This window comes from Thalassophryne amazonica, chromosome 3 (genome assembly GCF_902500255.1).
Source record: "Thalassophryne amazonica chromosome 3, fThaAma1.1, whole genome shotgun sequence".
Classification (NCBI taxonomy): Eukaryota; Metazoa; Chordata; class Actinopteri; order Batrachoidiformes; family Batrachoididae; genus Thalassophryne; species Thalassophryne amazonica.
In genome coordinates, this window is record NC_047105.1 from 131,484,343 (window position 1) to 131,556,431 (window position 72,089).

General features: G+C 41.2%; 1 protein-coding gene across 3 annotated transcripts; it reads right to left on the minus strand.

The window, feature by feature from the left end:
• Window positions 1–2,545: 2,545 nt before the first annotated feature.
• mitfa (melanocyte inducing transcription factor a) lies at window positions 2,546–55,677 on the minus strand. Of its 3 annotated transcripts, none has more exons than XM_034167453.1 (9): window positions 55,645–55,677; window positions 51,796–52,008; window positions 51,605–51,700; window positions 51,422–51,524; window positions 45,569–45,661; window positions 45,214–45,270; window positions 20,729–20,804; window positions 20,452–20,599; window positions 2,546–2,950 (listed from the first exon to the last, which is right to left on the minus strand). In XM_034167453.1, the coding sequence occupies exons 1-9, from the start codon at window positions 55,675–55,677 to the stop codon at window positions 2,546–2,548; spliced, it is 1,224 nt and encodes a 407-aa protein (XP_034023344.1). The 3 variants fall into 3 exon arrangements, with proteins under 3 accessions (XP_034023344.1, XP_034023343.1, XP_034023345.1); XM_034167452.1 differs by having other exon boundaries at window positions 51,416–51,524; XM_034167454.1 differs by lacking the exon at window positions 45,569–45,661.
• Between the last annotated feature and the right edge of the window lie 16,412 nt (window positions 55,678–72,089).

A 72,089-nucleotide genomic window follows, 5' to 3' on the forward strand; every position in this document is an offset into this window, starting at 1 on the left:
CCCTTCAGAGCCAAAGAGAAGAAAAATTTGGGACAATAAAGTCAGCCATGTGAGATGGAAGAGACTTCATCGTATAATATACTCAACACCTGGATTAATCTTTTTAGTCACTTGCACTACTATTATTTTGAATACTACTGTATATACATACAGTGATGAAAATAAGTATTTGAACACACTGCGATTTTGCAAGTTCTCCCACTTAGAAATCATGGAGGGGTCTGAAATTTTCATCTTAGGTGCATGTCCACTGTGAGAGACATAATCTTAAAAAAAAAATATCCAGAAATCACAATATATAAATCATACATTGTGTAATTTTATTTGTATGTTACTTCTGCAAATAAGTATTTGAACACCTACCAACCATCAAGAATTCTGGCTCACACAGACCTGTTAATTTTTCTTTAAGAATCCCTCTTATTCTGCACTCTTTACCTGTAATTGCACCTGTTTGAACTTGTTACCTGTATAAAAGACACCTGTTCACACACTCAATCAATCACACTCCAACCTGTCCACCATAGCAAGACCAAAGAGCTGTCTAAGGACACCAGGGACAAAACTGTAGACCTGCACAAGGCTGGGATGGACTACAGGACAACAGGCAAGCAGCTTGGTAGAAGACAACAACTGTTATGATTATTTATTAGAAAGTGGAAGAAACACAAGATGACTGTCAATCTCCCTCTGTCTGGGATTCCATTCAAGATCTCCTTTTGTGGGGTAAGGATGATTCTGAGAAAGCTCAGAACTACACAGGAGGACCTGGCCAGTGACCTGAAGAGAGCTGCATGGGACCACAGCCACAAAGATTACATTAGTAACACATGATGCTGTCATGGTTTAAAATCCTGCAGGGCAGCAGGGTCCCCCTGCTCAAGCCAGTACATGTCCAGGCCCGTTTGAAGTTCACCAGTGACCATCTGGATGATCCAGAGGAGGCATGGGAGAAGGTCATGTGGTCAGATGAGACCAAAATACAGCTTTTTGGAATCAACTCCACTTACCATGTTTAGAGGATGAGAACCCCAAGAGCACCATCCCAACCGTGAAGCATGGGGGTGGAAACATCATACTCTGGGGGTGCTCTTCTGCAAAGGGGACAGGACGACTGCACCGTACTGAAGGGAGAATGGATGGGGTCATGTATTGCGAGATTTTGGCAAACAACCTCCTTCCCTCAGTAAGAGTATTGAAGATGGGTCATGGCTGGGTCTTCCAGCATGACAATGACCCCAAACACACAGCCAGGGCAACTAAGGAGGGGCTCCGTAAGAAGCATTTCAAGGTCCTGGAGTGGCCTGGCCAGTCTCCAGACCTGAACTCAATAGAAAATCTTTGGAGGGAGCTGAAACTCCAAATCTGAAAGATCTAGAGAAGATCTGTATGGAGGAGTGGACCAAAATCCCTGCTGCAGTGTGTGAAAACCTGGTGGAAAACTACAGGAAACGTTTGACCTCTGTAATTGCAAACAAAGGCTACTGTACCAAATATTAACATTGATTTTCACAGGTGTTCAAATACTTATTTGCAGCAGTTAACATACAAATAAATTATTAAAAATTCATACATTGTGATTTCCGGAATTTTTTTTTTAGATTATGTCTCTCACAGTGGACATGCACCTAAGATGAAAATTTCAGACCCCGCCATGATTTCTAAGTGGGAGAAGTTGCAAAATCGCAGGGTGTTCAAATGCTTATTTTCCTAACTGTGTGTGTATGTATGTATATATATATATAAATGGAAATAGCAGCATATTAATTTAGACTTTCATGGAAAATAGTCATAAAATGGAAGCCTAGCCCAATTATGCTGCCTGCATAATTGGGTTCACTCTGAAACTGCAAACCGAACACCCCTGCTGGCTGGAGAAAGCCACCGTTTCACCTGGCTGCAGCAGATGGATGGTTACTTTTGAGAGTTGTGGATAAACCGGTTGTCTACCTTGGTGGTTGCCATCCAGGACCTGGGGTGATTCCATGGTGTGGTGGATGCGGCAATGCACTGCACCATCACATGCTCTCAGACTCGACTTCAGCAGTATCTTGATACTCCACACTTACCAGGTTTACATGGATTATCCTGGCAATGTGAAGTGCGTACAATAAGAAACACAGAGTTTAACAAATTTGTGATAACATTTGATGGAAATCATCCTTGTGTGCATAGAAGAAATCTTAATTATTTCACTTTTGACTTGTGAAAAATGGAAATGAAAATCAAAGTATTTATTTTGTACTTTCAGAAATATGTAAACATTTTCTACAGAAACACTTCACATGTAGTGCTGGTCGTAGATCAATTTATTGCAAGCATGAGATAGAAGTTGAACGCTGGTCTTCTATTTCAGTATGACTTAAAGGACAAATGGTAAAAAGTGAGAAACTGTAAAAAATAATAAAAATAAAAACTTTTAAGAACATCTGAGTTCGTTTCTCCACTCACTTGTGGTGTAACCTCTGAGTCAGTCTGATGTGGTCACGTCATTCCAATAATGTGACAAAGAGACGGTCAGTGTAACATGTGACTCTGCACAAAATTAACACTCTCTGTCTTTCTCCTCCATACCAGAGGTGGCACTGTGATGGTTGCTGCTGTTGTTGGAGTTATCAGGAGACATTGAGGACAGCAGAGGATCATTTGGAGAGATTGGGGACAGGGTGGTGTCCCTGACCAATTCCCTCATTTTGCAGGTCCTGGAGTTTCCGTACAGTCCATGTTCGCTGGTGTCTACAGGAATCTGGTCAAATGTAATGGTGCCGTTGTTGAGGTCCAGAGTGGTTGGTGGAGACATGTCGGGGGCTGAGTTGTGCTGATAGAGCTCTGAGGGACAGTCGCTGAGAACAGGCTCCTGCTTGATGGCTCGGGCCATCAGTTCTGATGTGCACATTGATGGGGATGATACCACTGTAAGCCCATGAGCTCGTGCCTGCATCTCCAACTCCTGTTTAGAAAGATACAGTGCTATAAGCATTAGGCCAATCATCTTTCAAAGCTGCACCCAACAGTCTCGGCACTACAACCCTGGTTGAAACTTAGTGTCCCCTCCCTGGGATGAAACTGAATTGTGGTGCAGGGAAGTTTTCATTTTGAAACAAGAGAACAATGGCTGGAGTCAGAGTGACCTTCAGGTTCAATGGGCTCATCTTTATGGGAAAAGAGACAAAAAAAAACTTCATAGAACTATCATCACTGCAGTGTCGGTGACAATATATGAACGCTACATATTTCATCAAATTGTGTCAAAATCAAAATGCGCACTTGTGGGGAGCACTGATACTACTACTAGGAGCCTCTGGAGTACATGTAAAGCAGTTGTTCCAAACCTTTATCAAAACTTAGCCTCCTTTTGAAAGAAATCTAAATGTAAATATGTACCATGTTCAGCCCCCCCCCCTTTTTTAAGAAAGTTGGTTAAGCACCCACCCGGAATTAAATTAAACTATGAGGAACACATTTAATAAATGAGGAAAGGACAAAAGCAGACACAAACAGGTGAGTTATTTATGATTTATTTTTTTATTTGTGATGAAATCAGCCCTGGGCGAATACATAATATATTCACCCGTCGGAGCCCATTGGATATCTATAGGTGGTCAACCCATTGAGACGGTTTCTTCCAACAACCCCAAATCAGAAATATTTGGGACAGTATAGAAAATGAAAGAATCAAAACCAAGCACAATGCATTGAGGATACCAAACGAAACTAAACGAAAATACAAACATGCCAGGTGTTGTTTTGTCCCATTCTTCCTGCAAACATCTCTTAATGATATAAGGCCAATGAACGTTTTTAGATTTAAGGCTCAAAAAGAATTTCAATTTGCACCACTATAGTTTTATTTATTAGCCTTTAGAGGATTCATAATATGACATTACCAATATGACCAAAATTCATGTTGTCTAGAAAAAAATTAATAAAAAGTTCCTTTGAAGGGAAAAATTGCAGTAGAAGAGATGGCCTTGAACTACTTAGGGTAGCAACACATACAGGTTATGATAGCGACCATAGTGACATCATAGATGATGTGAGGGCTTCCCCAGACTTTCAGAGGGATGTTGGGAAGCAGACGGTGACAGAGCAGAGATGCACAGTGACGTCTGCTGGCTTGTCTCTCTGGCTGCTAATCTATGCAAATCTAACATATTTCTCATATTATGTAAAAACTAGCAAGAAATAAACCCTTCTAAATCCAAAAACACTGTTTTTGCAACCAGATAACATCTCTGAAGTGATTTACGCTAGACTCTTTCTCTCCGATTGTTCTGAGTTATTTTCATTAGTTACTTCCTCCAAACCATCAACATGTCTATTAGACCCCATTCCTACCAGGCTGCTCAAGGAAGCTCTACCATTAGTTAATGCTTCGATCTTAAATATGATCAATCTATCTTTATTAGTTGGCTATGTACCATAGGCTTTTAAGGTGGCAGTAATTAAACCATTACTTAAAAAGCCATCACTTGACCCAGCTATCTTAGCTAATTATAGGCCAATCTCCAACCTTCCTTTTCTCTCAAAAATTTTTAAAAGGGTAGTTGTAAAACAGCTAACTGATCATCTGCAGAGGAATGGTCTATTTGAAGAGTTTCAGTCAGGTTTCAGAATTCATCATAGTACAGAAACAGCATTAGTGAAGGTTACAAATGATCTTCTTATGGCCTCAGACAGTGGACTCATCTCTATGCTTGTCCTGTTAGACCTCAGTGCAGCTTTTGATACTGTTGACCATAAAATTTTATTACAGAGATTAGAGCATGCCATAGGTATTAAAGGCACTGCGCTGCAGTGGTTTGAATCATATTTATCAAATAGATTACAATTTGTTCATGTAAATGGGGAGTCTTCTTCACAGACTAAGGTTAATTATGGAGTTCCACAAGGTTCTGTGCTAGGACCAATTTTATTCACTTTATACATGCTTCCCTTAGGCAGTGTTATTAGAAAGCATTGCTTCAATTTTCATTGTTACGCAGATGATACCCAGCTTTACCTATCCATGAAGCCAGAGGACACACACCAATTAGTTAAACTGCAGGAATGTCTTTCAGACATAAATACATGGATGACCTCTAATTTCCTGCTTTTATATTCAGATAAAGCTGAAGTTATTGTACTTGGCCCCACAAATCTTAGAAACATGGTGTCTAACCAGATCCTTACTCTGGATGGCATTATCCTGACCTCCAGTAATACTGTGAGAAATCTTGGAGTCATTTTTGATCAGGATATGTCCTTCAATGTGCATATTAAGCAAATATGTAGGACTGCTTTTTTGCATTTGCGCAATATCTCTAAAATTAGATTGGTCTTGTCTCAGAGTGATGCTGAAAAGGTAATTCATGCATTTATTTCTTGTAGGCTGGACTACTGTAATTCATTATCAGGTTGTCCTAAAAGTTCCCTGAAAAGCCTTCAGTCAATCAATCAATCAATTTTTTTATATAGCGCCAAATCACAACAAACAGTTGCCCCAAGGCGCTTTATACTGTAAGGCAAGGCCATACAATAATTATGTAAAACCCCAACGGTCAAAACGACCCCCTGTGAGCAAGCACTTGGCTACAGTGGGAAGGAAAAACTCCCTTTTAACAGGAAGAAACCTCCAGCAGAACCAGGCTCAGGGAGGGGCAGTCTTCTGCTGGGACTGGTTGGGGCTGAGGGAGAGAACCAGGAAAAAGACATGCTGTGGAGGGGAGCAGAGATCAATCACTAATGATTAAATGCAGAGTGGTGCATACAGAGCAAAAAGAGAAAGAAACAGTGCATCATGGGAACCCCCCAGCAGTCTAAGTCTATAGCAGCATAACTAAGGGATGGTTCAGGGTCACCTGATCCAGCCCTAACTATAAGCTTTAGCAAAAAGGAAAGTTTTAAGCCTAATCTTAAAAGTAGAGAGGGTGTCTGTCTCCCTGATCTGAATTGGGAGCTGGTTCCACAGGAGAGGAGCCTGAAAGCTGAAGGCTCTGCCTCCCATTCTACTCTTACAAACCCTAGGAACTACAAGTAAGCCTGCAGTCTGAGAGCGAAGCGCTCTATTGGGGTGATATGGTACTACGAGGTCCCTAAGATAAGATGGGACCTGATTATTCAAAACCTTATAAGTAAGAAGAAGAATTTTAAATTCTATTCTAGAATTAACAGGAAGCCAATGAAGAGAGGCCAATATGGGTGAGATATGCTCTCTCCTTCTAGTCCCCGTCAGTACTCTAGCTGCAGCATTTTGAATTAACTGAAGGCTTTTTAGGGAACTTTTAGGACAACCTGATAATAATGAATTACAATAGTCCAGCCTAGAGGAAATAAATGCATGAATTAGTTTTTCAGCATCACTCTGAGACAAGACCTTTCTGATTTTAGAGATATTACGTAAATGCAAAAAAGCAGTCCTACATATTTGTTTAATATGCGCTTTGAATGACATATCCTGATCAAAAATGACTCCAAGATTTCTCACAGTATTACTAGAGGTCAGGGTAATGCCATCCAGAGTAAGGATCTGGTTAGACACCATGTTTCTAAGATTTGTGGGGCCAAGTACAATAACTTCAGTTTTATCTGAGTTTAAAAGCAGGAAATTAGAGGTCATCCATGTCTTTATGTCTGTAAAACAATCCTGCAGTTTAGCTAATTGGTGTGTGTCCTCTGGCTTCATGGATAGATAAAGCTGGGTATCATCTGCGTAACAATGAAAATTTAAGCAATACCGTCTAATAATACTGCCTAAGGGAAGCATGTATAAAGTGAATAAAATTGGTCCTAGCACAGAACCTTGTGGAACTCCATAATTAACTTTAGTCTGTGAAGAAGATTCCCCATTTACATGAACAAATTGTAATCTATTAGACAAATATGATTCAAACCACCGCAGCGCAGTGCCTTTAATACCTATGACATGCTCTAATCTCTGTAATAAAATTTTATGGTCAACAGTATCAAAAGCAGCACTGAGGTCTAACAGAACAAGCACAGAGATGAGTCCACTGTCCGAGGCCATAAGAAGATCATTTGTAACCTTCACTAATGCTGTTTCTGTACTATGATGAATTCTAAAACCTGACTGAAACTCTTCAAATAGACCATTCCTCTGCAGATGATCAGTTAGCTGTTTTACAACTACCCTTTCAAGAATTTTTGAGAGAAAAGGAAGGTTGGAGATTGGCCTATAATTAGCTAAGATAGCTGGGTCAAGTGATGGCTTTTTAAGTAATGGTTTAATTACTGCCACCTTAAAAGCCTGTGGTACATAGCCAACTAACAAAGATAGATTGATCATATTTAAGATCGAAGCATTAAATAATGGTAGGGCTTCCTTGAGCAGCCTGGTAGGAATGGGGTCTAATAAACATGTTGATGGTTTGGATGAAGTAACTAATGAAAATAACTCAGACAGAACAATCGGAGAGAAAGAGTCTAACCAAATACCGGCATCACTGAAAGCAGCCAAAGATAACGATACGTCTTTGGGATGGTTATGAGTAAGTTTTTCTCTAATAGTTCAAATTTTGTTAGCAAAGAAAGTCATGAAGTCATTACTAGTTAAAGTTAATGGAATACTCAGCTCAATAGAGCTCTGACTCTTTGTCAGCCTGGCTACAGTGCTGAAAAGAAACCTGGGGTTGTTCTGATTTTCTGCAATTAGGGATGAGTAGAAAGATGTCCTAGCTTTACGGAGGGCTTTTTTTTATAGAGCAACAGACTCTCAGTTAATTCAAAATGCTGCAGCTAGAGTGCTGACAGGGACTAGAAGGAGAGAGCATATTTCACCCATATTGGCCTCTCTTCATTGGCTCCCTCTTAATTCCAGAATAGAATTTATAATTCTTCTTCTTACTTATAAGGTTTTGAATAATCAGGTCCCATCTTATCTTAGGGACCTCTTAGTACCATATCACCCCAATAGAGCGCTTCACTCTCAGACTGCAGGCTTACTTGTAGTTCCTAGGGTTTGTAAGAGTAGAATGGGAGGCAGAGCCTTCAGCTTTCAGGCTCCCCTCCTGTGGAACCAGCTCCCAATTCGGATTAGGGAGACAGACACCCTCTCTACTTTTAAGATTAAGCTTAAAACTTTCCTTTTTGAAAAAGCTTATAGTTAAGGCTGGATCGGGTGACCCTGAACCATCCCTTAGTTATGCTGCTATAGACTGAGACTGCTGGGGGGGGGGTTCCCATGATGCACTGAGTGTTTCTTTCTCTTTTTGCTCTGTATGCACCACTCTGCATTTAATCATTAGTGATTGATCTCTGCTCTCTTCCACAGCATGTCTTTTCCCTGATTCTCTCCCCTCAGCCCCAACCAGTCCCAGCAGAAGACTGCCCCTCCCTGAGCCTGGTTCTGCTGGAGGTTTCTTCCTGTTAAAAGGGAGTTTTTCCTTCCCACTGTCGCAAAGTGCTTGCTCATAGGGGGTCGTTTTGACCGTTGGGGTTTTTCTGTAATTACTGTATGGCTTTTGCCTTACAATATAAAGCGTCTTGGGGCAACTGTTTGTTGTGATTTGGCGCTATATAAATAAAATTGATTTGACTTGATTTTAGTCGGCAGAGACCACTGCTCCCCTCTTTTAGCTCCAGTGATAGCGTAGCATGTGGGCTTGAGGATTTGAAGTGTTTCCGAAGTACTTGACTTTCATTTTGCAGATTTTGCACACTGAATAAGTCATGTCAAGCTCCTTCTTACGCAGCAAATAATAAAATCCAAAATGCGCCCAAACATTTTCCTTCAGCAAAGACTGTGCTGGCTGAATTAGCTCTTCGTCTGCCATGCTAAGCTGCAGCCACTGAACTCTGCAGCTCACGAGTGTTTGCCCCCTCTCGCGGGGACGCTGTAGTACGGAAGCCGTTGCCTGACAAACAGTACACGCAGCGAGTAAGCAAGAAAATGTTTTAAAAAAGCTTTTTAAAAATCGATTCTTGGACATTTTGGATCGATTCAGAATCGTAATAAATAAGAATCGCGATTCAGACGTGAACTGATTTTTTTCCGACACCCCTATAAGCTACCTTTGCCAGGGCACTGACAAATTCCATACCATGACAAACCCTGGCTTTTAGACTTGGTGCTAATAACAGTTTGGGTGGTCTTTTTTTGTATTTGGTTCAGAGTACGCTACCTCCATTTCTCCCCCAAAACATCTGAAACACTGATTCATCTGAGTATACACTATTCATCTGACAATACCCACAGGTGTATGTAAAGGTTTGGGCACTTCTGATAATTTTCATGATTTTCCTTTATAAATCATTGGTTGTCTGGATCAGAAATTTCAGTTAAATATATCATATAGTAGACAAACACACTGATATTTGAGAAGTGAAATTAAGTTTCTAGTATTTACATAAAGTGTGCAATAAATCTTTAAACAAAATTGGGCAGGTGCATCAATTTGGGCACCCTTGCCATTTTATTGATTTGAATACATTTAGCACTAATTATTGGAACACAACACTGGTTTGTAAGCTCACTGACCCTTGACCTCCTTACACAGGTGAATCCAATCATGAGAAAGGATATTTAAGTTGGCCATTTACAAATGTTTGTCCTCTTTGCATCTCTTCTAATGAGTGGCAACATGGGAGCCTCTAAACAACTCTCAAATGATCAATCAATCAATCAACTTTTTTCTTGTATAGCGCCAAATCACAACAAACAGTTGCCCCAAGGCGCTCCACATTGCAAGGCAAGGCCATACAATAATTATGAAACACAGTCTACGTCTAAAGCAACATAACCAAGGGATGGTCCAGGGTCACCCGATCCAGCCCTAACTATAAGCCTTAGCGAAAAGGAAAGTTTTAAGCCTAATCTTAAAAGTAGAGAGGGTATCTGTCTCCCTGATCTGAATTGGGAGCTGGTTCCACAGGAGAGGAGCCTGAAAGCTGAAGGCTCTGCCTCCCATTCTACTCTTACAAACCCTAGGAACTACAAGTAAGCCCGCAGTCTGAGAGCGAAGCGCTCTAATGGGGTAATATGGTACTACGAGGTCCCTAAGATAAGATGGGACCTGATTATTCAAAACCTTATAAGTAAGAAGAAGAATTTTAAATTCTATTCTAGCATTAACAGGAAGCCAATGAAGGGAGGCCAACACGGGTGAGATATGCTCTCTCCTGCTAGTCCCCGTCAGTACTCTAGCTGCAGCATTCTGAACCAACTGAAGGCTTTTTAGGGAACTTTTAGGACAACCTGATAATAATGAATTACAATAGTCCAGCCTAGAGGAAATAAATGCATGAATTAGTTTTTCAGCATCACTCTGAGACAAGACCTTTCTGATTTTAGAGATATTGCGTAAATGCAAAAAGGCAGTCCTACATATTTGTTTAATATGCGCTTTGAATGACATATCCTGATCAAAAATAACTCCAAGATTTCTCACAGTATTACTAGAGATCAGGGAAATGCCATCCAGAGTAACGATCTGGTTAGACACCATGCTTCTAAGATTTGTGGGGCCAAGTACAATAACTTCAGTTTTATCTGAGTTTAAAAGCAGGAAATTAGAGGTCATCCATGTCTTTATGTCTGTAAGACAATCCTGCAGTTTAGCTAATTGGTGCGTATCCTCTGGCTTCATGGATAGATAAAGCTGGGTATCATCTGCGTAACAATGAAAATTTAAGCAATACCGTCTAATAATACTGCCCAAGGGAAGCATGTATAAAGTGAATAAAATTGGTCCTAGCACAGAACCTTGTGGAACTCCATAATTAACTTTAGTCTGTGAAGAAGATTCCCCATTTACATGAACAAACTGTAATCTATTAGACAAATATGATTCAAACCACCGCAGCGCAATGCCTTTAATACCTATGACATGCTCTAATCTCTGTAATAAAATTTTATGGTCAACAGTATCAAAAGCAGCACTGAGGTCCAACAGAACAAGCACAGAGATAAGTCCACTGTCCGAAGCCATAAGAAGATCATTTGTAACCTTCACTAATGCTGTTTCTGTACTATGATGAATTCTAAAACCTGACTGAAACTCTTCAAATAGACCATTCCTCTGCAGGTGATCAGTTAGCTGTTTTACAACTACCCTCTCAAGAATCTTTGAGAGAAAAGGAAGGTTGGAGATTGGCCTATAATTAGCTAAGATAGCTGGGTCAAGTGATGGCTTTTTAAGTAATGGTTTAATTACTGCCACCTTAAAGGCCTGTGGTACATAACCAACTAACAAAGATAGATTGATCATATTTAAGATTGAAGCATTAAATAATGGTAGGACTTCCTTGAGCAGCCTGGCAGGAATGGGGTCTAATAAGCATGTTGATGGTTTGGATGAAGTAACTAATGAAAATAACTCAGACAGAACAATCGGAGAGAAAGAGTCTAACCAAATACCGGCATCACTGAAAGCAGCCAAAGATAACGATACATCTTTGGGATGGTTATGAGTAATTTTTTCTCTAATAGTCAAAATTTTGTTAGCAAAGAAAGTCATGAAGTCATTACTAGTTAAAGTTAATGGAATACTCAGCTCAATAGAGCTCTGACTCTTTGTCAGCCTGGCTACAGTGCTGAAAAGAAACCTGGGGTTGTTCTTATTTTCTTCAATTAGTGATGAGTAGAAAGATGTCCTAGCTTCACGAAGGGCTTTCTTATAGAGCAACAAACTCTTTTTCCAGGCTAAGTGAAGATCTTCTAAATTAGTGAGACGCCATTTCCTCTCCAACTTACGGGTTATCTGCTTTAAGATACGAGTTTGTGAGTTATACCACGGAGTCAGACACTTCTGATTTAAAGCTCTCTTTTTCAGAGGAGCTACAGCATCCAAAGTTGTCTTCAATGAGGATGTAAAACTATTGACAAGATACTCTAACTCCCTTACAGAGTTTAGGTAGCTACTCTGCTCTGTGTTGGTATATGACATTAGAGAACATAAAGAAGGAATCATATCCTTAAACCTAGTTACAGCGCTTTCTGAAAGACTTCTAGTGTAATGAAACTTATTCCCCACTGCAGGGTAGTCCATCAGGGTAAATGTAAATGTTATTAAAAAATGATCAGACAAAAGGGAGTTTTCAGGGAATACTGTTAAGTCTTCTATTTCCATACCATAAGTCAGAACAAGATCTAAAATATGATTAAAGTGGTGGGTGGACTCATTTACTTTTTGAGCAAAGCCGATAGAGTCTAATAATAGATTAAATGCAGTGTTGAGGCTGTCATTCTCAGCATCTGTGTGGATGTTAAAATCGCCCACTATAATTATCTTATCTGAGCTAAGCACCAAGTCAGACAAAAGGTCTGAAAATTCACAGAGAAACTCACAGTAACGACCAGGTGGACGATAGATAATAACAAATAAAACTGGTTTTTGGGACTTCCAATTTGGATGGACAAGACTAAGAGACAAGCTTTCAAATGAATTAAAGCTCTGTCTAGGTTTTTGATTAATTAATAAGCTGGAATGGAAGATTGCTGCTAATCCTCCGCCCCGGCCCGTGCTACGAGCATTCTGACAGTTAGTGTGACTCGGGGGTGTTGACTCATTTAAACTAACATATTCATCCTGCTGTAACCAAGTTTCTGTTAGGCAGAATAAATCAATACGTTGATCAATTATTATATCATTTACCAACAGGGACTTAGAAGAAAGAGACCTAATGTTTAATAGACCACATTTAACTGTTTTAGTCTGTGGTGCAATTGAAGGTGCTATATTATTTTTTCTTTTTGAATTTTTATGCTTAAATAGATTTTTGCTAGTTATTGGTGGTCTGGGAGCAGGCACCGTCTCTACGGGGATGGGGTAATAGGGGGATGGCAGGGGGAGAGAAGCTGCAGAGAGGTGTATAAGACCACAGCTCTGCCTCCTGGTCCCAACGCTAGACAGTCACAGTTTGGAGGATCCCAAAAAATTGGCCAGATTTCTAGAAATGAGAGCTGCTCCCTCTAAAGTGGGATGGATCTGAATGATCTGAACACAAAGATTGATTTAGGGGAAGGATACAAAAAGCTATCTCAGAGATTTCAGATGTCAGTACTAGCTAAAGCCCCGTTTACACATAGACGGTAAACTCTCCCGGAAGCGTCCCGGCAGAGATTTTGCCCCCTCCGGGCCGTTTTAGGCATCAAACGCCGTAGTTAACGCCGGCGCATGGGGGTGTGGTTTGGTTCCAGCTTCAACGGGAATCGTCGAAAAAATTATTCAACATGTCGAATAATTCCGGGAGCGCTCCCGGAGAAGTGGCCTGACGACGGAGATGACAGAGACAACGCAAACAACGGCGTTTGATACTTTTTAATCGCCGTGTCATCCTGCCCCTTCCTGTAGTGCCACAGTTTACACCGCCGTAATTGGCGGCCGGCGTTGTATCCCTAACCAACAGCGTGTAAAACAGCGATAGAGCCCACATCGGCGTCCTCAAAGGCGTTTTAACCTGCGACAGAGGCAGACAAAACAGTGGCGCGAGCAGACAGTACGCTGTTCTAAACGCCACCTCCCGGTTAACGGCGTTCCAAACGGCCGATAGGCGGCGGTCAGTATAAAAATGCTAGCGCGCTGCATGCAAGTCTCTCACTCGCGGCCAGCTCCAGATATTTTAGCAGAGAAGCTCCAATATACCTCCTAAAATAAAATTGGCAGTGGCAAGGACTTACCAAGAGGTCTAGTTCAGGGGTAACCCTGTGGTGGAAACGAGCAACACGTTGAGGAGGGGAAAAAGAGAGAAAAGAAAAGGCTGAGAGGTGAGCTCCCTGTCACTCCCTCCCCCTGCACTGACAGCTGCTTCAGCCTATTATACTCTGGGGGCGGTGCCTATAAGCAAAAGTTCCTGGAGTAATGCAGGATTTGCCTGGATAAATCCAGCAGTACACAGGGCATTATCGGCGGCAGCAGAACACCGCCGTTCTCACGCGTGTCTTAACCTGCGATTGTAAAGGATAGAACTGAGTATTAACCCCCGTTGCCTGATGTGTGCCGGATGCTACGGCGTCAAAACTCCGCTTTATTCGGCGGATTTAGCAGCGTTTTATCCGCGTATTTGCGGCTAGTACGGCGCTCAAAATGCCGGCGAAATGCTCCGCCCCTTTCCACAGCGAAAACAGCCGTAACTACCGCGAACTTCGGTCTACGTACTAGCCGTGGACAAATCCGTCTATGTGTAACCTGGGTTTAAGGTCTGAAGTGGCAGGCCAAGAAAAATCTCAGATAAGCTGAAGTGAAGGATGGTGAGAACAGTCATAGTCAACCCACAGACCTGCTGCAAAGACCTACAACATGATCTGGCTGCAGATAGTGTTTCTGTGCATCGCTCAACTATACAGTGCACTTTGCACAAAGAGATGCTGTATGATCCTGTATGAAGCCTTTTCTGCGTACACGCCACAAACAGAGTCGCAAAAGCACATTTGGACAATCCAGCTTCATTTTGGAATAAGGTTATTTGGACATAACGGGGAGGGGGGTATGCATGGCTGAAAAAGAACACAGCATTCCAAGAAAAACACTTGCTACCCACAGTAAAATTTGGAGATGGTTCCATCATGCTGTGTGGCTGTGTGGCCAGTGCAGGTCCTGGAAATCTTGTTAAAGTTGAGGGTCACATGGATTCCAGTCAATATCAGCAGATACTTGAGAACAGTGTTCATGAATCAGTGACTATGTTTATATTCCATTAATATTCGGGTTAAAGTCAATATTCTGGTTTCTGAATCATTAGGAATAACCCATTTACATGCTTAAGCAGACAGAGTTACTCCTGTATACATGGTCATTGGTATCATTTGGAATATCCCCATCTAAACAGCAACGCACATCTTCCACCGGTGCTTGGTTTGGTCTGCCGTTTGTGTAAAACCCCTCACTACACACTTTATACACTTTTCTCAAACAGGCATTAACATGTTCTCACTTTTCTCTCCTGTGTAAACACTCTCTTTTTTCTTCTGGGCGAGAACATTATAACAGACACACGCAGAACACAATGCGCATGCTCTCCCTTCGCTCACTGTCTCCGGGGGTACAGATGCGGGACCTGCAAAGAATCTAAGTCATGGCCACGGACTCTGCCACTGCTGTATACCGAGACCCTGCGGCGCTGTGGATTTTTTTCCACAAGAAATCTATCCTTGCGGGCTGCCTCCTCATCAAAACAGCGAGCATAGTCTCTGGACCTGTTGCTGCACAGTGGGGGGGCGGTGTGAGTGGCCCGCTGCAGCATTTACCAAGCCTGCAGACTCAGTAAGTGCATCGGAGGCAGAGCAATCGCGGTGATGCCGACCGGGGCCGTGTACCAGCCCACCTGATAAGGATGTAGAACACAATGCGCTGTTTACATCTGCTTCTGTGGTGTCCGGTGGGGTGCTGTACTCAGAAGACCAAGATTCCTTGCGGATAGGACATGCGCAGAACACAAATTAATGTTCCTTTCTATGGGGATATCCCAATGCGCATTTATATGACCTGATATTCGGGTTTGAACAGGAGTAACCCAGGGGTCTTATTCGGGTTTTTAAAAACAGGAATATGAGCATATTCGGGTTTTTGCGGGTGTTTACATGGCCGTGCGCAACCCGGTTAATGCCAATATTCCGGTTATGAAAGGGTTATTGGCTGCATGTAAACGTAGTCCATGATAAAGTTGAAGTTGCATGGGGGCTGGATCTTTCAACAAGACAACGACTCTGTTCACAACACACTTCAAAATCTACTAAGGCATTCATGCAGAGGAACAAGTACAACGTTCTGGAATGGCCATCTCAGTCCCCAGAATATTATTGAAAATCTGTGGTATGATTTTAAGCGGGCTGTCCATGCTCGGAAGCCAACAAACCTGAGATGTTCTGTAAAGAAGAATGGTCCAAAATACCTTCAACCAGAATCCAGACTCTCATTGGAAGCTATAGGAGGATCTATTAAATATTGATGTATTTTTTCTGTTGGGGTTCCCAAATTTATGCCTAATTTTGTTAAAGAATTATTGCACACTTTCTGTAAATCCTATAAACTTCATTTCACTTCTCAAATATCATTGTGTTTTTCGCGTATATGATATATTTAAGTGAAATTGCTGATTCAAACAACCAATGATTTATAAAGGGAAATCATGGAAATCATCAGGGGTACCCAAACCTTTACATACAACTGTATTTTTAGTGTGTGGTGGTCCAATCCAAATTCTCTGGGCCTGGAACATAAGGCCTCCTTTTTGCACAGTAAAGGTTCAAGTGGCATTTGTGAACGTAACCAGGCCCGGCGCCAGAAAAAAAGGGGGCGATGAGTTTATCACAGGGGGCGGGGTCGCCCCCCCTCCCCCAAAAAACGTGCGCACCGAAGGGCACCTGCCTCTGAGCGTGCGTAATGAATTGGGTGTGCTCCTAGAAAGCTCGTGTATTTAGGTTACACCGTTGTAAGAGACTGACTAAGAGTAAAGAGTGATGACAGTATTTTTTTATTATTATTTGAACGTATAGACCCTCGGTCAAGTGATCTCCTGCATACCACAAAACCAAACCAACAACTGATCTGAGAAATGACACGAGACAGTAGATTAACCCCACATACAGCCCTCCATCACAAACGCAAACACAACGCAATTGGGCATGACAGTCACACAACGGGTCGAAGATAAACCTTTCATGTAGATAAACAGTGGTCCCTCGTTTATCGCAGGAGTTACGTTCTAAAAATAGCCCGCAATAGGCGAAATCTGTGAAGCAGTCAGCCTTATTTTTTACAATTATTATAGACGTTTTAAGGCTGTAAAACCCCTCACTACACACTTTATACACTTTTCTCAAACAGGCATTAACATTTTCTCACTTTCTCTCATGTGTAAACACTCTCAAAATTCAAACCTTAGTAGAAAAATAAGACCAACCAGTTTTCAGGCCCAAACATTTGTTTGAGAAATAAAAATAGAACGTTTTCCTATAAATAATTATGATGGCTTTTAGAACTAACAAATTTAATTGTAACGATCAACCTACGAGGTTCAATCAATCAATCAATCAATTTTATTTATATAGCGCCAAATCACAACAAACAGTTTCCCCAAGGCGCTTTATATTGTAAGGCATGGCCATACAATAATTACGTAAAAACCCCAACGGTCAAAACGACCCCCTGTGAGCAAGCACTTGGCGACAGTGGGAAGGAAAAACTCCCTTTTAACAGGAAGAAACCTCCAGCAGATCCAGGCTCAGGGAGTCTTCTGCTGGGACTGGTTGGGGCTGAGGGAGAGAACCAGGAAAAAGACATGCTGTGGAGAGGAGCAGAGATCAATCACTAATGATTAAATGCAGAGTGGTGCATACAGAGCAAAAAGAGAAAGAAACACTCAGTGCATTATGGGAACCCCCCAGCAGTCTAAGTCTATAGCAGCATAACTAAGGGATGGTTCAGGGTCACCTGATCCAGCCCTAACTATAAGCTTTAGCAAAAAGGAAAGTTTTAAGCCTAATCTTAAAAGTAGAGAGTGTGTCTGTCTCCCTGATCTGAATTGGGAGCTGGTTCCACAGGAGAGGAGCCTGAAAGCTGAAGGCTCTGCCTCCCATTCTACTCTTACAAACCCTAGGAACTACAAGTAAGCCTGCAGTCTGACAGCGAAGCGCTCTATTGGGGTGATATGGTACTATGAGGTCCCTAAGATAAGATGGGACCTGATTATTCAAAACCTTATAAGTAAGAAGAAGAATTTTAAATTCTATTCTAGAATTAACAGGAAGCCAATGAAGAGAGGCCAATATGGGTGAGATATGCTCTCTCCTTCTAGTCCCCGGTAGTACTCTAGCTGCAGCATTTTGAATTAACTGAAGGCTTTTCAGGGAACTTTTAGGACAACCTGATAATAATGAATTACAATAGTCCAGCCTAAAGGAAATAAATGCATGAATTAGTTTTTCAGCATCACTCTGAGACAAGACCTTTCTAATTTTAGAGATATTGCGTAAATGCAAAAAAGCAGGAGGAAAATAGAGGTCATCCATGTCTTTATGTCTGTAAGACAATCCTGCAGTTTAGCTAATTGGTGTGTGTCCTCTGGCTTCATGGATAGATAAAGCTGGGTATCATCTGCGTAACAATGAAAATTTAAGCAATGCCATCTAATAATACTGCCTAAGGGAAGCATGTATAAAGTGAATAAAATTGGTCCTAGCACAGAACCTTGTGGAACTCCATAATTAACCTTAGTCGGTGAAGAAGATTCCCCATTTACATGAACAAACTGTAATCTATTAGATAAATATGATTCAAACCACCGCAGCGCAGTGCCTTTAATACCTATGGCATTCTCTAATCTCTGTAATAAAATTTTATGGTCAACAGTATCAAAAGCAGCACTGAGGTCTAACAGAACAAGCACAGAGATGAGTCCATTGTCTGAGGACATAAGAAGATCATTTGTAACCTTCACTAATGCTGTTTCTGTACTATGATGAATTCTAAAACCCGACTGAAACTCTTCAAATAGACCATTCCTCTGCAGATGATCAGTTAGCTGTTTTATAACTACCCTTTCAAGAATTTTTGAGAGAAAAGGAAGGTTGGAGATTGGCCTATAATTAGCTAAGATAGCTGGGTCAAGTGATGGCTTTTTAAGTAATGGTTTAATTACTGCCACCTTAAAAGCCTGTGGTACATAGCCAACTAATAAAGATAGATTGATCATATTTAAGATCGAAGCATTGAATAATGGTAGGGCTTCCTTGCGCAGCCTGGTAGGAATGGGGTCTAATAGACATGTTGATGGTTTGGATGAAGTAACTAATGAAAATAACTCAGAACAATCTGAGTGAAAGAGTCTAACCAAATACCGGCATCACTGAAAGCAGCCAAAGATAACGATACGTCTTTGGGATGGTTATGAGTAATTTTTTCTCTAATAGTTAAAATTTTATTAGCAAAGAAAGTCATGAAGTCATTACTAGTTAAAGTTAAAGGAATACTCGGCTCAATAGAGCTCTGACTCTTGGACACATAAATTATTAATAGCGACTGACCAGTATTTCACAGTTCCTCTGACCGCACCACTTCGTCATGGCGCCACTCTTTTTCCACTGAGTCACACCTCGCTGCAGGTGTCTTTTTCCGAGTGAAGAACACAGTTATGGGTAGTTGTTGGTTCTCTTTTTTCTTCTGGGCGAGAAGATTCTTATAAACAGACATGCAGAACACAATGCACGTACTTTCCCTTCGCGTTGCCGCAACAGGTGTCCCGTCATCTCGACAGAACACCGGCCTGCTTGATGAGGACGAAGAGCAGACGCTGTAAAAAAAAAAAAAAAAAAAAAGCATGCAAAATTGGACTAAAAAATCCGCAAAACTGCAAGGCGCTATATTTTCCAGTATTTCTTTTTCTTTCTTTTTTATTTTTATTTTTGATAACTCTCACATCCGAGGGGGTGAAGTTGATGATGTGAGGGGGCGTCGCCCCCAAACGCCCCCTCGTGGCACCGGGTCCGAACGTAACTCTGTATTGTGGTGCTTGACAAAGGTTTCCCAGTGTAATTCCTGGCCCATGTGATTATATCAGCTATTGATGAGTAAAGGTCTTTGATGCAGTGCCATCTGAGGGATCTAAGATCATGGGTGTTCAGGCTGAACTTGCACCCTCGCATTTTATGCACTGAAATTTCTCCAGAATTGTGTAATATAGAGGAACTCCACTGTAGAGGAACTTATATGCATGTGCCTTGTACATATGCATTGTTTTTAAAAATTTCTAGAATTTCCTTCACACATTTGTTGGCAAACTAGAGATCCTGGACCCATTTTTGCTGCTAAATGACTGTCTTTTGTGGATACTGCTTTTGTGCTATAAATCGTGATTAATTTTTTATTAGTTCTATTTTTGACTGACTATTAACAGGCTGTTGTGTCTGTCTGTACAGAATAACCAACCTGGTCTCACGGCAAGTCATGATTCAGCAGCAAGAAATATACATTAATCTGTTGGTTCGTGATATTGTGACGAAAAGCGCCCCATTTTTGTCACGGCAGCACAAATTCATTCTAATTCATTCCGTGATGGCTACAGAAAATTAAAAGTGAAGTGGGGGGTCGGGGGTTGGGGTGGTTATGGTTAGAGCGGGAGGTAGGAGTAGGATTAGGCTATGGTTGGATGTAGGAGTAGGGTTAGTAATAGTGAGTTTTAAAAAAAAACATCATGAAAATTTGACTCATTTCATGACGGGAGCACAAAAAAATAAAAACTAAAACGTGAGACTGGGTTGGAATAACTGGTTATGTGCCATGCTTTTTGAATCCAGAAATGACTCGATCATCAATCTTTCCAACAGCACATCAAACGTCAAATGGCAGGGACACATCCTCGAATTTTACCTGGATTACAGTGGATTTTTCAGATGAAATTCGAAAGGTTAACTTTTTGTAGTTTGGGAAGTATATTACATCACTCTGCAAAATTATACATTTTGTAGTTGGTTTAATTTCTGTGAAGATTTATTTTTGCCCCGGGCACAGGCCGACACACCTGTATACGAAGCATCAGGTGGTGGTTTGTGTGTTCCAGCTTCCTCTGTCGGCACTCCAGCTCCTTGGTCCTCTGCTGCTCCCGCTGCAGCTTCCTGATATAATCCACAGAGGCTTTTAGAATGGTTCCCTTATTCCAGCGCATATCTCTGACAGGAAACAAAGTCCTCCAGTCAGTCAGTCAGAGCCTCTCTGAGCTCATAACCCTTTACAGTGTAACCATAGTTAACCTAGAAAACTAATCAAATGACTAGACAGACGGTATGTGACATACTTACGGATCATTTGACTTCGGTATCAGCGTTCCCAGCTCTTTGATTCGATCATTGATGTTAAACCTCCGTCTACGCTCAACTAAAATTTGTAAAGCACAGATATAACATCGGGGTTTGAGACAGGTGTAATTAAGCTGTAAAATAAGTCAGCTTTTAAAATACATTTTTAGATTTCTTGTCAGATTTTCAGGCCACATTGCAGTACAAGAGACCACAGACAGCAAACATGGCTGCCACATTCAAGAAAGAGGTCAGACAATAAAATCCCCCTTACACAAGGTCGAAGTCTCTCGTGTGACCAGAAAATCTGGGAGGACACCACGAGACAGTCAAGGAAGGCACAACGCACAACTAGGTCCAGCAAGGCAGGCTCAGTGGAAGCACACAGGATGCCATGGTCACCATGAATTTTGAAACAAACGCAGAAAGCACACAGAGGCTGGCGAACACTAAAAGGAGGCACACATGAAGCACAAAGGAGACACAGAAGATGCCATGGTGGCCAATGGATGTTCAATGAATGCACAATGATGTCTGCAGTTTGCCATGATTTTCATGAATGAAGTTCATTATAAAGTGCTGGTGCTGGTGTATTTACAATATGGGTTACCACAGCCAAATGTAACAGCAAACAAAATTAATCCGACAAATCAATCGCTATTGCAAAAAATAAACACTGGATAAGCTATTGACGCATGGGTTTTTGTTTTCTTCTTTTCTTAAAGAGAGGAGATGTAATCAGATGATTTGAGGAATGCCAGAACACAGTGCTATAAGGCAGCACAGACCCACAGCAGGCATTTAGACTGAACTCTTTTAGCACCTTGGACAGCGGTGCAGCCCGAGGCTCATGTCTAACTGAATGTCATGATTCTGTATCCAAATCAGACAGGGGATGTTTCTTCTTCAACAGCTAGACAAAGAGTGAGGGGAAAGTGCCTGATCCCCCCCATCTCTACACACACATATCCAGATGCATATGGTCTCAAAGAAGACACCAGTGTCACCCAAAAAATGCTCAGGGGTTTAATAGGATGCAGAAACACCATTGAATTGATGCTCAAAGAATGCCATTGGTCGCCAAACTGTGTCAGAGAGGAAGCACAAATGATGCTCAGTGGATGCACAAGACCTGCAATACCTGGATTCATTTACTAGGCATAGACTACCATTTTGAGCTGTCTAATTCACTTGCCAAGGTTCATAAATTTTCTTCATTGAGTGAAGGGAGTGGTGGCAGCTCCAGCAGGTCTATTCTTTTAAGGGTTACATGAACTTAATAAATGTCTTTCAAGTAGTCGACTGATAAAAAAAGTATTCGACTAGTCCGATGTTACCTAGTCACAGTTGACTATTACAACTAGTCATCCCATCTCTACTCACAACCACTGATCATCTTTCATCTTTTTATTCATTTTCTACACCCGCTTACTCTTATTGAAGGTCACGGGGTGCTGGAGCCTATCCTCTTAATGAGGCGGGATACGCCCTGGACAGGATGCTAGTCTATTGCAGGAACTACAGTATAGATGAATGATGTTCAGTATTTCACTGCCTGTAGTATTTATTTTAATACATATGCCTTGACATCCACTTTAGACTGTTTTCTGCATGTTGCACATCATCAGTGTCATTTTTTTACTCAATACTTTCACAACTTCTGAAACCATGGTGACAACGTTATTGTGCAACATGAAACCTTTGTGAATCCAGCTTCATTAATCCTTTGTGTTTCAACTGTCATACTTGCAGATATATTTTGAATATAAATGCGGTTATTTGACACATCTTGTGTAACTGATCCATGGTTAACAGGGTTATCATGCAGTTGTTTTCTTAAACAAAACCAATTCCAGACACTCACTCAATTAAGATATACAAGTATTCACACTCTTTGCTCAAGACTTTGTTGATACATGTCTGACATCAATGACAGCCTCAGTCAAGTCTTCTTGAATATGACACCACAATTTTAATTTCAATTTATTTTCATTTTTATAGCACCAAATCACAACAGAGTTACCTCAAGGCACTTCACACAAGTAAAGTCTAATCTTACCCCCAGAGCAGCAGTGCTAAGGAAAAACTCCCTCTGAGGAAGAAACCTCAAGCAGACCAGACTCAAAGGGGTGACCCTCTGCTTGGGCCATGCTACTGACATAAATTACAGAACAATTCACAAAATGAATATACAGGAAATGCTGTTGGTGCACAGGACATGAGGGTCTCCAGCACAAATACCACACCCATCTCTGGATGGAGCTGCACCTTAAACAAAAGACAGAATCAGACATCAGAAAGACAAGAAATACAGTATAATTTCTCAGCATTAAGCAAGAAAAACAGAAGAAATACTAAGGTGATCGCCGGCCACTAGCCCTAAGCTTCACTAAAAGACCCAGAATTTAGGTAAAGTTGAGGCTGCGGCCCAGTCAATTTCCTAATAAAATGAATTAAAAGAGTAAAAAGCATAGAACCATACTATGTATAACTATACTATGTATATTAACTATACTATACACAATCTTGGCGCACCTATCTTTGGGCAGTTTTGTCTCTTCCTCTTTTCTGCACTTCTCAAGCTCCATCAGGTTGGATGGGGAGTGTCGGCGTACAGCCATTTTCAGATCTCTCCATAGATGTTTAATCGGATTTGGGTCTGGGCTCTAGCTGGGCCACTCAAGGACATTCACAGAGTTGTCCTGAAGCCACTCCATTGGCTTCAGGACACTGGATATCTTGGCTGTGTGCTTGGGGTCATTGTCCCGCTGAAAGATGAATCACCCCATTCTGAGGTCAGGAGTGCTTTGGAGCAGGTTTTCATCCAGGATGTGTCTGTACATTCATCTTTCCCTCAATCCTGACTAGTCTCCCAGTTCTTGCCACTGAAAAACATCCCTACAGCATGATGATGCCATCACCATGCTTCATTGTAGGGATGGTGCCTGGTTTCCTCCAAACATGATGCCTGGCATTCACACCAAAGAGTTCTTTGTCTCATCAGACCAACGAATTTTGTTTCTCATGGTCTGAGAATCCTTCAGGTGCCTTTTGGCAGACTCCAGGTGGGCTGCCATGTGCCTTTTACTCAGGAATGGCTCCTGTCTGGCCTCTCTACCATACAAGCCTGATTGATGGATTGTTGCAGAGATGGTTGTCCTTCTAGAAGGTTCTCCTTTTTGAACAGAGAAATGCTGGAGCTCCTACAGAGTGACCATCGGGTTCTTGGTTACTTCCCTAACTAAGGCCCGTCTCCCCCGATTACTCAGTTTAGACGTGTGGCCAGGTTGAGGAAGAGTCCTGTTGGATCCAAACTTCTTCCATTTAGGGATGATGGAGGCCACTGTGCTCATTGGGACCTTCAAAGCAGCAGAAATGTTTCTGTATCCTTCCCCAGATTTATGCCTCGAGACAAACCTGTCTCAGGAGTTTACAGACAATTCCTTTGACTTCATGTTTGGTTTGTGCTTTGACGTGTTGTTAACTGTGGGTCGTTATATGTAGACCAGTGTGTGCCTTTGCAAATCATGTCCAATCAACTGAATTTGCCACATGTTTACTCCTATTATGCTGTGAAAACATCTCAATGGCAGACACCTGGAGAGGCGTGATTGGGAGGAACGGCCTCCCAGATCTAAACCCGAATGGTCGTTTGTTAGTGGACTTATGTGCTCATCATGGATTGTCCATAATGAACACCATGTTCGAACATAAGGATGCTCATAAGGATGTATCGGAGCACCCTACATCACCCAAAGATCAATGATCAATTGTGTGATCATATCATCTGATCTGCGGCTGCATGTTCTGGACACTCGGGTGAAGAGAGGGGCAGAGCTGTCAACTGATCACCATATGGTGGTGAGTTGGATTAGAGGGTGGGGAGGACTTTGGACAGACCCGGTAAACCCAAACGGATAGTGCAGGTGAACTGGGAATGTCTACAGGAGACCACTGTTCGACAGATCTTCAACTCACACCTCCGCCGGAGCTTTTATGGCATCCCTGTGGAGGTTGGGGGTATTGAACCAGAATGGGCAACTTTCAAAGATTCCATTGCTGAAGCTGCAGCGGGGAGCTGTGGCCTGAAGGTCTTAGGTGCCTCAAGGGGCAGTAACCTTGAATAGTGTAGTGGACACCGGTGATCAGGGAAGCCATCCGACTGAAGGAGGAGTCCTTCTTGGATATGTTATCTCTGAGGACTCTCGACGCAGTTGCAAGGTACCGACAGGCCTGAAGGGTGGCAGCCTCTGCTGTGGTGGAAAAAAAGCAGCAAGTGTGGGAAATGTTTGGAGCAATCATGGAGAAGGACTTTCGGTCAGGATCAAGTTGCTTCTGGTGGACCATGAGGCACCTCAGGAGGGGAAAACTGGGAACCATCCAAGCTGTGTACAGTAAGGATGGGACTCTGTTTACCTCAACTGAGGATGTAATGTGGCACTGGAAGGAACAATTTGAGAAACTCCTGCATCAGACCGGAGCGCCCTCTATTAGTAGGGGCAGAGCTGAAAGCTGATGGAGGATTATCATCAATTTCTCTGGTGGAAGTCACTGAGGTAGTGAAACAACTCTGCAGTGGCAAGGCCCGGGGGGTTGATGAGATCCGTCCAGAAATGCTGAAGGCTCTGGGTGTGGAGGGATTGTCTTTGATGAGACATCTCTTCAACACTGCGTTGAGGTCTGGGACAGTGCCAAAAGAATGGCAAACTGGGGGGTGGGGTGGTCCCACCCCCCCCAGTAAAGTGGACCAGAGAGTGTGTGCCAATTACAGGGACATCACCCTACTCAGCCTTCATGATAAAGTCTACTCCAGGGTGCTGGAAAGAAGGTTTTGGCCGAAAGTCGAACCTCTGACTGAAGAGGAACAATGCAGGTTCCGTCCTGGTCGTGGAACAACCGACCAGCTCTTCACTCTCACTAGGATCCTGGAGGGTGCCTGGGAGAATGCCCAACCAGTCTGCATGTGTTTTGTGGACTTGGAGAAGGCGTATGATTGAGTACCCCAGGGGATACTGTGGGAGGTGCTGCGGGAGTAAAGAGTGAGGGGGTCCCTTCTCAGGGCCATGCAATCTCTGTACTCACAATGCAAGAGCTGGGTTTGGGTGCTCAGCAGTTAATCAGACTTTTTTCCAGTGGGGGTTGGCCTCCACCAGGTCTGTGCCTTGTCACTAATCCTGTTTTTGATATTCATGGACAGGATATCAAGACATAGCTAAGGAAAAGAGGGTTTCCACTCCTTTTTTGCAGATGATGTTGTCCTGTTGGCTTCACCAGCCTTTGACCTCCAACATTCACTGGATCGGTATGCAGCAGAGTGTGAAGCGGCTGGAATAAGGATCAGCACTTCTTAATCTGAGGCCATGGTTCTCAGCAGGAAACCAATGGATTGCTTACTCCGACTAAGGAATGCGGTCTTGCCTCAAGTGAAGGAGTTCAAGTACCTTGGGGTCTTTTTCATACGTGAGGGGACAATGGAACCAGAGAAATTGGCACAGCAGGGGCGGTATTGCATTCGCTCAGCTGTACTGTTGCGGCGAAAAGGGAGCTGAGCCAAAAGACAAAGCTCTTGATCTACTGGTTAGTCTTCATTCCTACTCTCACCTATGGTCATGAGGGTTGGGTCATGACTGAAAGAACTAGATCGCAGGTACAAGCGGCTGAAATGGGTTTCCTTAGGAGGGTGACTGGTGTCTTCCTTAGAGAAGCTTCGCCGTCCAGGGGGAGCTCAGAGTCGAGCCACTGTTTCTTTGCGTTATAAGGAGCCAGCTGAGGTAGTTCGGGGATCTGGTAAGGATGCTACCTGGGTGCCTCCCTAGGGAGGTGTTCCAGCCACATCCATCTTGGAGGAGACCCCGGGAGAGACCCATGACTCGGTGGAGAGATTATATCTCCACAATGGCCTGGGAACGCCTTGGTATCCCCCAGTCAGAAGTGGTCAATCTAGCCCGGGAAAGGGAAGTCTGGGATCCCCTGCTGGAGCTGTTGCCCCGCGACCTGATCCCGGATAAGCGGTTGAAGATGAGTGAGTGAAACATCTCATTGATGATCAATGGGAACAAGATGCACCTGAGCTCAGTTCTGAGCTTCATGGCATAAGGGTTTGAATACTTATGTACAGTAGTGTTCAGAATAATAGTAGTGCTATGTGACTAAAAAGATTAATCCAGGTTTTGAGTATATTTCTTATTGTTACATGGGAAACAAGGTACCAGTAGATTCAGTAGATTCTCACAAATCCAACAAGACCAAGCATTCATGATATGCACACTCTTAAGGCTATGAAACTGGGCTATTAGTAAAAAAAAAAGTAGAAAAGGGGGTGTTCACAATAATAGTAGCATCTGCTGTTGATGCTACAAACTCAAAACTATTATGTTCAAACTGCTTTTTTAGCAATCCTGTGAATCACTAAACTAGTATTTAGTTGTATAACCACAGTTTTTCATGATTTCTTCACATCTGCGAGGCATTAATTTTGTTGGTTTGGAACCAAGATTTTACTTGTTTACTAGTGTGCTTGGGGTCATTGTCTTGTTGAAACACCCATTTCAAGGGCATGTCCTCTTCAGCATAAGGCAACATGACCTCTTCAAGTATTTTGACATATCCAAACTGATCCATGATACCTGGTATGCGATATATAGGCCCAACACCATAATAGGAGAAACATGCCCATATCATGATGCTTGCACCACCATGCTTCACTGTCTTCACTGTGGACTGTGGCTTGAATTCAGAGTTTGGGGTCGTCTCACAAACTGTCTGCAGCCCTTGGACCCAAAAAGAACAATTTTACTCTCATCAGTGCACAAAATATTCCTCCATTTCTCTTTAGGCCAGTTGATGTGTTCTTTGGCAAATTGTAACCTCTTCTGCACATCTTTTTTTTTCACAACAGAGGGACTTTGCGGGGGATTCTTGCAAATAAATTAGCTTCACACAGGCATCTTCTAACTGTCACAGCACTTACAGGTAACTCCAGACTGTCTTTGATCATCCTGGAGCTGATCAATGGGTGAGCCTTTGCCATTCTGGTTATTCTTATATCCATTTTGATGGTTGTTTTCTTTTTTTTTTTTTCTTTTTAATATTTATTTCATTCATTTAAAAGAAAAACAGAAAAGCAAAAAACAAAAGCACCACAATACCAGAATGAAAAGGAGCAGAAAGAAGAACAAGTCTTATGATTTCTGCCCCTTTTAACAATACAATCTTTCAATATACAGCATCATAGTCAACATTATTTAACAGATTGCATTTCTTTAACTTGTCACATACCACTGACCCATTTCATAATTATGACCATTAATTAATAGATTACATCACTGACAGGTTATATTTAAACTTAAGACACTCCAAACATTATTAACAGTTTACTTTTTTTTTTTTTTACTTTCTTGCAGCCCACTGACTTACTTCATAGTTTCATACTTACTTAATACATCTAATTTAATATGTTTTTTAAATAATTTAAGTGACCTTAATTCTTTAATTTCTTTATTAAGATTGTTCCATAATTTGACACCATTTACTGCAATACTCCTTTCCTTTACTTTGGTTCTAAATCTTGGTTTTTTAAAGACTTCTATTCCTTTCAATTTATAACTACTTACTCTTTTTTCAAACATATTTTGAATGTTTGTTGGTAAAGTATTTTTATTAACTTGGTACATCGTTTGTAATATTTTCAAATCAACTAAATCATGAAATTTAAGTACCCTATACTTAATAAACAATGGATTAGATGGATCTCTAAAACCACTGTTACTAATCACTTTTAAAGCTCTTTTCTGCAAAATAAATAAAGGTTGTATATAGGTTGTATATGTTGATCCCCAGATTTCTACACAGTAAGTTAAATATGGGACAATCAATGAATTGTACAATGTTAATAAACCATAACTATTTAATGAATATTTTACTTTATGCAAAACAGCAATGGCTTTCGCTATTTTTCCTTTTATGTAATTTATGTGTGACTTCCATGTAAGATCTTCATCAATCATGACTCCTAAAAATTTCATTTCTTTTACCCTTTGTATATCCATTCCATCTATTTGTAATGACACATTATTTTCTTTCGCTCTATCATTAAACAATATGAAATTTGTCTTATTAATATTTAGTGACAATCTGTTTATATCAAACCAATGTTTAACTTTTTCCAACTCTGTATTTATCACTTGTGCTACTTCCTGTATATCTGATCCAGAGTAAAACAGCGTTGTATCATCAGCAAATAAAATGCTGCCAAGCACATTGGATACATTCACAAAATCATTGATATACAAAATAAACAGTTTGGGTCCAAGTACCGATCCTTGTGGTACTCCATAAATAATGTTACACAATTCTGATTTGGTATTATTTATCTGAACAAACTGTTTTCTATTTTCTAAGTAGCTTTTTACCCACTGATGTGCAACACCTCTTATTCCATATTGTTGTAACTTGTGGAGCAATCTTGAGTGGTCTATAACATCAAAAGCCTTTTTCAGGTCAATAAAAATACTTACAAAATAATCCTTATTATCTATTGTTGTTGATATTTTCTCTATTAGTTCCATAATTGCCATAGCTGTCGAATGTTTTGTTCTGAATCCATACTGAGCATTATTTAAAATATGATGTTTCTCAATAAATTTATCCAATCTTGTTACAAAAACTTTTTCCATAATTTTAGAAAACTGTGGAAGCAATGACACTGGCCTGTAATTAGAAAAATTATGTTTGTCTCCATTTTTATATAATGGGACTACCTTAGCAATTTTCATTTCATCTGGAAAAACCCCAGTTGACAGAGACAGATTACAAATATAAGTAAATGGTTCAATAACAATTTCTATTATACTTTTTACAGTCATCATGTCTAAATCTTCATGGTCAGTTGATCTTTTGCTTACACAGTTTTTTTACAATATTTCTTATTTCATCTTTTTCCACATTGTCCAGGAAAATACTATTGACCGTATTTACCAATGTACATAATTTATCTTCTATTATTGGTTTATTTCCCACCAGACTTGACCCTACATTTGAAAAATAATCATTAAACCCATTTGCAACTTCTTTTATATCATATATCTCTTTATTTTCCTTAAAGTAATTTGGAATAGTTTCTTTCGTTCCATCACTATCAATCACACTTTTTATAATTCCCCATGTTACCCTCATATTATCTTTACTCTTATTTAGTTTTTCACTGTAATAATCTTTTTTTTGTTTCCTAATTATTGTTAATAGTTTATTTTTATATTTTTTGTATTTATGTTCTGATTCCTTTGTTTGCAATTTTAAAAAGCACCTGTATAAATAGTTTTTCTTTGCACAAGCATTTTTTATTCCCTTTGTCAGCCATGGTTTATTTACTCTTTTCTTACTAATTTCAATTAATTTACAATTTTTATTGTATGATTTCATCAATATTTTTCATAAATGAGTTATATGCTACATTAACATCACTGACATAAACTTCTTCCCAGTTTTGATTTTTAAGGTCATATTTTAATGCCTCTAAGGCTTTTACTGACTTATCTCTTTTAAAGTTTATATCAGTTTTTTGTTGTACCTATTTTTATATTTAAATATTGAAAAAATTGGTAAATGGTCGCTAATATCTGTCATGAAGATCCCATTCTTGATAATTTCATCTGTTCTGTTTGTAAATATAATATCAATTACCGTTGCACTTTGCGATGTAATTCTGGTTGGTTTTGTTATCAAGGGGAATAACCCCAAACTATACATTGTATTCACAAAATCACTTAATCTTTGGCAGCTGGAGCTTTCTATGTTAATATTAAAGTCCCCACACATAAAAAGCGTTTTGTTTTTAATTTGATGGAATAATTCAATTATTTTATCTGTAAATTTCACAACACAAGAATCTGGTGCTCTGTATACACAACTAATTAAAATATTCTTAGATGTTTCATGTACAAGTTCCACTGTTACAATTTCTATGACATCATTCATAATTGTCATTTCTTCAACAATTGTACACATCAGATCTGTTTTTGTATACAGAGCAATACCACCGCCTTTTTTATATCTTCTGTTTACAAAATACAGCTCATATCCCTCCATTTGAACTTCATCCATGAGATCATCTTTAAGCCAAGATTCAGTGATTGCAACAATACTAAATCTATTTTTAAACTGATTTAAATAATCTTTTATTTGTGACATTTTACAATACAAGCTTCGACTGTTTATATGTATGAGTGACAGGGTATCTTCTGCAATTTTTTCACTATTCAGCTGTTCTACCGTATAATACTCACAACCAATCGTTTTTAAGTCAAATATACTTTCATCAATATTAGTGTCTATGTCATATATTTTATCCTCTGTTTCCATGTTTGATCTGATTTTTTGTTGGTCCAATTACCAACAGATGTTATATTTGATTGTCTATTCAGGTCTGTATTTCGTAAGGTCCTCCATGTTTTTGATTTGTATACCGTTTGTTCCTTCTTTCACTCTAATCCACACCCTACAATTCCAGACCCATGTAGCAACAATATGTTTCTGTTTTCTTAGTAGTCTTGCTTCCCTAGCAATATCTGCATTTTTTTTTGTTAGATGCTCATTTATATAGACACTCGTTCCTTTCAAATTCTTTGCCTGTCTTAATAACTCATATTTATATTTTCTGCTTGTAAATCGTATAACAATGTTAGATAGTTTATTTTTTCTATCTTTAGTTGGAATAGTATAACAGTCTGATATTGTGTCTTGATGGATGACAACACCTTTTTGATATAAAAAGTTTGTAACTTGTTGTTCCAATGATTGTCTTTCTTCAGGTGGTGCATCCTCCCCACTGGCTCCACCAGAATCCACCACCCTTGCATATGTCCGATGCCTTGTTTCTAGTCCAGATATTATAACGTCATCTTTTCTAGTAAATTGTTCAAGTTCATCTACACGTTGCTCAAGTTTCTTAATGATCTTGTCCTTCTCTTTAACCAGATTTTGGAGTTCTTTAATTTCCACCATCAGTTTGTCTAGATTAGACATGTCTTTTGATATATGGTTTAATGAGGTCTTTATCTCCTCTATATCTTCCTCGAGTTTATCTGTTTTCCTGGGTGGTGCCATGCCGACTGTCGTGGCTCAGTATGGCCACTATTGATTACAAAAGCAATTCTCACCAGTAGCCTCCACCACCACAGGTCCGGTAGCCGCACCCCAACCCTCCCCGTTGCTAACCTCGTTCACAGCCGCCCCAGCCACGGTCGTAGCCGCCAGCCAGCCCTGGATGTAGCCGCTGCTAGCCGCGGATGTAGCCGACGCCTCGGGCCTGGATGTATCGCCGCCACCGATGCCTCGGGCCTGAATGAACCGCCTCCACCGATGCCTCCGCTGCTAGCCTCGGACGTAGCCGCTGTTAACCTCGGATGTAGCCGACGCCTCGGGCCTGGATGTATCGCCGCCACCGATGCCTCGGCCTGGATGAACCGCCTCCACCGATGCCTCCGCCGCCAGCCACGGATGTAGCCGCTGCTAGCCTCGGACGTAGCCGCTGCTAGCCTCGGACGTAGCCGCTGCTAGCCTCGGACGTAGCCGCTGCTAGCCTCGGACGTAGCCGCTGCTAGCCTCGGACGTAGCCGCTGCTAGCCTCGGACGTAGCCGCTGTTCTTCCATTTCCATTTTCTTCCACACGGCTCTGTTTTTTTGTCCATTTTAAAGCATTGGAGATCATTGTAGATGAACAGCCTATAATTTCTTGCACCTGCGTATAGGTTTTCCCCTCTCCAATCAACTTTTTAATCAAACTACGCTGTTCTTCTGAATAATGTGTTGAACGTCCCATTTTCCTCAGGTTTTCAAAGAGAAAAACATGTTCAACAGGTGCTGGCTTCATCCTTACACAGGGGACACCTGATTCACACCTGTTTGTTCCACAAAATTGACAAACTCATTGACTGAATGCCACACTACTATTATTGTGAACACCCCCTTTTCTACTTTTTTACTAATAGCCCAATTTCATAGCCTTAAGAGTGTGCATATCATAAATGCTTGGTCTTGTTGGATTTGTGAGAATCTACTGAATCTACTGGTACCTTGTTTCCCATGTAACAATAAGAAATATACTCAAAACCTGGATTAATCTTTTTAGTCACATAGCACTACTATTATTCTAAACACTACTGTACATGTGATTTCTTAGGATAATGCAAGTTCCAACAGCATACAGTTTCATTTCTTGGTTTCATCATCTCTCATAATTCTGTCAAACCCAATCCTACTAAAGTCTCAGCTGTCACTACCTGGCTGGTCTCCTCAACCTGCAAACAACTTCAGCAGTTGCTAGGCTTTGCCAGTTTCTATCACAGGTTTATTAGGAACTACAGTCAGGTTGCATCCCCTCTCATGCCTTAAAGTCTCCTCAGGTTGCCTTTCAGTGGTTCCCCCCAGGCTGGCAAGGCCTGGGGGGGAATGTCTCAAACAGCACTGTCCCACAGCTCCTGTCCTCACCAGGATGCAAACCGTCAGTTCATGGTGGATGTGGAAGCTTCCGATCTCGGGATTGGGGCTGTGCACTCCCAGAGGGCTGAGCATGACAACCTGCTGCACCCCTGTGTGTTCTACTCCAGGCGTCTGACTCACGCTGAATGTAACTATGACATGGGTAACCAGCAACTCCTGGCAGTCAAGGAGGCCCTGGGTGAGTGGACGCACTGGCTGGAAGGAGCCACAGTTGCATTTGTGGTGTGGACTGACCACAAGAACTTAGAATACATCCAGTCAGTGAAACATCTGAATTGCTGACAGAGCAGGTGAGTCCTATTCTTTGGACAGTTCAACTTCCTCCTGACATACTGACCTGGGACCAAGAATAGGAAGCCGGATGCCCTATCTTGACAGTTCGACCCCCCCGATCCACCAGCCACTTCTGAGTCCATACTTCCCCAGTCCATAATCATGGGGGCCCTCACCTGGGATGTCGAGAGAGTCATCTGGGGAGCCTTGGATCATCATCCCGACCCTGGTGGAGGCCATCCTGGAAGGCTTTTCGTGCCACCAGATGCCAGGTCTGAGGTCCTTCAGTTTTGTCATTCTTCCAAACTTGCCTGCCACCCTGGTGTCCATCAGATGCTGGGCCTCATCCGCCACTGCTTCTGGTGGCCGTCCATTTGGCCAGATGTGCATACCTACACACAAGTGTGTACCATCTGTGCTAGGGGCAAAGCATCCCATCTGGACTACTACAACCTCTACCAACTCCTGGTTGCTGCTGGTCCCATGTTTGCCTGGACTTCATTACTGGATTACCTCCATCGCAGGGTAACATTGCCATCCTCACTGTCGTGGACCAGTTTTCCAAGGTAGCACATTTTGTGGCCCTGCCAAAGATACCATCGGCCCAGGAGACAGCGGACTTCCTGGTCCACCATGTATTCTGGCTGCATGGTATTCCCTCTGACATCGTCTCTGACAGGGGACCCCAGTTTACCTCCTGTGTGTGGCAAGCCTTCTGTTCAGCCCTGTGCACCTCTGTCAGTCTGTCATCGGGGTTCCATCCCCAAACCAACAGCCAGGCAGAGTGGGCCAATCAAGACCTGGAGTCCACCTTACGATGTGTCGTATCTTCTCACCCGATCAACTGGAGTAACCACTTACCATGGGTAGAATACACCCACAATACTCAACTCTTCTCTGCTACCCGACTCTCACCCTTCGAGGCTTCACCCGGATACCAGCCCCCATTGTTTCCCTGTCAAGAGGACTAGTCATTCCTTCTGTACACCAGCACCTCAGATACTGGTTTGGAAGATGGCCCGTACCACCCTCCTACGGACAAGGGAGTGAACCCAACTCCATGCGCACCAGCATCGGAGCCCAGCCTCCAGTTGCAGCCCAGACAGGAGGTGTGGTTATCTTCCAAGGACATATGTCTCCAAACTGAGTCACAGAAACTGGCACATCTGACCTGAAACTCACTTGTCACAGCTTGGTAACTGGTTTCTCTGTGTGATTTTGAGGTTTTTTTTTCTGTATTCCTACACAAAAAGTTTGCAGAAGGAGAGCCTGCTTATTGAGGGTTTAGAAATTGAGCTGCGTTTACATTACGAGCTGAAGTGACTTGAATCTGACCTTGTTTTTTGTGTGCCTGCATGATGCAGTGTGCACTTTAGCAAATTACAACATATGTGTACTTAATCCAATTTTTTAACCCTCACCACATAACCTGGTTAACAACAAAATATACAATTAATTATATTGTATTTTACAGTATGTTCTGTACAATATTTAAACAAGTGAGGTATGTTGGACCAGTTTAAGTGAATATAGCAGAGTGTGATTGTGCCAAATCAAATTATTTGATGTGAGATTTGAGTTCCTTACTGTTTTATGTCGTCTGAACATCTCAAGTTTAATTTATGTGTTTTTCTTGTTATCTTTCTTTGTGTACAGTCTAAAACACAGCTGCAATGTTTTAGACTGTATGTGCTCAGTGATCAGATTCAGTTCTGATTTCATTCTGCTTTCTATTTAATCACTGGTGATATGACTGATGTGAGAGCAGATAACGGTCACTTACAAAAAAGAAAAAGAAAACAACAAAAGTTTCAGGAACAAATATCACAAGGACTCAGAAATGGACAGGTTGTCATCAGAAACTGTAACGATGAAACCAGGGTCAGAAGGAAAGTCAGCACTGCAGAATCACTGGCATCTACCAGGGCTGTATATAGGAATGTGAAAGGGGGGGTTCAAATCCTTGAGTTGGGGGTCCAGTGGGCTGCAGGGCCCCTGGTGGGGTCGAGGGGCAATGCCCGCGTGGGGGGCTCAGGGGGGCGCCCCCGAAGCAGAAGCTTTTTGAGGATTTCGAGGGGTAAAAAGCTACATAAATTTCATTTGAAACCCAAAATGTATCATTTTAGGAAATACATTTTTATATACAAATAGTCCTTGCTTGGGATTGGATCAGTTGCCATAAGAACCACCCAGGAAGAACCAAGATAACATTAATGCAAACTTGCGGTCTTGTCGGTTGCGAATGACGCAACCGACAGGCGTGAAAAAACTCATGCATGCACACGAAGGTTCAAGCTTGGCTGATGCAAGTGCACATGATTCAAATCCATATAGTTTTTGCAAAAAATAAAACGGTCGGATAGTTTTCTAACAGACCTCGTATTTAGCTGTATTAATATTCGCGTTTACATTATGAATATGTACGTATATGTACATTATGTATTAAAATAGCGGTATTTAATTTAGCGACCTTGTTTAACTCGCGAAATTCGCATAATAAATCCCACACGAATATTTGCACCTTTACAGTATTTGCAACAGGAAGGAGAAGCTCCCTTTATTTCTCAGTTTATACATACAAACATGTTTTTACAAACTACACAAGAGTATTTGTGTGTCTACATGGGTATTTACAAGCCTACTAATCTGTTTGATATCAGAGGAGGATAGGGACCAGGGAGCAAAAATTCTCAACCCCCATGGGAAAAGTTTATCTAGCAGTTTCCCCTTTCATCACTTAAGGGATTACTCTGGCAGAGGAAATTGAAACTTGAGGGTGTGTGACAATAGCTGTGTAACAGTTAGTGCTTGTTGCTTATTATCAATGAAAAGAAAATACATAACGTTGATATCCAGATCAGAAAAAAATCAGCAGAAGAAAAATCAGAATTCTCGGGGGGGGGGGGGGGGAGGAAATCAGCAGAAGAAAAATCAGAATTCTCGGGGGGGGGGGGGAGGAGTTCCCCCTGAACACCCTCTATATATGGGCATGCCTACAACAGGCGTCTGCCTTCATATGTCAGAAATGTCACAGAGGATGTCAATCAAAGATTGGTCCACACAGTCCACAGTCCACACAAGGCAACCACATAAGTAATGGAAATTGCTAAGGAAGAGTATAAAATTCCATGGTAAGCCAACTGGAGGCAGAGGTGGGTGGGAATTCATGCACAAATACAAACACACATGTACTCGCTCACACAGAAACAACAGAGAGACACACAGCATTAGTGTTTTTCAACTGGAACAACAGACATTACATTCCCCTCACTGAGACAAAAAGAAAAGTATGTACATGTGAACAAGCATAACTTAATTAGAGATTTATTTTTTGTCCAGTTGTGGCCTGTTGAGGAGCAATAAATATCATTCATTCATTTTCAGCAGCTTATCCGGGTCCAGGTCACGGTGCAATAAATATCAAAAATTTGTAAAATATCTATTGTGATTGATTGTTCTACTATATAAATCAAATCAAATCAATTTTATTTATATAGCGCCAAATCACAACAAACAGTTGCCCTAAGGCGCTTTATATTGTAGGGCAAAAGCCATACAATAATTACGTAAAAACCCCAACGGTCAAAACGACCCCCTATGAGCAAGCACTTGGCGACAGTGGGAAGGAAAAACTCCCTTTTAACAGGAAGAAACCTCCAGCAGAACCAGGCTCAGGGAGGGGCAGTCTTCTGCTGGGACTGGTTAGGGCTGAGGGGAGAGAATCTGGAAAAAGACATGCTGTGGAAGAGAGCAGAGATCAATCACTAATGATTAAATGCAGAGTGGTGCATACAGAGCAAAAAGAGAAAGAAACACTCAGTGCATCATGGGAACCCCCCAGCAGTCTAAGTCTATAGCAGCATAACTAAGGGATGGTTCAGGGTCACCTGATCCAGCCCTAACTGTAAGCTTTAGCAAAAAGGAAAGTTTTTGCTCTGTGAATTTTTGGACCTTTTGTCTGACTTAGTGCTTAGCTCAGATAAGATAATTATAGTGGGCGATTTTAACATCCACACAGATGCTAAGAATGACAGCCTCAACACTGCATTTAATCTATTATTAGACTCGATTGGCTTTGCTCAAAATGTAAATGAGTCCACCCACCACTTTAATCATACCTTACATCTTGTTCTGACTTATGGTATGGAAATTGAAGACTTAACAGTATTCCCTGAAAACCCCCTTCTGTCTGATCATTTCTTAATACCATTTACATTTACTCTGATGGACTACCCAGCAGTGGGGAATAAGTTTCATTACAGTAGAAGTCTTTCAGAAAGCGCTGTAACTAGGTTTAAGGATATGATTCCTTCTTTATGTTCTCCAATGCCATATACCAACACAGGGCAGAGTAGCTACCTAAACTCTGTGAGTGAGATAGATTATCTCGTCAGTAGTTTTATATCCTCATTGAGGACAACTTTGGATGCTGTAGCTCCTCTGAAAAAGAGAGCCTTAAATCAGACGTGCCTGACTCCATGGTATAACTCACAAACTCGCAGCTTAAAGCAGATAACCCGTAAGTTGGAGAGGAAATGGCGTCTCACTAATTTAGAAGATCTTCACTTAGCCTGGAAAAGAGTCTGTTGCTCTATAAAAAAGCCCTCCGTAAAGCTAGGACATCTTACTACTCATCACTAATTGAAGAAAATAAGAACAACCCCAGGTTTCTTTTCAGCACTGTAGCCAGGCTGACAAAGAGTCAGAGCTCTATTGAGCCGAGCATTCCTTTAACTTTAACTAGTAATGACTTCATGACTTTCTTTGCTAATAAAATTGTAACTATTAGAGAAAAAATTACTCATAACCATCCAAAGACATATCGTTCTCTTTGGCTGCTTTCAGTGATGCCGGTATTTGGTTAGACCCTTTCTCTCTGATTGTTCTGTCTGAGTTATTTTCATTAGTTACTTCCTCCAAACCATCAACATGTCTATTAGACCCCATTCCTACCAGGCTGCTCAAGGAAGCCCTATCGTTAATTAATGCTTCGATCTTAAATATGATCAATCTATCTTTATTAGTTGGCTATGTACCACAGGCTTTTAAGGTGGCAGTAATTAAACCATTACTTAAAAAGCCATCACTTGACCCAGCTATCTTAGCTAATTATAGGCCAATCTCCAACCTTCCTTTTCTCTCAAAAATTCTTGAAAGGGTAGTTGTAAAACAGCTAACTGATCATCTGCAGAGGAATGGTCTATTTGAAGAGTTTCAGTCAGGGTTTAGAATTCATCATAGTACAGAAACAGCATTAGTGAAGGTTATAAATGATTTTCTTATGGCCTCAGACAGTGGACTCATCTCTGTGCTTGTTCTGTTAGACCTCAGTGCTGCTTTTGATACTGTTGACCATAAAATTTTATTACAGAGATTAGAGCATGCCATAGGTATTAAAGGCACTGCGCTGCGGTGGTTTGAATCATATTTATCTAATAAATTACAATTTGTTCATGTAAATGGGGAATCTTCTTCACAGACTAAGGTTAATTATGGAGTTCCACAAGGTTCTGTGCTAGGACCAATTTTATTCACTTTATACATGCTTCCCTTAGGCAGTATTATTAGACAGCATTGCTTAAATTTTCATTGTTACGCAGATGATACCCAGCGTTATCTATCCATGAAGCCAGAGGACACACACCAATTAGCTAAACTGCAGGATTGTCTTACAGACATAAATACATGGATGACCTCTAATTTCCTGCTTTTAAACTCAGATAAAACTGAAGTTATTGTACTTGGCCCCACAAATCTTAGAAATATGGTGTCTAACCAGATCCTTACTCTGGATGGCATTACCCTGACCTCTAGTAATACTGTGAGAAATCTTGGAGTCATTTTTGATCAGGATATGTCATTCAATGCGCATATTAAACAAATATGTAGGACCGCTTTTTTGCATTTGCGCAATATCTCTAAAATTAGAAAGGTCTTGTCTCAGAGTGATGCTGAAAAACTAATTCATGCATTTATTTCCTCTAGGCTGGACTATTGTAATTCCTTATTATCAGGTTGTCCTAAAAGTTCCCTGAAAAGCCTTCAGTTAATTCAAAATGCTGCAGCTAGAGTACTGACAGGGACTAGAAGGAGCGAGCATATTTCACCCATATTGGCTTCTCTTCATTGGCTTCCTGTTAATTCTAGAATAGAATTTAAAATTCTTCTTCTTACTTATAAGGTTTTGAATAATCAGGTCCCATCTTATCTTAGGGACCTCATAGTACCATATCACCCCAATATGATACCTTCGCTCTCAAACTGCAGGCTTACTTGTAGTTCCTAGGGTTTTTTAAGAGTAGAATAGGAGGCAGAGCCTTCAGCTTTCAGGCTCCTCTCCTCTGGAACCAGCTCCCAATTCGGATCAGGGAGACAGACACCCTCTCTACTCAACTGTTTGTTGTGATGTGGCGCTATATAAATAAAATTGATTTGATTTTGATTTTTAAGGCTAATCTTAGAAGTAGAGAGTGTGTCTGTCTCCCTGATCTGAATTGGGAGCTGGTTCCACAGGAGAGGAGCCTGAAAGCTGAAGGCTCTGCCTCCCATTCTACTCTTAAAAAGCCTAGGAACTACAAGTAAAGCCCCGTTTACACATAGATGGTAAACTCTCCCGGAAGCGTCCTGGCAGAGATTTTGCCCCCTCCGGGCCGTTTTAGGGATCAAACGCCGTAGTTAACGCCGGTGCACGGGGGCGTGGTTTGGTTCCGGCTTCATCGGGAATCGTCGAAAAAATTATTCAACATGTCAAATAATTCCGGGAGCGCTCCCGGAGAAGTGGCCTGACGATGGAGATAACGCGAACAACGGCATTTGATACTTTTTAATCGCCGTGTCATCTCGCCCCTTCCTGTAGTGCCGCAGTTTACACCGCCGTAATTGGCGGCCGGCGTTGTATCCAACCAACGGCGTGTAAAACGGCGATAGAGCCCACATCGGCGTCCTCAAAGGCATTTTAACTGGTGACAGAGGCAGACAAAACGGCGGCACTAGCGGACAGTACGCTGTTCTAAACGCCACCTCCCGGTTAACGGTGTTCTAAACAGCCGATAGGCGGCGGTCAGTATAAAAACGCTAGTGCGCTGCATGCAGGTCTCTCACTCGCGGCCAGCTCCAGATATTTTTGCAGAGAACTCCAGTATGCCTCCTAAAATAAAATTGGCAGCGGCAAGGACTTACCAAGAGGTCTGGTTCAGAAGCAGAGAGTAGCCCTGTGGTGGAGATGGAGCAACATGTTGAGGAGGGGAAAAGGAGAGAAAAGAAAAGGCTGAGAGATGAGCTCCCTCCCCCTGCACTGACAGCTGCTTCAGCCTATTATACTCTGGGGGCGGTGCCTATATGCAAAAGTTCCTGGAGTAACGCAGGATTTGCCTGGATAAATCCAGCGGTACACAGGGCATTATCGGTGGCAGCAGAACACCGCCATTCTCACGCGCGTCTTAACCTGCGATTGTAAAGGAAAGAACTGGGTATTAACCCCCGTTGCCTGACGTGTGCCGGATGCTACGGCGTCAAAACTCCGCTTTATTCGGTGGATTTAGCAGCGTTTTATCCGCGTATTTGCAACTAGTACGGCGCTCAAAACGCCGGCGAAATGCTCCGCCCCTTTCCACCGCGAAAACAGCCGGAACTACCGCGAACTTCAGTCTACGTACTACCCGCCGACAAAACCGTCTATGTGTAACCTGGGCTTAAGCCTGCAGTCTGAGAGCGAAGCGCTCTATTGGGGTGATATGGTACTATGAGGTCCCTAAGATAAGATGGGACCTGATTATTCAAAACCTTATAAGTAAGAAGAAGAATTTTAAATTCTATTCTAGAATTAAAAGGAAGCCAATGAAGAGAGGCCAATATGGGTGAGATATGCTCTCTCTTTCTAGTCCCCGTTAGCACTCTAGCTGCAGCATTTTGAATTAACTGAAGGCTTTTCAGGGAACTTTTAGGACAACCTGATAATAATGAATTACAATAGTACAGCCTAGAGGAAATAAATGCATGAATTAGTTTTTCAGCATCACTCTGAGACAAGACCTTTCTAATTTTAGAGATACTGCGTAAAAGCAAAAAAAGCAGTCCTACATATTTGCTTAATATGCGCATTGAAGGACATATCCTGATCAAAAATGACTCCAAGATTTCTCACAGTATTACTAGAGGTCAGGGTAATGCCATCCAGAGTAAGGATCTGGTTAGACACCATGTTTCTAAGATTTGTGGGGCCAAGTACAATAACTTCAGTTTTATCTGAATTTAAAAGCAGGAAATTAGAGGTCATCCATGTCTTTATGTCTGTAAGACAATCCTGCAGTTTAGCTAATTGGTGTGTGTCCTCTGGCTTCATGGATAGATAAAGCTGGGTATCATCTGCGTAACAATGAAAATTTAAGCAATGCTTTCTAATAATACTGCCTAAGGGAAGCATGTATAAAGTGAATAAAATTGGCCCTAGCACAGAACCTTGTGGAATATTATCAGTACTATAAACATAGTACTGATAATATTTACAATAACATATTAAATTTGACAGGTGTCTTGTCTCACACTGCCCCACAGCAACATTAAAATAGTGTAGATTAGTGTTTGTCTGATAGGGTATGTCTTTGATCACCCCGAAACCAGGAAGAGCTGACATTTGCTGTTTAGCATGCTTATGTATTTTGAGTCAAGGATGAACGCTGTGAAAACAGAAAGTTAATAGAACTAATATTTTTGGAGAAATTACCAATTTTAGCTAAGTAGAAAACCATGGATGTTGTGCTCCAATGCACCATGGGAATTCAATGTTTTGAGGTTTTAAATGTTGTGATTGTGGTTCATTCGTTCACAATTTATTGTGTTTTTGTACTTCAATTGGTTTAGTCAGTTTAGTTAAGTCTCATGTTGCTGTTACCATGAGTAAGTTAAGTTTCATGTTGCCAGTTTCGCTGACTGGTCTGCCCTGCCTTCACTGCACAGGCATCATTTCGGAGCACCAGCAGCGTCATTTCTGAGTGTCAGCAGTGAATCACCAATCATCACCTCGTTTCTGCTTAAAACTGCACTCAGTCATCATCTATCTCAGCGACAGATAGCTGAAGCTTTTGTACAACAATCATTACCTCTGCCAAGGAGGTTATGTTTTCGGTCGCGTTTGTCTGTTTTTCAGCAGGATAACTCAAAAAGGTTTGAACGGATTTTGATGAAATTTTGTGGAGTGGTTGGAAATGACAAGAGGAACAAGTGATTAAATTTTAGTGGTGATCTGGATCACGATCCGGATCCAGGAATTTTTTAAAGGATTCTTCACCATTGCGGGATAGGGGGAATTTTGACATTCTAGTTTCTAACTCCACAAAAACAAGGCAGAAAGGCTTGAAAAAAATTAGGGTATAACATAGTCAAATGTTCTATCAAATAACAAAGTTTGGTGATGATCGGATTCGGATTCCGGATCTGGTATAAAATATAGGGAAAATAGAAAATGTGTCAGTGTGAGGTGACAAATGAAGCTAGAGATGCACAACTAACACCAAATTGTAGCTTAATCTGTACTGATTCAGTAAGGTGTCATCAGATTTGATGTAGCTTCAAATGTTATGGAGCTAGATCCAGAAGAAAACCACTATTACCGAAAAATCATTTTTATACAATAACGTTTGAACTAATAAAGACATAAAAGTGATTCCAAGTTCTAGTGGTATGTTTTCATGGTCAAGGATGTCAAATATAAAGGAAAGAAAAGTGTATGTATCATAGTTTTGGTTGTAACACTGAATTGTTGAATAGATCACTGTGCCAAGAGGGAATCTCTTTAGGGTCAGTGACCCTATGGCCTTGTTTAGAGAAGTGTTTCATAAATGTTAAAAAAATTAATATATTTTCAGTTTAGTTGAATAATAAATTGAATTTTGTCTCTTATTTGTTTTTGTCTATAAGCACATGAAATATCAATATCAGTGCTCAGATGACAGTAGCTTCTGGGAAAGGTGCAAGTTGCAATAAACTGTGATGCCAAGCGCTAAGGATACATGCTATCCAGTCAGCAGATGAAACTTGTTTTTAAAACTGAGCAAACATCATTGTTAGACTTTTTTAAATGATTCCACGGTGTGTAGATGTTATGGCGTCAGTTACCCCATGGCGTTGGCGGAGGTTTGCACTCTCTGAGTGCTTCTAGTTTACACATAAATTCAGCATTATTTCATAATAAAAGATGGGGGACTGATCAGAGCTCCACAGCAGCATGTCTGAGTCTGACGTACTGCTACGCCTACGTCATTTCGGAGCATCAGTATTGATTCACCGATTCTCACCTAGTTTCTGCTTAAAACAGCCTAGTTTCTGTTTAAAATTGACTTTAGAATGATTTAAGAGGTTTTACTTTGTCATCTGATGGTTAATAATCACATTATTCCCTTTGATCGCTTTGGGTGTAGAGAGTCAGACTCAGAGAGTCAGTTTCAGACGCATGTACAGTGAAGCCAGGCAGACCAATTTCTAGAGGGGACCGTTCAGTCGGCGACACCAGTACCATGAGTGAAATGAGTATTGCGTTTGATGTCTTCTGCCACCGTCTCTGTTTATTCATGTCTAAAATTAGAAGCACCTGCTTGTGGCAGAATGCAGAAAAGACAAAAACCTCTCTGTTTGTCCCTCCATGCATGTGTGTGTGTGTGTGTGTGACTTCAATCATGGAGAAACTGTGGACAGCTGACATTTGCTGTTTGCTTATGTATTTTGAGTCAAGGATAAACACTGCCAAAAAGGAATGTTGATAAGACTAATATTTTTGGTGAAGCTACAAATATTAGCTAACAACACTGAACAATGGACATTGCAAACAACATTCTGGACTCACACACCATTCCAGCAGGGGGTGGTATATCAAAAGCGTTAGTGTGTGATTTTATTTAGTAAGAACAGTGTAAGTGCATAATATAATTGTAAATATGTTTAAAAATACATGAATGACACAAGAAAGTGAAAACACTTATTTCCATTGTGGTCTATTTAAAAATCAAATGACAAAATAGAAGTAAAAATTAAATAATAATAATAATAATGATGATAATAATAATAGTGTGTATATGATAACAACAACCTAAACAATTTATGAATACATTAAGACAGTAAATTAACATTAACAATTATGTAATTAACGTGAAATAAAAGTGTTGAGTTCCTCTTCCAAAAAATTGTTGATGTCTAAGCTTGTAAAAACATTCTGGACTCACACGCCATTCCAACTCATTATACAAACTAATTTTTGACATCCTTGAAAAATATCAGCTACCTATTTTATAAACACTACCCAATCCTGAGCCCATGGGCAACACGCTAGTTACTTTTGTAATGCTGTAGCTCAGTTACTAACTCAATTACTTTTTGGGAGAAGCAACTATTAAGTATTTCTAATGACAAAATATGGCAATCAGGTAATGTGAAGACTTTGCGTCTATCTGTCTGTGCTCAGCATAAGTCCTGTCTTATTACTGCCAGGGTCTTCGAATTCACAAGGAACATTTTTGGGACACAGACTTTGGACGAGTTCAAATATGGCTAACATTGACCTATTTTTATAGGTCAAAATGTCACATTATGTTTCCTATTGTTATGCTCATACAGCCGAGGGTATTTTAGCATTACCTTATATTTAAAGTAATGTGCCCAACTCTGCAATGAATAATGATAACCGATAAATAATAAAAATAATGACTTCGAGATTTTTCTGGACTCACTTAAGTTGTGGTTGTCCTTCTTTAGCCTCTCTTTGGCCAAAGCACGAACCTCAGCTTCTGTGGAGAAAAGACACAAAAATGACACCGTTTTAAACAGGTCATAAATCTGGAATATAAATTAACTTATGCATTAATGTATATTTATTTAATTACGAATCACATTGTCATGTTTCTCATGTATTGCTCCATAACGGTAATCGATAAGAAAAAAATGTCAGCAACAGCAACAATACACTTTTAATGATTGCAGTTACATGATATTGTGTGCGATTTAGCCATACACAACATACTTTAAATGCAGTTTATGAACAGATTTCACAGACAGCAACATGTCTCTTTCCTTTACTTTGCTTACCTACTGGAAAGCCCGATGGCCTTTGATAGTTTTCATACCGGCCACAGGATCCAGGGTTGACTGGTACTTCCTTCATGTCAGGAGCCGCAGTAACTATTTGGCACATAATTCAATTAATGGTGTCTTGTGCATTTCCAAATTGCACACAATACTGAAAGTCTCTTATTTGCTATATTTAGATGCAAATATTCTTAATATGTTTATTTATAGGGATGCTAAGGCACAAAAAAAAACAATCATATACATTGTTAAACCACAGCCCTGCATATTTTCCATCATCCATTGCTGTACCATGACAACTTACCTCAATCATGATAAACAAGCAGTACTACACTTTTCAACTGTATCTGTTTAATGAACTGCATGAGTGCAGTTGCAGTGGTGGCCAAGAGGTTAGGGCACTTGATTTCAGTGCAGAAGGTTCCTTGTTCAAACCCCACCCCTGCCACATGTCTCCATGTAATGTGTTGTTGTGTCAGGAAGGGCATCTGGCGTAAAACTTGGGCCAATTCAACATGCAGATCCACCTCAGATTTGCTGTGGCGACTACGAGCGCAAACAAGGGAGCTGCCAAAGGGACCTACTACGAGTGCAGTTCACAGCTGGCATACTTTAAAGGTACAGCATACACTGTCTTATGCTATGAAACAGCCATTGGGGGTGCAGAAGCCAGTGCATTCTGAGAACCAGCCCCAAGCCCAGAAAATTGAGAAGGGTGTCATTATTACCAAGGGGATTTAGTGTAAATGTGTCTAAAACAAACATCGAGTTTCAATACAGGATTGGTGTTTTGGTGTGTTCTCTGTGTCCTGTTGTTTGTTTTCTCTGTGTCCATCCCCTGTTTGTGTCTGTGGTTTTTTGCCTGTGTCCTTGTCATTTGGTTGTCCCTCCCTTGCATTAGATCCCTGCCAGTTTGTCCTTATCCTCTGCCACCCCCTTGTGACTGTTCCCAGTGTTGTTTGAGTTCCTGGGAGTTTTTGTTTCTGTATCTCTACTGGTCTTCTAGCTCTAGCCTTGTGGACTGTGTTGATGCTGTCTCGGGTCCCTATGGGTTTTATGTCTGTGTGCTGTTTTTGACATAATTTGTCTTTGGTGTTTCTTTGGTTGTTCTGCAGTTTAGTGTCCAAATTGTTATAGTCTGGTTTTACTGTTTCATTACTGTGATTATATTATTTTGGTTGTGTTTCTATATTTGTGGTAGTTAGTTTCTTCCTGTGTCTCTCCCCAGCTGTTGTCTAATTATAATTTCCCACACCTATCATTTGTTTGTTCTTTAGTTCCTGTGTGTTTTTAAGTCCTCACCTTTCCCTTGTTTAGTTGCCATAGGTATTAAAGGCACTGCGCTGCAGTGGTTTGAATCATATTTATCTAATAGACTGCAATTTATTCATGTAAATGGGGAATCTTCTTCACAGACTAAGGTTAATTATGGAGTTCCACAAGGTTCTGTGCTAGGACCAATTTTATTCACTTTATACATGTTTCCCTTAGGCAGTATTATTAGACAGCATTGCTTAAATTTTCATTGTTACGCAGATGATACCCAGCTTTATCTATCCATGAAGCCAGAGGACACACACCAATTAGCTAAACTGCAGGATTGTCTTACAGACATAAAGACATGGATGACCTCTAATTTCCTGCTTTTAAACTCAGATAAAACTGAAGTTATTGTACTTGGCCCCACAAATCTTAGAAACATGGTGGTCTAACCAGATCCTTACTCTGGATGGCATTACCCTGACCTCTAGTAATACTGTGAGAATCTTGGAGTCATTTTTGATCAGGATATGTCCATTCAATGCGCATATTAAACAAATATGTAGGACTGCTTTTTTGCATTTGCGCAATATCTCTAAAATTAGAAAGGTCTTGTCTCAGAGTGATGCTGAAAAACTAATCATGCATTTATTTCCTCTAGGCTGGACTATTGTAATTCATTATTATCAGGTTGTCCTAAAAGTTCCCTGAAAAGCCTTCAGTTAATTCAAAATGCTGCAGCTAGAGTACAGACAGGGTCTAGAAGGAGAAAGCATATCTCACCCATATTGGCCTCTCTTCATTGGCTTCCTGTTAATTCTAGAATAGAATTTAAAATTCTTCTTCTTACTTATAAGGTTTTGAATAATCAGGTCCCATCTTATCTTAGGGACCTCATAGTACCATATCACCCCAATAGAGCGCTTCGCTCTCAGACTGCAGGGTTACTTGTAGTTCCTAGGGTTTGTAAGAGTAGAATGGGAGGCAGAGCCTTCAGCTTTCAGGCTCCTCTCCTCTGGAACCAGCTCCCAATTCAGATCAGGGAGACAGACACCCTCTCTACTTTTAAGATTAGGCTTAAAACTTTCCTTTTTGCTAAAGCTTATAGTTAGGGCTGGATCAGGTGACCCTGAACCATCCCTTAGTTATGCTGCTATAGACTTAGACTGCTGGGGGGTTCCCGTGATGCACTGAGTGTTTCTTTCTCTTTTTGCTCTGTATGCACCACTCTGCATTTAATCATTAGTGATTGATCTCTGCTCTCTTCCACAGCATGTCTTTTTCCTGGTTCTCTCCCTCAGCCCCAACCAGTCCCAGCAGAAGACTGCCCCTCCCTGAGCCTGGTTCTGCTGGAGGTTTCTTCCTGTTAAAAGGGAGTTTTTCCTTCCCACTGTCGCCAAGTGCTTGCTCACAGGGGGTCGTTTTGACCGTTGGGGTTTTTCCATAATTATTGTATGGCCTTGCCTTACAATATAAAGCGCCTTGGGGCAACTGTTTGTTGTGATTTGGCGCTATATAAATAAAGTTGATTTGATTTGATTTAGTTGCTGGTTTCTTCTTTGGTTGTGCATGTTCGCTCTGTGAGTATAACGTTCATTTGTCTCACCTCCTGGATTTTGCCATGTCCCATTTAGTAGTTTTAGTCATTTTCTTTATTATTTATTTATTTATTTACTCCTGTGTGTATCTACATATTAGATTTTGCTTGGTTTCATGACTCTTATTTTCCCGCAGTTGAACATACATTGATTTTGGACTGTTTTTCTCGTGTTTGGATTTTTGTACCCACATGTTTATTGGACTGTTGTTCTAACAGGTTTTGTCATTAAATCACCTTTTCATCATATCAGTTGTTGGTTGGTGCCTGCACACTGAATTCAGCAAAACGCAACAATTGGTCGAGTCTCAGGAAGAAAACCCAACTTGAAAGCGGGCTGCTATGTGCATTGTTAGTCTATATTTGATCTGTTTCAATTAAAGTACAAAATTCCATTTTAATTTGTAAGACTTCTAATAAAATATTTCTGTAACTTGGCTTGTACTGATTGTTTGAACCCTCTCTCCTCATCTTCTCCAAAGCTATTGAACATATTCACACCAAATTTGCCAGTCATACTGTATGTATTTTTTAACCTCAGCTTATTGCTGGGGGTAAAAAAATACATGATGGGGTAGACGGGCATATTGGTAATTTGGTCTCTATAGTAACAATGGGCCCAGAGAAGGCGGCAGTGTTTATGTTGTTGATGTATGGGTGCTGTTGATGTATAGGTTTCACTTTGCATGGTAGAGTTTTAATTTGCACTTGTCGATGTCGTGACGAACTGTGTTAACTGACAATGGTTTTCTGAAGTGTCCAAGCCCATGTGGTAAGATCCTTTACACAATGATGTCGGTTTTTAATGCAGTGCCACCTGAGGGATCGAAGGTCATGGGCATTCAGTGTTGGTTTTTGGCCTTGCCTCTTACGTTTAGAAAGTTCTCCACATTCTATGAATCTTCTAATTATATTATGGACTGTAGATGATGGAATCCCTAAATACCTTGCAATTGAACATTGAGAAACATTGTTCTTAACCTGTTGGACTATTTTTCACACAATTGTTCACAAAGTGTTGATCCTCACCCCATCTTTGCCTGTGAACAGCTGAGCCTTTTAGGGATGCTCCTTTTATACCCAATCATGACACTCACAATTAGTGTCCTCAGTTTCCAAATGCTTATTGAGTGTTGTTAGAAGGAAAGGTGATATAACACAGTGGTAAACATACCACTGTCCCAGGTTTTTTTTTAACGAGTTGCAGGCATACATTTCAAAATGAGCGAATATTTGCACAAAAACAATCAGTTTGAACATTAAATATCTTGTCCTTGTGGTGTATTCATTTGAATGTAGGTTGAAGAGGATTTGAAAATCATTGTATTCTATTTTTATTTACATTTCACACAATGTCCCAACTTCATTGGAATTGGGGCTGTATGTGTGTGTGTGCGTGTGTGTTTGTGTATAGATCTCAAGCTCTCAAGTTGTTTTTGCAGATGATGTGGTCCTATTGGCTTCATCGGCCGGTGACCTCCAACACTCACTGGATCAGTTTGCAGCCGAGTGTGAAGCGGCTGGGATGAGGATCAGCACCTATAAATCTGAGGCCATGGTTCTCAGCAGGAAACTGAGGAATTGCCTACTCCGGGTAGGGAATACAGCCTTGTCCCAAGTGAAGGAGTTCAAGTACCTCGGGGTCTTGTTCACGAGTGAGGGGACAATGGAGCATGAGATTGGCTGGAGAATCGGTGTAACAGGGGCGGTGTTGCAGTCACTCTACCGTACTGTTGTGTTGAAAAGGGAGCTGACCCAAAAGGCGAAGCTCTCGATCTACTGGTCGATCTTTGTTCCTACACTCACCTATGGTCAAGAGTGTTGGGTCATGACCGAAAGAACTAGATTGCGGGTACAAGTGGCCGAAATGGGCTTCCACAGGATGGTGGCTGGTGTCTCCCTTAGAGACAGGGTGAGAAATTCGGTCATCCGTGGGGAGCTCGGAGTAGAGTCGCTGCTCCTTTGCATTGAAAGGAGCCAGCTGAGGTGGTTCGGGCATCTGGTAAGGATGCCTCCTGGGCGCCTCCCAAGGGAGGTGTTCCAGGCACATCCATCTGGGAGGAGACCCCGGGGAAGACCCAGGACTAGGTGGAGAGATTATATCTCCACACTGGCCTGAGAACGCCTCGGGATCCCCCAGTAATAGGTGGTCACTGTGGCAGGGGAAAGGGAAGTCTGGGGTCCCCTGCTGGAGCTGTTGCCTCCACAACTTGAACCCGGCAGAAGCAGTTGAAGATGAGTGAGGAGTATATATCTGAGTGTGTGTTCTTTTGGTCATTACCCAAAGTTCATAACTATAGGTGAGGATAGGCACATATAAATCAACTGGTAAATCAGGAGTCTAGCCTTCTGCTTTAGCTCTTTCTTTGCCATGACAGTCCAGTGCAGCATCTGCAGAACCTCAGATGCAGCCTCAGTCTGTCTGTTGATCTCACGCTTCATCTTAGCCCCACTCGTGAATAAGGCTCTGAGATACTTCAACTCCTCTACTTAGGGCAAAAACTCTCCACTGACCCAGAGGGGACAATCCAGTCTTTTACACCTAATACTGTATGTTGTCATACATTCCAGGAACCCTCTACTGGAGAACTGATCACATATGGTGGATAGGAAATGCAGAATGGCTTACAATTTTCAGTGCAGTACTGGAAATTTCTTTAGTTTCTAATGTTGTGCCCAACTGCATAGTGTCAGGGTATTTTATCACATAACTATTCCATAGTTTTCATACTGGTATGGAAGGTACACTGGAATCTCTTTCAGGGGAATCCATCAAAACATGTCTTCTTTATTGTAATAATTAAATGCAATAAAATACAGAACGACTAAGTATAACAACACTGAAATATTTATTTACTACATCTGAATAAGGTTTTGCTAGCTGTTTGTTGAGGCCTCTCAGTATATTCTACCTCAGGCCCCCGTTACTCATATAAATTACTGACAGAGCATCTTTCTGAGCTCTGCATGTGAAGAGATTGTTCTCAGACATTTACCTGTGTATTCCCTTTTGATGTTGGGTGGGCAGGAGTTGGTGATTGGGATGCCTGGCAGTGTAAGTCCTTGATTGTTGTACATGTCCAGAAGGTTTCCGGAGAGCTGCAAAGTGTGAAACCAAAACAAAAGGTCAACCTAACGTACATCTAAAAGGAACAACTGTGTGTATTGTCAATAGTTACTGTGTTGTTGATCTGGAGTGTTGGGTCCATAAGTCCAAGAACATCTTCACTATATGTGGACTCCATGCTAATGATGTCATCAATGACATCATCCATCTGTTTGAGAAACAAATTTCTCAAGTTTCTTGTTTGTCAGCATTGTTGGGTGGATTGATCTCTGAACATGGTTGGCTTTCACGTGCCTGCTGTACCTCTTTTTCACAGTTGGCGCTGAGGGTAAGAAGTGCCATGGGACTGTTTGGGGTACAGCTGCCCGGCCCAGGTGCCATACTGTGCTCAGCTGGCTGGCTGGTGCACTGGGTGCCAGCTTTGCCCCCCAGGGTGTTGGACAGGTACTGCCGTACATGCTGCCTCTGAGCCTGCTGGACGTGGTACTTGGTGGGATTCTCCAGGTGGGACTGCACCTACATGAGAAAGATGTCAAAGCATCACCATGAAGGGTTTATGGTGTCATAGTATGTTTTTTGTTTAAGAAGAACATGGTTTTTGAAAAACAGTCAAAAAATGTATAATAATCCTGGTGACAAGCAAACAAACAGATAAATGTCCAGTGGAAGTACAACCCCAATTCCAATGAAGTTGGAACGTTGTGTGAAATGTAAATAAAAACAGAATACGATTTGCAAATCCTCTTCAACCTATATTTAATTGAATAGAGAGCGAGAGATACTTTATTGATCTCACAGTGGTGAAATTATAAAAATACACCACAAAGACAAGATATTTAATGTTCAAACTGATAAACTTTATTGTTTTTGTGCAAATATTTGCTCATTTTGAAATGGATGCCTGCAACACGTTTCAAAAAGTTGGGACATTGGCAACAAAAGACTGGGAAAGTTGATGAATGCTCAAATAACACCTTTTTGAAACATTCCACAGGTGAACAGGTTAATTGGAAACAGGTAAGTGTCATCTACAGTCCATAATATAATCAGAAGATTTAGACATTACCAATATGATCAAAATGTGCATTTTCTAGAAGAAGAACAGACGGCCTTGAACTGGTTACGGTATGGACATAAACAGGTTATCATAGAGACCATAACAAAGTCATAGATCACGTGAGGATTTCCCCAGACTTGTGGATTGATACTGGGAAGCAGACAGTGACAGCCAATCAGAGTAGAGATACATGGTGAGGTCTGCTGGTCTCTCGCTGGCTGCTAATCCAACATGGTGGAAAACACTTCGGTGCATTTCTGTGCAAATCTGACATGTTTCTCATATATTATGTAAAAGCTAGTGTGAAGTAAATACTTCTAAATCTAAAAACACCTCTGAAGTGATTTATGACATCTCACAGATGTCAGCGTGCACGCTATGTGTGTGCGCATCACCCACCGTCAAAGGTAAGGTCAGGTCCAGAGCCGGCCCAAGGCATACGCCAACTACGCGGTCGCTTAGTGCCTCCACGCCACCAGGGGGCCACGAGAGCACCGAGACGTTGTGATAAAAAGTAAATATATACATGAAATTAAAATAATATTGAATAATTTTAACGAAATTGTATTACAAACCCGAAAAAAATAAATTCATTTTGACAAAATACCAATACTAGGTTAATTGATGCCTCCTGTTGGCTGCTGCCACCGTTGGGCAAATTTAGATGCACCGCTTGGTTCAGGTGGTCGATGACTAATCGTGAGGAAAGAAGTGAGTGCAAGTCATGTCTCAGAAAAGAAATGATCCCTCTGGAGCGGAGAAAAGAAAAAAGAAGAAGTTGGAAGACGAGAAAAAGCAAGACAAAGGTAGGTTTGCAATATTACAATTTTTGTTGTCATTATTTGCGAAATGCTCTGTTCGTTTAGTGTAAAGTGCTTTAGGTGTCTTAAAGTCAGAGGCGATTGTTCTAAGACTGCAGGGGAAGCTAAAATGTCAAAAAATAAGTGATCAAATATATACTGTTGTGTGTACATGTCATTGACTAAATATGCGCTACAACGCGCTCAACTTTTGTTCAGAATCAGCTTCTTATCACTTGTAACGATGCGGCTTTCCTCTCACTCAAACCCGCAGCTTCACAGCGCTTTAAACAGTGTGGAACTGAGAGTCCACAGACTTCAATAGCGACACAAAGCATGCAGCGAAACGAGACGAGTCATTGGATAAATGCTGGGCTTTGTCCCGCCCATCGGACGCTCAGCGTGTCTGGGGACCTATGGGGCAGTGGGCTGGCCTCGGCTGGCCCGGACGCTCAGCTTCTGCATGATGATTGGATGATCTGTCTCTGTCAGAGGCTGAATCCCTTTTTGATTGACAGCGAAATGAGCAAATCAGCGATCTTTTGATGTAAACATCCGTGGGAGCATTTTCATTCTGTTCTGAGTTGAACCGGAGACTTTCCTAATCCTTTTAGCGGCATATTCTTTGTTAAAAACGACTAGCGACAAATCGAGCTTCTATTTCTGGTGTTTTTTTTTTTTTTTTTGGAACTTCTTGTATTTGGAGACTGACTTCTATCACTCTTTCTGACTTCTATCGCAGTTTCTAACCCTACCGAGCAGCGGGTGCTGCTGAGCTCCTCCACCGTCACAAAGCACTCAGCACATAATAGCAGACAATTTGAACGTTGTGGACCAGATTTTGGCGAAGCCATTTGATAGTCTTCTTTACGAAGAAAAACTTAACAGCAGGGCAGATCAACTCCTCAGATTAATTTGGTGCAAAAGGTGGGGAAAAGTAGCTCAGCTCTCAATGGTTTGCTGGCCAAAGTTAAAGTGTTTGTGCATTGCTATGCCCACACATTGCTGTTATGTTGTGGATTTCTATGTTCATTTTGGAGATTATTGAAGTATTGAAGAAGTATTGTATTTATTATTTAAGTATTTAATTTTGATTACAACTTTATTTTTCTGTAAGATCATGTGAATGTCATTTGATTCTATTTTGTATTTGGATATTGAACATTTTGCACACCATTGCACATCTGAAAGAAATTAAACTATTTAACGTGTTTACTATAAATGCAGTCTCCTGCCTGCTGATGTTACTTTCAAATAGTTAAATTAATGAGCCATACTTATATAAAACGTTTTCCGTGATGTGATTTTTGACTGGGGTGTCGCAGACGCTAACGTGGCATGTGGTTCGACAGCTGTATCCGTGGAAGTGCTGTAGCGATCCTGTGCTCAATCGATGCACATCACCCAGCATGAATGTGTTACAAGTAAACCAGCAAACACAAACACCTGAATCAGTTTTAAATTCTGTATTTTTTTTTTATTTTGAACACTCTTCCAGCTGTATTGTTACACACAATTTAAAAAATGGATCAAACTGTTCTACTGTGTTGCAGTGATGTACTACATTATATTTCTATTGTAAATCAACAGAACAGAAAATACCTCATTCATTAATTTTCTGAACCCGCTTAGTCCTGTTAAGGAGGTGTTGGATCATATCCCAGTGGTAACTGGACAAAAGGTGGTGTGCACTCTGGACACGTTATCGCACAGCTGATATATAGAAACTCAGCGACACTCCTGCCCACAAATACGGTTCATTTAGAGTCATCAATTCACCAAACGTGCATGTCTTTGGAAGTGAGAAGAAGCCGGAGCAGGCAGACGGAAGCCACGCAAACACAAGGAGAACATGCAAACAACTCCACACAGAATTTTGCCAAACTAAAGGGCCAAACTCTCAAACATACATACATAACTATAAATAAATGACATTATTATTATTATTATAGAACAATAAAAGAAAAAGTGAATTTAATTTTTAAAAACTGGAAGTAACTGAAATTCAGATGAAATGTTTGTGGAATGCACATCATGATGATGTTCTTAATGGTTGCTGATTCCATTCATCAGTAAATCATTTCAGCTCTAACATGTAGCTTTGTCACATGCGAGTTGAGTCGCGAGCAACAATATAAAATTTGCAGTTTCTGAACTTTTCTCTGTAATTGCACTGTTTTCCACAAGTGGTATTCCAATATGACCTGTTTATCAAGAAATATTATTTCAGCATCAAGAAATAAATGACAGTTCAAAATGTTACAATAGCAATAAAAACACGCCGGTGCGTCTCACCTGATAATGGCTGTATTCAAGCATCTCCAACATCTTATTTGTGCAGTACATACATAATCTACATGGAGAATGCAATCCCCTCTTGTTGTTGCCCCACTATGTAAAGATGAAATGAAGACTTGCAGAAGTGAGTGCAGTGGCCAGTCTGTGTTAATTTATGAAGTACTCTAAGCTGATTAGTTATGCAGGTTATGATGTGGAGGAGAACAAAGACTCATCCTCCCACTGGCCAGTGGTTCCAGATAAAGTGGAATTTATGCCTTTAAAGGAATCATTTGACATCACCCACTTCATCTCACAAACAACTCTTTCTATTAGTTGACCAATCATCTGCAAAGTGAAGTTTGCTTAAGGCCAAGGAATGTTTAATCTTTAGTTCTGCTCATCTGGGATAAAACTCTATTTGTTCTAAGGACCATGAACACAATTGTCGTCAGTGTCTGACTACAAACTTGCCATACAAAAATCAAAATGTATGGTGCATTTACCAACTCCGCCCATTTGGACTCATATTTTCAAGGGTTAACTTTTTTCCCATCACTCGTTATACAGTCACATGTTCAATACTTGTTGTCGTGAGCTGAATCTTAATGTTTGAGGGTTAAAAGAAACCAAACATGCTCCATACAGAACCGTACCAGTGAGTTGATGACATATTTAAATGAAGTTTTATTTTAGAAGCACAGTCCATAGTCACAGGGTCTGCAGTGAATGTCTTTTAATAATTTTGTGGCCAAAGGTGTGTGGTGATTGGACGCACAGAGGCACGATGATCTGATAAAGCAGTGTAACATGCACAGAAAATAATGATGAGGGGAAAATCCAGGGCTCTCATTCATCAGGTCTGTGTATGAACAGAAATGTGCATAAACATTTCAATGAAAAGTAGAATAGAATAGAGCCTTTATTGTCATTGCACATATACATACAACTAAATTTGTCCTCTGCATTTACCCATCATAATTACAGTTAGACACAATAGAACCACTAGGAGCAGTGGGCAGCCACAGTCCAGCACCCAGGGACCAACTCCAAATGTACAGACTCTGCCTTGGTCAGGGGCAGAGAAAGAAGCAGACCCTAAAGCATGCTTTTGATTGTGGTAGGAAACCGGAGTGCCCAGAGGAAACACACACAGACACTCAAACAACATTCAAGCAGGAAGCGATCCCACGGCCTTCTTGCTGTGAGGCACCAGTGCTAACCACTAAGCCACCGTGTGAGCGTGAGTTTCATCAATTTGTACTTAAACAGCAGATTTATTTACTGCAAGGAATTATTTGATTTAAGATGAACTCACATAAAGCCTAGGAGCCTTGGTCCGTGCCCGAGAATGACTTCCCCCCTCCCCACTCCCCCGCTGGCCCACACACACTGCACTCAGTGTCCAAGCACATCTACACCAACACAACATTACTTTTGTTTAGCAAAGCAGGGCATTGTTTTCACCTGTGTGTGTGTGTGTGTGTGTGTGTGCGCGTGTGTACAAGATAACTCAAAAACAGCTGAACGGATTTCCTTCAAATCTGGTGGCAATATTACTTGAATGGATATCTGGAGGTGATTAGATTTTATAGTTTGGTCAAAGGTCAAGAACAAGAACAACAAGCAAGCAAGAAGCCTAAATGGATTATCTAGACTAGATTCTTTTTTTATTGTCATTCAGTAAAAAAAACATTACAGATGCTGTCACAGAACAAAATATTGATGCATTGCACAAATAAATAAAAACACAAAATAAAAGTGATCAGCAAAATAGTTGTGACTGATTGGTGTGAATGACTTCATAATGAAGTCACACAGAAGTCATATAATGAAGTAACACACAATTAAAAACACCATTACAGACATGTATTTACTTGTATATTTATATTGTGGTGTGCAGAATACGTAGGGTTTGCATCAGACCTCTGATTGGTTTCTTTGTCTTTTTAATTGCCTGGATAGTCTGTGCACAGGGGTGCAGCACTACACGCAGCAGGGTCCCACCCTGCTGGTTTTGGATTTTCTTTTTAATTTGCATGTAGCTATAGACTACACAATGTGCATTATGTGCATGACCAAGCAGGTGATCAAAAGACACACCGTGGGTTTTACAAATGCAGCTTCATGTGCCTCCATGCTTGAGATAAACAGCACAAAACTACTGTTACACAGACACTTGTCTTCACACATGAATAGTACAATGTGAGGTAATTTCTATGGATGAATAAAAAACCTGTCCTGTTCAAATAAAGTATGCAATAAGGGAGCATATGACATGTTTTTATGGAGGCAGCAGACAACAATGAATGTTTATCCATAAGGTAAGAAACCAGACTTTTTTTCACCCAGATGTTGTTGAATGAAATGCAGATTCTACTATTGAAGAAGTAACAACATTAGTTAGTAATTTTTAAATTGAACTGTTTATGATCACATGTAGTGTGATCACAAAATGCAGAGGCTTGACCACCTCTGCAAGCTTGGTCAGACAGGCTCCGGTGGGCCAGCCCATGCCTTGGTCCAGAACACTCACACTAGTTAAACAAAGTGGACTTTGGGGGCATAAGACACTCTGGCACAGTCCAGAGTGCTGAGTGTGAGTACACCCTTAGGTTCCCAAAGCTCATGTTATTGTATCTTCAAGAACACTTCACTCCGGTATTGGGATGATGCCATCCCAGTGCACAACCCACTCCTCTCCACTCTGAGACTTTTGGCCACTGGAGCATTCCAAAAGGAGACAGCACATAGGTAAAGCATTTTTCCACCAACTATGAGCCAAATATTATCTCCAGTCATTAATGCCATTATTTCATTGACACCCAAATAGACACTTACTGTACACCGCTGTGCAACAGGCCAAACTAAAAATGGACTTCAATTCTATAACTGTATTACACAATGTCATTGGAGGAATTAACCACTCGCACATTACAATTAAAGCAATCACCACTGAATGAACTTAACTTCATCAACAGACAGGATTTTCATTTTGCCAATGTGCAGAATGGAATTCCTGATTCCATCTGCTCAAAGTGATGTTAATCAGTGAAATCACCCAGTGGAGTATCCAAGGATAAACACTAGCTCAGTGGGCCTCAGTACTGATGTCATGTCATGTCATACATTTGGTCCATGTCTTAATATGGTGCACAGCTTGACATACCAATAGACAGTGTGTTGGTGTTCTTTCCTGATTTTCAAAGGATTTGTCAGTATCACCGTCATAATTGATGTTGGACACTGAGGTCTCTCCATCCAGTGCCTTGGTCCACTGCCCAGTGAGGAGTCTGTTCTCCTTCTGTAGCACATATTTCTATTTTGTTTATCATAATTCATCTTTTTGTTTATGTTTTTACATCAGCTGATGAGATTGTGATCTGTAGTGAGAGTAGAGAGCAGGTTGGGTCTAGCCTGGAGACGTGGAGATATGCTCTGGAGAAAAGGGGAATGAGTACACATATGTGAATGAAAGAGAACCCGGTGGAGTAATGCAATCACAAGGAGTATAGGTAGAGGAGTTTAAATACTTGGGGTCAGCTATCCAAAGTAATGGAAAGTATAGTAGATAGGTGAAGAAGAGAGTTCAGGCAGGGTGGAGTGGGTGAGGAAAGGTGGCAGGAGTGATTTGTGACCGAAGAATATCTGCAAGAGTGAAGGAAAAAGTCTACAAGTCAGTAATGAGACCAGCTATGTTGTACGGCTTACAGATGGTGGCACTAACAAAAAGGAGGCAACTTTGTTTGGGAGTGATGAGAATGGACAGGATTAGGAATGAACATATCAGAGGGACAGCTCAGGTGGGACGATTTGGAGACAAAGTCAGAGAGGCGAGATTGAGATGGTTTGGACATGTGCAGAGGAGGGACCCAGGGTATATAGGGAGAAGGATGCTGAGGATGAAGCCACCAGGCAGGAGGAGAAGAAGGAGGTCAAAGAGGAGGTTTATGGATGTGCTGAGGGAGGACATGCAGGTGGTTGGTGTGGCAGAGGAAGATACAGAGGACAGGGTGAGATGGAAACGGTTGATCTGCTGTGGTGACCCCTAACGGGAGCAGACAAAAAATGAACTGTTTTTAGATCAGCCACAGTTTATTTTTATTTCAGTGAGCTCTGATGAGGTGGATCTCACTACAATTATGACTTGAACCTGATCCTGGTGTGTTTTCTGTTTCTCGGGCATTTGCTGAGGATTCAGAAAAGTGTCTCTTGTTTGCCTCAACCTTGTTTATCAAAACATCTGTTTCTGTGTCATTTTGGTTTTCTTTGTGTTGCCACATAATGGCAGCTGTTGCAGCCTAAAAGGGAAGGTTTGATTTAGTGTGGCTGACTTCACGTGCACCAGCACAGTGGTTTAGAGGCCCATATACTGATGATCTGTAACATATGGTGTAAAGGACACAGTGCAAGTGCATTTAACACATGTCCGCTTTGCTATGAAGAAATGTCATCTGAAAGCTCAGTAAAGCCCAAAATACTTTGACTCAATTAATTATGGGTGATTTTTTATTTTATTTATTTATTTTTTTGGAGTAACATGAATTACATCAGAGAAGGGAGAGATTTTCTGATGTATAGGTGAGGACAAATTTATTAGTCCCCCTATGAAATGTAATGTTTTCTTCAAAACATTCCAAAGCCCCTTTTTAACAGATCGAGGAAGTTTCATTGTGTTACTTTGGACACAGAAACAAAATGATTTCACAAAATCCAAAAAATTAACAGGGTCAAGAACAGACCTTTTTATCGAACCATATCACAAACCACTGTTGTGTTTTATCTTTGAAATGTGCAAACCTTAAGAAATCAAGACAAAACTGGTGGTTATCTTCTAATGTAACAGTATAAAATCCAGTGAGGTTCTAAGCCGTCACTTGAGAAAACATCAAAAGAAATCGGTTTAGACTTGAAAAAAAGAATTTGTGATGCCCACAAAGCAGAAGAAGGAGAATCACAGCGTTTCCAAGTGTCAAGAACTGGAGTGAGAAGTATCAAGAAATTCAGAGAGCCACACAGTTTAAAAAAAAAAAAAAACAAGCCTGGCAGAGACAGGAAGCAAAAGATTTCAATGACTCTGGAAAGAAAACTAGTGAATATGTGTCTAAAGACCCCAGAATAACTGCCAGGAGATTAGTGAACGATTTGGCAAAGTCAGGAATTGTAGTCTCAAAGAATACAGTCACTAGAGCCCTGGACAGGAATGGACAGCGAGGTTGGAGACCAAGAAAAACTCCACTTCTGTGTAAGAGACACCTTCAAGCCAGACTGAAGTATGCTAAGGACAACCTGGACAAAGAGTATGCATACTGGAAGTGTGTCCTTTGGCCAGATGAGAAGAAGCTAGAGCTCTTTGGATTATGCATCTCTCCCTTATTCCTCCAAACATAAGCAATGTCTCTACGGCCAAAGTGGAACACAGCAGTGGGAATTTTATGCTATGGGGATGATTCAGCCAGTCTGGAACTGGGAATCTTCTCAAGGTGGAAGGAATCATGAAGAAAGAAGGATATATGAATACTTTGAAAGAAAACTGAAGAAAAACAGTCAGGAGCAAAACTGGGTCTGAGTCATCACTTTATCTTCCAACACCACAGCACCCCAAAACATATGTCGCTCCTGGTGAAGAACTACCTCCAGAAGGCCAAAGTGAATATTACTGACCAGCCTGCACAAAGTCCTGACTTCAATCCTATTGAAAATCTGTGGGTTGAACTGTAGACCAACAGAAGTCCATCAAATCTGGAGGAGCTTGAGAGATTTTCCAAAGAAGAATGGGCTGGGATTCCTCAGGAGACATGTCTGAGACTTGTTGAGAACTGCAACAAATGACTGCCAGCTGTTATCCAGCAAAAATGATACACAAATGACTATTAGCTGGTCCTGGCTGTAGCAGATAGATGTTTATTTTAGACACATGGGGAGGAACTGGTTGTCTGCCTGCGTGATTGTCAGGACCCAAGGTAGTTCCTTGGTGTCATTGATGCAGCAAATGGCAGCACAAGTGCATGCTCTCAGACTTGACAGATTTTATGCTATGACCAAAATCTTTTCAGAATTAGTCTACAGCAAACACAGTTCAGAGAGGCTGACAATATTTCTTCCAAGTCCAACCATAAGTACCACATTTAGCAAAAAATTTGTGTTGATTTGTTGTTTGTTTTCTGTAAAATGTTGAATGGGTCTGTGTGATTCATCATGACATTTGCTGCAACACTGTCTAAGTTGTGTGTACGCTCTATAAAATAACAGCAGCAGTAAATTTTATTTATTTATTTATATTATATAGCGCCAATCACAACAAACGTTGCCCCAAGGCGCTTTATATTGTAAGGCAGGCCATACAATAATTACGTAAAAACCCCAACGGTCAAAACGACCCCCTGTGAGCAAGCACTTGGCGACAGTGGGAAGGAAAAACTCCCTTTTAACAGGAAGAAACCTCCAGCAGAACCAGGCTCAGGGAGGGGCAGTCCTTCTGCTGGGACTGGTTGGGGCTGAGGGAGAGAACCAGGAAAAAGACATGCTGTGGAGGAGAGCAGAGATCAATCACTAATGATTAATGCAGAGTGGTGCATACAGAGCAAAAAGAAAAAGAAACACTCAGTGCATCATGGGAACCCCCCAGCAGTCTAAGTCTATAGCAGCATAACTAAGGGATGGTTCAGGGTCACCTGATCCAGCCCTAACTATAAGCTTTAGCAAAAAGGAAAGTGTGAATAAAATTGGTCCTAGCACAGAACCTTGTGAAAGCCATCACTTGACCCAGCTATCTTAGCTAATTATAGGCCAATATCCAACCTTCCTTTTCTCTCAAAAATTCTTGAAAGGGTAGTTGTAAAACAGCTAACTGATCATCTGCAGAGGAATGGTCTATTTGAAGAGTTTCAGTCAGGTTTTAGAATTCATCATAGTACAGAAACAGCATTAGTGAAGGTTACAAATGATCTTCTTATGGCCTCGGACAGTGGACTCATCTCTGTGCTTGTTCTGTTAGACCTCAGTGCTGCTTTTGATACTGTTGACCATAAAATTTTATTACAGAGATTAGAGCATGCCATAGGTATTAAAGGCACTGCGCTGCGGTGGTTTGAATCATATTTGTCTAATAGATTACAATTTGTTCATGTAAATGGGGAATCTTCTTCACAGACTAAAGTTAATTATGGAGTTCCACAAGGTTCTGTGCTAGGACCAATTTTATTCACTTTATACATGCTTCCCTTAGGCAGTATTATTAGACGGTATTGCTTAAATTTTCATTGTTACGCAGATGATACCCAGCTTTATCTATCCATGAAGCCAGAGGACACACACCAATTAGCTAAACTGCAGGATTGTCTTACAGACATAAAGACATGGATGACCTCTAATTTCCTGCTTTTAAACTCAGATAAAACTGAAGTTATTGTACTTGGCCCCACAAATCTTAGAAACATGGTGTCTAACCAGATCCTTACTCTGGATGGCATTACCTTGACCTCTAGTAATACTGTGAGAAATCTTGGAGTCATTTTTGATCAGGATATGTCATTCAAAGCGCATATTAAACAAATATGTAGGACTGCTTTTTTGCATTTACGCAATATCTCTAAAATCAGAAAGGTCTTGTCTCAGAGTGATGCTGAAAAACTAATTCATGCATTTATTTCCTCTAGGCTGGACTATTGTAATTCATTATTATCAGATTGTCCTAAAAGTTCCCTAAAAAGCCTTCAGTTAATTCAAAATGCTGCAGCTAGAGTACTGACGGGGACTAGAAGGAGAGAGCATATCTCACCCATATTGGCCTCTCTTCATTGGCTTCCTGTTAATTCTAGAATATAATTTAAAATTCTTCTTCTTACTTATAAGGTTTTGAATAATCAGGTCCCATCTTATCTTAGGGACCTCGTAGTACCATATCACCCCAATAGAGCGCTTCGCTCTCAGACTGCAGGCTTACTTGTAGTTCCTAGGGTTTGTAAGAGTAGAATGGGAGGCAGAGCCTTCAGCTTTCAGGCTCCTCTCCTGTGGAACCAGCTCCCAATTCAGATCAGGGAGACAGACACCCTCTCTACTTTTAAGATTAGGCTTAAAACTTTCCTTTTTGCTAAAGCTTATAGTTAGGGCTGGATCAGGTGACCCTGAACCATCCCTTAGTTATGCTGCTATAGACGTAGACTGCTGGGGGGTTCCCATGATGCACTGTTTCTTTCTCTTTTTGCTCTGTATGCACCACTCTGCATTTAATCATTAGTGATCGATCTCTGCTCCCCTCCACAGCATGTCTTTTTCCTGGTTCTCTCCCTCAGCCCCAACCAGTCCCAGCAGAAGACTGCCCCTCCCTGAGCCTGGTTCTGCTGGAGGTTTCTTCCTGTTAAAAGGGAGTTTTTCCTTCCCACTGTAGCCAAGTGCTTGCTCACAGGGGGTCGTTTTGACCGTTGGGGTTTTACATAATTATTGTATGGCCTTGCCTTACAATATAAAGCGCCTTGGGGCAACTGTTTGTTGTGATTTGGCGCTATATAAAAAAATTGATTGAATTGATTGATTTACATTTTGAGCAAAGCCAATTGAGTCTAATAATAGATTAAATGCAGTGTTGAGGCTGTCATTCTCAGCATCTGTGTGGATGTTAAAATCACCCACTATAATTATCTTATCTGAGCTAAGCACTAAGCCAGACAAAAGGTCTGAAAATTCACAGAGAAACTCACAGTAACGACCAGGAGGACGATAGATAACAACAAATAAAACTGGTTTAAATAAGAATGACATGCATGTTCTTTCCCCCATCTGGGCTTGTAATCAACTCTTTAAGTTCCTGATTAAGCCAGTGCATTAAACTGAATGCAGACAAAATGTGAGACCATAAAGTTATACTGCAGCATCATTTTTGCACAGTGTGACTGTTGTGTCACTGCCATTAGAAGCACAAACAGCTGCACTGAACATTGCTGTAGTGCTCCTTTACTCAGGTGGCATCCACACCGATGCAGTGACATACTGTGTGTAAGCTGTTGTTCAGGATGCTTACAGGCAGTCCAACATACAGTAGTGTTCAGAAAAAAGTAAAAAAGGGGGTCTTCACAATAATAGTAGTGTGGCATTCAGTCAGTGAGTTCATCAATTTTGTGGAACAGTTGTGAATCAGGTGTCCCCTATGTAAGGATGAGGCCAGCACCTGTTGAACATGCTTTTCTCTTTGAAAGCCTGAGGAAAATGGGACGTTCAAGACATTGTTCAGAAGAACAGCGTAGTTTGATTAAAAAGTTGATTGGAGAGGGGAAAACTTATACGCGGGTGGAAAAAATTATAGGTTGTTCATCTACAATGATCTCCAATGCTTTAAAATGGAAAAAAAAAAAAAAAACAGAGACGCGTGGAAGAAAATGGAAAACAACCATCAAAATGGATAGAAGAATAACCACAATGGAGACTCGGCTCCGCACCGTGGAAAATTCTACAGCTAGCCAGGCCCCTGTAGTCGGTGCGGACCAAGGTAGCTTAGCCGCCATTAGTTCCCTTCCAGCAGATCCCGAGCAGCCAGGAAAGCAGGCCGACTGGGTGACTGTGAGGAGGAAGCGTATCCCTAAACAGAAGCCCTGTGTACACCGCCAACCAGTTCACATTTCTAACCGTTTTTGCCCACTTGGTGACACACCCACCGAGGATCAAACTCTGGTTATTGGCGACTCTGTTTTGAGAAATGTGAAGTTAGCGACACCAGCAACCATAGTCAATTGTCTTCCAGGGGCCAGAGCAGGCAACACTGAAGGAAATTTGAAACTGCTGGCTAAGGCTAAGCGTAAATTTGGTAAGATTGTAATTCACGTCGGCAGTAATGACACCCGGTTACGCCAATCGGAGGTCACTAAAATTAACATTGAATCGGTGTGTAACTTTGCAAAAACAATGTCGGACTCTGTAGTTTTCTCTGGGCCCCTCCCCAATGGGACCGGGAGTGACATGTTTAGCCGCATGTTCTCCTTGAATTGCTGGCTGTCTGAGTGGTGTCCAAAAAATGAGGTGGGCTTCATAGATAATTGGCAAAGCTTCTGGGGAAAACCTGGTCTTGTTAGGAGAGACGGCATCCATCCCACTTTGGATGGAGCAGCTCTCATTTCTAGAAATCTGGCCAATTTTCTTAAATCCTCCAAACCGTGACTATCCAGGGTTTGGACCAGGAAGCAGAGTTGTAGTCTTACACACCTCTCTGCAGCTTCTCTCCCCCTGCCATCCCCTCATTACCCCATCCCCGTAGAGACGGTGCCTGCTCCCAGACCACCAATAACTAGTAAAAATCTATTTAAGCATAAAAATTCAAAAAGAAAAAATAATATAGCACCTTCAACTGCACCACAGACTAAAACAGTTAAATGTGGTCTATTAAACATTAGGTCTCTCTCTTCTAAGTCCCTGTTAGTAAATGATATAATTGATCAACATATTGATTTATTCTGCCTTACAGAAACCTGGTTACAGCAGGATGAATATGTTAGTTTAAATGAGTCAACACCCCCGAGTCACACTAACTGCCAGAACGCTCGTAGCACGGGCCGAGGCGGAGGATTAGCAGCAATCTTCCATTCCAGCTTATTAATTAATCAAAAACCCAGACAGAGCTTTAATTCATTTGAAAGCTTGACTGTTAGTCTTGTCCATCCAAATTGGAAGTCCCAAAAAACAGTTTTATTTGTTATTATCTATCGTCCACCTGGTCGTTACTGTGAGTTTCTCTGTGAATTTTTAGACCTTTTGTCTGACTTAGTGCTTAGCTCAGATAACATAATTATAGTGGGTGATTTTAACATCCACACAGATGCTGAGAATGACAGCCTCAACACTGCATTTAATCTATTATTAGACTCAATTGGCTTTACTCAAAATGTAAATGAGTCCACCCACCACTTTAATCATATCTTAGATCTTGTTCTGACTTATGGTATGGAAATTGAAGACTTAACAGTATTCCCTGAAAACTCCCTTCTGTCTGATCATTTCTTAATAACATTTACATTTACTCTGATGGACTACCCAGCAGTGGGGAATAAGTTTCATTACACTAGAAGTCTTTCAGAAAGCGCTGTAACTAGGTTTAAGGATATGATTCCTTCTTTATGTTCTCTAATGCCATATACCAACACAGTGCAGAGTAGCTACCTAAACTCTGTAAGTGAGATAGAGTATCTCGTCAATAGTTTTACATCCTCATTGAAGACAACTTTGGATGCTGTAGCTCGTCTGAAAAAGAGAGCTTTAAATCAGAAGTGCCTGACTCCGTGGTATAACTCACAAACTCACAGCTTAAAGCAGATAACCCGTAAGTTGGAGAGGAAATGGCGTCTCACTAATTTAGAAGATCTTCACTTAGCCTGGAAAAAGAGTCTGTTGCTCTATAAAAAAGCCCTCCGTAAAGCTAGGACATCTTACTACTCATCACTAATTGAAGAAAATAAGAACAACCCCAGGTTTCTTTTCAGCACTGTAGCCAGGCTGACAAAGAGTCAGAGCTCTATTGAGCCGAGTATTCCTTTAACTTTAACTAGTAATGACTTCATGACTTTCTTTGCTAATAAAATTTTAACTATTAGAGAAAAAATTACTCATAACCATCCCAAAGACGTATCGTTATCTTTGGCTGCTTTCAGTGATGCTGGTGTTTGGTTAGACTCTTTCTCTCCGATTGTTCTGTCTGAGTTATTTTCATTAGTTACTTCCTCCAAACCATCTACATGTCTATTAGACCCCATTCCTACCAGGCTGCTCAAGGAAGCCCTACCGTTAATTAATGCTTCGATCTTAAATATGATCAATCTATCTTTATTAGTTGGCTATGTACCACAGGCTTTTAAGGTGGCAGTAATTAAACCATGACTTAAAAAGCCATCACTTGACCCAGCTATCTTAGCTAATTATAGGCCAATCTCCAACCTTCCTTTTCTCTCAAAAAGTTTTAAAATGGTAGTTGTAAAACAGCTAACTGATCATCTGCAGAGGAATGGTCTATTTGAAGAGTTTCAGTCAGGTTTCAGAATTCATCATACTACAGAAACAGCATTAGTGAAGGTTACAAATGATCTTCTTATGGCCTCAGACAGTGGACTCATCTCTGTGCTTGTTCTGTTAGACCTCAGTGCTGCTTTTGATACTGTTGACCATAAAATTTTATTACAGAGATTAGAGCATGCCATAGGTATTAAAGGCACTGCGCTGCGGTGGTTTGAATCATATTTATCTAATAGATTACAATTTGTTCACGTAAATGGGGAATCTTCTTCACAGACTAAGGTTAATTATGGAGTTCCACAAGGTTCTGTGCTAGGACCAATTTTATTCACTTTATACATGTTTCCCTTAGACAGTATTATTAGACGGCATTGCTTAAATTTTCATTGTTACGCAGATGATACCCAGCTTTATCTATCCATGAAGCCAGAGGACACACACCAATTAGCTAAACTGCAGGATTGTCTTACAGACATAAAGACATGGATGACCTCTAATTTCCTGCTTTTAAACTCAGATAAAACTGAAGTTATTGTACTTGGCCCCACAAATCTTAGAAACATGGTGTCTAACCAGATCCTTACTCTGGATGGCATTACCCTGACCTCTAGTAATACTGTGAGAAATCTTGGAGTCATTTTTGATCAGGATATGTCATTCAATGCGCATATTAAACAAATATGTAGGACTGCTTTTTTGCATTTGCGCAATATCTCTAAAATTAGAAAGGTCTTGTCTCAGAGTGATGCTGAAAAACTAATTCATGCATTTATTTCCTCTAGGCTGGACTATTGTAATTCATTATTATCAGGTTGTCCTAAAAGTTCCCTGAAAAGCCTTCAGTTAATTCAAAATGCTGCAGCTAGAGTGCTAACGGGGACTAGAAGGAGAGAGCATATCTCACCCATATTGGCCTCTCTTCATTGGCTTCCTGTTAATTCTAGAATAGAATTTAAAATTCTTCTTCTTACTTATAAGGTTTTGAATAATCAGGTCCCATCTTATCTTAGGGACCTCATAGTACCATATCACCCCAATAGAGCGCTTCGCTCTCAGACTGCAGGCTTACTTGTAGTTCCTAGGGTTTGTAAGAGTAGAATGGGAGGCAGAGCCTTCAGCTTTCAGGCTCCTCTCCTGTGGAACCAGCTCCCAATTCAGATCAGGGAGACAGATACCCTCTCTACTTTTAAGATTAGGCTTAAAACTTTCCTTTTGTTAAAGCTTATAGTTAGGGCTGGATCAGGTGACCCTGAACCATCCCTTAGTTATGCTGCTATAGACTTAGACTGCTGGGGGGTTCCCATGATGCACTGAGTGTTTCTTTCTCTTTTTGCTCTGTATGCACCACTCTGCATTTAATCATTAGTGATTGATCTCTGCTCCCCTCCACAGCATGTCTTTTTCCTGGTTCTCTCCCTCAGCCCCAGCCAGTCCCAGCAGAAGACTGCCCCTCCCTGAGCCTGGTTCTGCTGGAGGTTTCTTCCTGTTAAAAGGGAGTTTTTCCTTCCCACTGTTGCCAAGTGCTTGCTCACAGGGGGTCGTTTTGACCGTTGGGGTTTTTCCGTAATTATTGTATGGCCTTGCCTTACAATATAAGGCGCCTTGGGGCAACTGTTTGTTGTGATTTGGCGTTATATAAATAAAATTGATTTGATTTGATGTTGCCTTATGCTGAAGAGGACATGCCGTTGAAATGGATATTTCAACAAGACAATGACCCCAAGCACACTAGTAAACAAGCCAAATCTTGTTTTCAAACCAACAAAATTAATGCCTCAGAGATGTGAAGAAATCATGAAAAACTGTGGTTATACAACTAAATACTAGTTTAGTGATTCACAGGATTGCTACAAAAGCAGTTTGAACATAATAGTTTTGAGTTTGTAGCATCAACAGCAGATGCTACTATTATTGTGAACACCCCCTTTTCTACTTTTTTTTTATTAATAGCCCAATTTCATAGCCTTAAGAGTGTGCATATCATGAATGCTTGGTCTTGTTGGATTTGTGAGAATCTACTGAATCTACTGGTACCTTGTTTCCCATGTAACAATAAAAATATACTCAAAACCTGGATTAAACTTTTTAGTGACATAGCACTACTATTATTCTGAACACTACTGTAACTCTCCGGCATTACAAGATCAAAAAGCATCATATGTTTATCTGCATTATGAGAATCACTGAGGGAGCTGCACAAGTGAACAAACAGGGGAAGTGCCCTTTGGCAGGACAGAGTCTGCTACCACAAAACAGAGCAAGCATTCTTCGTAGCATCATCGTAGAAGGTTTCTTGGTTCCCGTTTCACAGCGTGGCCTTTTCCTTTTGCCAGACCTCTGGGAGAAGAGAGAACTTTGAACAAGAGATGCATTTAATTTATGCCTACAGCAAAGCAAGATGTGGCTTTATTCGTGGAATCTCTGTGAGATTGGTTTATTACCTGCTTAAGGGGAGCACGTGGGTCAGAATTTTAGACTTGTGCCTTGAGGACAGAAATATTTTTACAGTACTTGACCCCAGAAAAGAAACAGTGCCATTCAGAACTTTACTCTGTTTCTCATGTCTTTTTCCTTCCTTTATTTCATTTGGTTGCTTCTGTTCATTCAGTGTTGCCACAGCAGATCATCTGTCTCCATCTCACCTGCTCCAGGATGGAACCAACATGGAATTCCTGTTTTTCTGAACTGTACATTGATTTGGCACAAGAGTCTTTATGATGCAACTTGAGGTCTATAAGGACAAACAACCTTGTTTTGATGGTGGGAGAAACACACAGAAAGGAATTGACTGGGCTTTGCTAAACGTGGACCCCAGACTTTATTTCAATAAGGCACAAGTCCTGTCTCCTATTTATAACTTATTTAATACAATAGCTGATTGACAATTTGAATTCAGTCTGATCTGCAGTGCTGTGAAAAAGTTACTGCACCCTTGAGCTTTTACATGTTAGAATTTTTTTGATGTCAAAAAACAAAACAAACAACAAAAAAATCAGTTGTTTTATATAAACATTTCTAAAAGTATTCCTTGTAACCTCACACTGCAATAATGTCTGCATCATCAATTAGAAGAAATAAAAATCTAAAAGCCAAAATGATGGTGTGAATAAGTGAACCCTTCAGTATAACACTTATAAACCATCACTTTAACAGGCAGTTTTCTTCACACGTCAGGGGATGGATACATGAACATTCCCAACACACTGATTGTACTGTGGACTTTATTGATACCAATTATGCGGAAAAAGAAACAGTATGATACTCTACGGTAAATCTGTCTAGCGCAGACAGTTCTCAGGAAGCGAGTGAGGAAAACCACCAAAACATTCAGACACCTTGAAGAAATTAGAGGCTTCTGTGGCTGCGAATGTGGAAATTGTTGTTTTGCCTGTGAGACTCAGAAACTTGCTAAAACCTGTTGTTTCTTTCTTGTGTGTGGGTTTGAATGGGGTTGAATGTATGTGTAAAGTCAGATGTGGGTATGCATGCATGTCTATCCAATTTTGACCCATTGCCTAACAACAGCAACACCGGCAATGCACCCCCCCTGCACACACACTTTTGACCTTTTGCCTAGCAACAGTAGGCAATTGACAATGCCCCCACACAACATCCTCCTCCACAAACATTAGCTATGCAGAACATGAGACACACACACACACACAGGCACCCCCCCCCACCCCCCAACAAACAAAAATACATACAGTTACATCAGTGAACCTATCAGCTACAAACCAGATTTGTAGATGTTGCCTCACACCCAGGCAACTCACCCCTTATACCCCTGTCACACATAGCCGGAATCACGCAGAATGGCGTCGGACTTATGAATCGGTGCACATCCGAAAAATGTCGGATTTCAGTTCCAAAACGTTCTGACAGCCATCTGCAGAAGTCCACACAGTTGGTCAAAATCAGCCGGCAGCCCCGAGTGGGACGCACATGATCAAAACTCTCCAGGCGCCATTGAGATGGGACACCTATCCAATGTGGTCTGAATGCCACCTGACCGCAATTTACATATTCTGAAGGCGGAATAAACAGGATCCGAAATGATTTGAGCATGTATGAGGGAACCTTGAGATGGATTGGGCATGGCAAAGCCTGTGGTATGACATGCAAATGCCACTTATCTACTTATAATGTCCACCTCCACTGCCCTCCCCCCCGGGGTGCAAAGGAACCGTTGCTCGTTGATATGTATGTGGCACGTAGCCGTCCATGTGCAGGTGATGTGAACACAGCGCAAACAAACCTAAAACACCGTGTCCACTGTGGGTCAATGTGTGGCACAGCGCACGGCGCTGCAGGTCTGGGCAGGCTGTTATATCCATAACAGACCTGACAGTACAGATAGTATTCCTCTGCATGGGCGATGTCAATAATGTGAAATATTGTTCTCATCAGATCTGCAACACCATGGCGGATGGCGGGCAGTTGCACACGTTGTCACACCTCACATCAGAGGCACA

Excerpts from the sequence above, each read along its gene's own strand:
- mitfa (XM_034167452.1), bottom strand. The coding sequence starts at position 55,677 with ATGTTGGAGATGCTTGAATACAGCCATTATCAG. Across the intron at positions 20,600-20,728 it reads ATACCGAAGTCAAATGATCC|AGATATGCGCTGGAATAAGG; the intron begins GTAAGTATGTCA and ends GTTTCCTGTCAG. Across the intron at positions 2,951-20,451 it reads ACCTGATGCTTCGTATACAG|GAGTTGGAGATGCAGGCACG; the intron begins GTGTGTCGGCCT and ends CTTTCTAAACAG.